Here is a 71,430-nt window from a genome sequence, read left to right as displayed (position 1 = left end):
AGACATCACTCCGCTGACATCTAGCCTGGTGTTTGTGTGTGTGTTCAGGGGCTTTTGCTCTGATGCCTTTGTTGGTTTTAAGAGTCAGCCTTGTGCGTGCGTGAACGTTTGGATGCCCTGCCGGCGCCGGAAGAGATGATGCAGCAGAAGGTGGGGAGGTGAGAACCACCTGATCTACTTTTGAAACATACAAATACAACAGTTGCAACATATGTTTGAAGGCAGTTGAAACACTTGAAACATGCTTCTAAAACACTTCAAAAAAGCACATGAAAATACTTGAAAACCATTGCAACATCAAAATAAAATACATGCAACCTATGTATGAAACATATGCAACATCCAGATAAAACACACTTGCAACATGCGTCCAGAAAACACAGATGAAACATACCTCTGAAATATCTAAAACACTCGAAACATACGCTTGCAACATGCCTCTGAAACATATACAACATGTGCAACATACGCTGTTAATTAAGCTACTGTAAAATGTGAGTCCAATGCTGTTAATGATTTATAGTTCATTTCTCTGTTTCCAGTTGGAGACTATACATTTTATCATAGTAGCATGTTATTATCGAGTCTCTGTTTGATTTTGGATGGATATTTGTTTGTGTTGATGACTTACTACAGTGTGCAAGTGAGCAGTGACGATAGTATGGCGGGTAAAGTGAACCAGCTGTGTGCGTACCACAAATCAAAAGTGTGCGTTTTTTTTTTTTTTTTTTTTTGCTGTTAGTGGATGTTGGGTTTGAGGAAACCCGTTATGGGTGTTGACAGATTTCTCGAAGTTTTATCTGTCAGTTTTTTTGTGTGTGTGAGCTGTCATCTGTTGATTGGACCAAAATCTGACAGATTTTGACAACAAAAAACTGTCACCAGATTGCTAGATAGTCCCATAAAGTAAACATTAATCAATAAAGTAGGGAATTATTTACCAAAATCAAATATATATATATATAAAGACAGGCTGAGTAGGCATGACGAATGATGTATCATCAAGCTGACGCTGAGGCTTCGGCGGCGAGGGCCGTGGCTCCGGCCTTGAGCTTCTTGGCGATGCCGGCAAAGTAGGTGACCTGGTGTCTGGCTATGGCGAGCTCTGCCTCGGAGGGCGTCTTGCTGCCATCGGCGCCGGCGAAGGTGCCCGCGCCGTAGGGGCTGCCACCCCTGACCTCGTCGACGCCGAACATGCCGGCGCCGAAGGTGTAACCCAGAGGAACGAAGAGCATGCCGTGGTGCGTGAGCTGCGTGACGGCGGTGAGCGCGGTGGTCTCCTGCCCGCCGCCCTGCGTGCCCGTGGAGAGGAACACGCCGGCCGGCTTCCCCGCCAGAGCCTGGCCCTGCCACAGTCCGCCCGTGGCGTCCAGGAACGCCTTCATCTGCGCCGCCATCATACCGAACCGTGTCGGGAAGCCCAGCAGCACGCCGTCGGCGTCCGTGAGGTCGCGTGGTCCTCGCGCGCCGGTGCTGCGCCCATCTTCCCTAGCACCTCCTCTGGCAGCGTCTCCGCCACGCGCCACACCGTGGCCTCCACGCCGGTGACGGCGTCCGCGCCCTTCTTGATCTCCTCCGCCAGCGTCGCCACGTGGCCCCACGTCGAGTAGTACCTGGTGGTGGTCATGCATAGCATAGGCATAGGGTTCAAGAATGAAGCATATACTGAATTCAAATTGTACATGGAGGAGATGAAATGGAAGAAGTGCTCGATCATATCATATCGGAGGAATATAGGATTTCGAATTGCTGGTTGCTTACACGATGTAGATCTTGGTGGCCATTGCTTTGCTTTGCTTCACTTGTGATGTTTTGTGTTGAACTCAAAGGAACTGTGTGTCTTGCTCACCTGCTCTGCTTTGCTTGTTTGTGCTCTGCTCTCATGTGGTGATGGTTATATTAATAAAGGACGGCAGGAAGTGTCTTGCTCTCATGCGGGCCTGTTCGACTGGTATTAAAATCGATTGGTATTAAAACCGACTGAAGCTGATTTATTATGAGAGAAAAATGGCCGACAGCAGGACGGCACGAGGGATGGATGGTTTGACTTGAAGGACCACGATGACGATGGTCGATGGCTGACTGCCGTGCCATCTCTGCTCTGAGTTAAGAGTTGTTAACCGTCGGCGGCTTCCATAGTTTGATTTGATTTGCCACATTAGTTTCAACAAAAAAGCTAATAAAGTAATTAAGGCGGCAGACGCTATCATGGCGTCACCCTGACGTCTCCGGGAGTCCGGCTGCCCTCGTTTTAGCCTTTAGCTAAGGGCATCTCCAACGTATATTTACGAGCAATGGCATGTCAACTGGTGCTTTCTTACAGTAAAATAAAAAGAGTTTTCAATGTATAAACAACTTAAAGCACGTACTAAGATGTGACTCACATCAGATAAAATTTTGTTCGTCCTAGACCTTTCTCAACTGTCGCATGGTGTTTTCTCTACTCTGACGTATCTCCTTTTTTTCATTCTTAGCACCGGGTGCTCGGATAGGCAACAGTGCTTGCTGGTTCGTTCTTGCTTGGCACCGGGTCTACAGCGTATCGCACCTGTGTTTCTAGTTTCTTTCTCTTGCTAGCACCTTCTTAGCAAGCATGTTGAAGCTACTCTAAGAGATCTAAGCTACAGATTTATACTACTATAATAATAGAATATATTAAAGTGGTTTAGTTATTATTTTTGCCATAACTTTGATACAAACAATTTGTCTCAGGTCTCTTATATGTCTCCAGCTACACATCTAACAACCTCTAGAACTAGAAATACCCAACTCTAGAAAGGCCTCGTCTGCGGCGCTCCTCCGCCCATGCTCTGCGGCTGAAGCCAGAGCCCTTTATGCAAAGCCATTTTTTTGTAATATTAATATTTATCACACTAAATAGTTATAACATGAAAATATATTTTGTGATGACAGACATTGGTATTTTTTGTATAAATTTGGTTTAACGTGAAATGGTTTAACTTAGAACAAACTCAAAACATCAGTTATTTTGATAACGAGGGAGTATATTACATTTAGTGTCAAATCAACCAACTATATATAAACTGCTACTCTGCACACGTGATCCTAGCCAATTGCACTACTGGAGACGGCCTCTTTGCCGAGGGCAGGCCCTCGGCAAAGGCCCATTAACCCTCGGCAAAGGCTTTGCCGAGGACGGCTCTCGGCAAAGAGCTCTCGGGGAATTTTGAGTCGGCGAAGAGGGTCTTTGCCGAGGGCTGGACCGGCACTCGGCAAAGAAAAGCAGTCGTCACGGCGCCGGCGCCTGGGACGGAGTCTTTGCCGAGGGCCGTCTCCGGGGGCCCTCGGCAAATAATTATTCTTTTTTTTTGAAAAATATTTGCCGAGGGCCTCCAACTATGGCCCTCGGCAAAGAAATGTGCAGAATTTTTTCAAAAAATCTTTGCCGAGGGCAATGGGACGGCCCTCGGCAAAGAATTATTCTTTTTTTTTGAAAAATCTTTGTCGACGGCTTCCACGCAGGCCCTCGGCAAAGAATTTTTTTTAAAAAAAAGTCTTTGCCGAGGGCCTCCAACTATGGCCCTCGGCAAAGAAATATTGCAGAAATTTTATTTTGCCGAGGGCAATGGGACGGCCCTCGGCAAAGGACCCTTCTTTGCCGAGGGCCTTGGTCATTGCCCTCGGCAAAGAGGCAGAAATTTAATTTTTTTTGTTTTTTGTATTCCATCGACACAAGCATTTCATATATATATATATATATATATATATATATATATATATATATATATATATATATATATATATATATATATATATATATCAACCATCACATATATATATCACACAGAACCCATTTTCTCACAATATATCACAACCATAATTGTGAACCACAAATCACAATATATTACAACGACAAGTCACATGTTCATCATCATTCACATGTTTATTACGACAAGTTCATGAAATCCAAGCACAAGTCAGAACCATAAACCACAAATATTACAATAAAGTCCAACCACATCACCTAGCACTAGTCCTCATCAAGGTAGCCTATGAGACGGTGGTGAAGGAAAGGCGGGATCACCCGGTGACGCACTACCAAATTGATTGGAACCCATTGACGGAGACTGCACAAAGGAGCAGAGATTGCATGTGTGAGTAATCTGGAAAAACAGTTTTGGAACTTAGAGATTGCGTCTAGTAATCTAGGAATACAAAAAGATTAGACTTAATTGAAAATTTCGGCAGCACCTCCCCTGCACGGGGGAGGTTTTCAAAACCTGCAAGAAACAACGGCACGAACGCCGACATCCACAATGGCACGAACGCCAACATCCACAACGGCATGAACGCCGACATCCACAACGGCACGAAGGCCGACATACATGCAAAGCACAAGCGAAAAGTGAACTTTCATACTTACAGGAGTAGCTGCAGGAGTAGGAGGTGGAGGAGCTGAAAACTGCATAGGTACACCCGATGCTTGCCCAAGACTTTGCATGATTACCATCATCTCCGCCATCTACTTCTGCGCGGCCTCGAATGCGACCTGCTGGGCCTACAGCTGTGCAGTCAGTTCCGCGTTCTGCTCTTGACTTTGCCTTTTTGTTTCTTGCAGCTCGGCCTGCAATATTTCACTCCAATGTATCAGTAATGCAAATCTAATTTAGGTGTATAAATATCAACGTATGATGAGTAAAACAGGAATTACCTGGAGTGCCTGGACCTGCTGTAGTGCTGGAGAAGGTCGTGAGCGTATGGGCTGGCTGGAGCTCGTGCTCCATGCTCGGATAGCATCGAGGGAGGGAACAATGGTGGAGTCGATGGCGCCATCTGCAATCCACAGCCGCCGTGCTTCTTACCTCCTTCGAGCCTCATGATCATCTCTGCATCAATGGGCTCAGTGCGCACATTGTAATCTTCCCCATAGATCTCCCTTATCGAGGACGTGTACTCTTGGACTTTAGTGTATATGTTCGGGTCGGAGTACACCTGGAGCGGGGCAGCCGGGTCGAAGGAGACAGAGGACGACGCCCTATCCATGTGGGACATAGCCCACGCAGAGAACTCTGAGACCTCTTCGCCTGGGTGCGCAGCCTCCTACGAGAAAGACGGGAAGATGGTGACAAATCAAGCAGAATTGAGCATCAAAATAAATGAAAGAAATCACTTACGTATGCTTGTTTGTATCTGGGGAGGCTGCGGCTGCCTTGATGGTGAGTTGGACCTTGCCTCATCAGACGCTGTTCCCGTAGCCTCTCGTGCATGCCAACAAAGTCCTGTGATAACCACTTGTCCACGATCATGGCCCAGCACTCGGGATACGATCGGCACCACCAAGGAATCACCTACAAGTCATAAGAAGATGAAATTGAACCTACTTACTATCAAAATGAATCATTATGAATGTTATTCGCCTACCTCAAGGTACTGGTCCCGGGTCAGCGTAATCAGTCTTGCTTGAGGCTTGGGGAGGGACTGCTTAAGTACCGACCTGTAGTAGTCTATGTGGGCTTGGACGCGCCCATGGTGGTGCATCTCGGTGACGTACTTCCTACAAGCTGCGGCAGCCGCCCGATCCGCCTGGGCCTCAAGTCCTTCTTCGGCCTTGAAAAATTTCTGCATACAAAACCGATGTATCCATTCATTATTTCAATAAAACATTTAACCAATGAATGAGATGTATTAAGCAATGTTGTGCGAGAGAAACTTACCCAAAACTCCACCAATACCCGCTCCTGCTTGTTGCGGTAAGTGTCATCCGTGACCAGCGCATACCTGTCCTAGTTGGAGGCCGACGTGGATGTCTGTTCGCCATCTTTGTTCAATCACCTGCAATCACAAAGAATGAACAAGACTAATTAGTACATATATTAGAAATAGATTCAAAATATATAAACAAAACACAAATTAAAAAATGTAGTATTACATGTACTAGGAATAATCTTCATCATTGGGATCATAGGTCTCATCATCACTGTCAAAATTGTCCAAATGGGCAACACTATCCGAAGGTTCTATGTTGTCATCGTAGTCATTGCCTAGAAGTAATCGCTCAAGCATTGCTATGTCCTTGGCATTTACCACCACATCTCCATCGACCTCGCCATCAACCATTTCGTTGTCTACTTCCATTTCGATTGCTTCAGGTAAGACTATCTCAAACGTGTCTGGTAGCCCATCTTCTTGATAGAACTGACCATCATATATGTTTGCATTGAAGTTGTAATCATCATCGTTTGGGGCAGGTAGTTTACCGTGTGGAGATACCTGGTGCATAATAGCCCAACCCTTAAGATCCTCTTTGTCTTGGTTGGCGTATCGAGTATAATACACCTGCATGGCCTGTTGAGCCACAATGTAGACATCTTTTCCAGGATAGATGGAATCTTCTCGAATCTCGACTAGCCCAAGATGAGGGGTTCGTCTTGTTGATCGAGGATTAAACCAGTGCCATTTGAACATGATAGGTTTAAGAGGTTTGTCTCCATGAAATGAGAGTTCATAGATTTCCTCAACTCTACCATGATAGTTGAGGCCATCAGTGCCGGGCGTACAAACTCCGCAATTTGTGGTTTTTCGTTTGGGCCGAATCTGCTTGTAACTTGTTGTGTGGAAGTGATATCCGTTCACGTCATAGCCGGTAAATGACTTCACCCTAATGTCACAGCCGTTTGCAACCTGTTTCAACTCATCACTCATGGACGAACCGGTCTGGGCCTACAAGGTGAAGCATGATAGATCGTTATATTAATCAAACGTACGATCACCTAGGACGATCGAACGTACGAGCTAAATTGGACATTACCTTTTGTTTGAACCAAGAAATAAAATCAAGCCTTCCTACTCCCGCACCCTGCGAAACAAGGGTGTCTTGTTCATGCGAGGTAGGATCCCTTGATTGATGCCAGAATTCACGAACAAATTCCCTATCCGAACGAGAATCAATGGGGTTGGATGCAGAATAGTGACGGCGTATTGAAACAAGTTCGTTGAGAACTTACTTGATGAACGGTTGCACCTCGGTAAGGTTATTCAACACATATAGCATGATACTGCGTCACTCTTCATTTCCCAATAGCTTCGGGGTTGATCCACTTGCGCTGCCGAGTTGGCCTTGGAAAAGGCTGAGGGTCGATTCATTTTCGCCAGCATTGTAATGAGGGAGTGGATTATGATTGCTAGGAAGGTTCGGCTTGTAGTATTGCATTGTGAAGTTTGCCACCTCCTCCCAAAGGCATGCCTCTGCAATGGAAGCCTCAATTATGGCTTTATTTGTACATTTTTTACGAAGAGTCTTTAGACATCTCTCGATTGGATAGCACCAACGGGCCTGCATGGACCCTCCCCCCCCCCAAATGTGCCTCAGACGGGAGGTGCACAATCAGATGCTGCATTGGCAAGAAGAAGTCAGGTGGAAAGATCTTCTCCAGCTTACAGAGCAACACAGGTGTCGCTTTTTCCAAGTCCTGAGCGACAGTCTGAGATATCTCCTTGGCACAAAGCTGGCGAAAGAAAAAGCTCAACTCTGCCAGCACTAGCTAAACATGCTCAGGGACATAGCCTCAGACTAGCGCCGGAAGAAGCCGCTCAATCCATATGTGGTAGTCATGACTCTTCATCCCGATGACTCGCAGAGTGCCTAAGTTCACTCCCCTGCTAAGATTCACTGCATATCCATCTGGGAACATTAATGTCTGGATCCATTTTAGTACTTCCCTCCTTTGATCGATTTACAAGATGAAATTGACCTTAGGCCTTTTCCAGTTCTTGTTTCGGCCACTAGGAGGCTGCATCGCTTGATTTGGTCTATCGCACAACGTCGCTAGGTCCACTGTAGCCTTAACGTTGTCCTTAGACTTGTCAGTGTCCATGAGAGTTCCCCAAAGTGCCTCGGCGATATTCTTTTCAGTGTGCATTACATCAATATTATGTGGCAGAAGAAGGTCATCGAAATAGGGGAGCCTCGTCAAGCCGGACTTATGAGTCCACATATGTTCCTCACCATATCCCACAAAACCACCTTCTTCATTGGGCATGAGAGCATCTATTTGAGCATGAACCTCGGCACCAGTCCTCAAGTGCGGTTTAGGGTCTGTCACTTTGACACCTTTCATAAAGCTCATAATGTCTTCTATGAATTCATGGTCTAGAGGGAGGAACTGACGATGCTGGTCGAACGATGAATACTTGCCACCCTTCTTCAACCAAATGAACCTCACAGCTTCCTTGCATATTGGGCATGGGAACTTCCCATGAACACACCAGGCGGCAAATAACCCATACGCCAGGAAGTCATGCAGGGAGTAGTGGTACCAAACGTGCATTTTGAAGCTTGTCTTTGTAGCTCGGTCGTATGTCCATACCCCCTTCTCCCAAGCATGGATCAATTCATCAATCACAGGCTCCATGAACACACCCATATTACTCCTCGGGTGTCCAGGAATTATCAACGACAAGAATACGTTATGCCGTTGAAAGGAGATGCCGGGAGGGAGATTGAGGGGGATAACAAAAATGGGCCAGCATGTGTATGGGGCAGCCATCATTCCATAAGGATTGAACCCATCTGTTGCCAGTGCGACACGTACATTATGGGCCTCAGCTGCTTTGTCACGATGTTTGTCATTGAAGTACGTCCATGCTTCAGCATCAGACGGATGTACCATCTTCCCAGGATTGTACCGTTTGCCATCTTTGTGCCATGTCATCTGTTTCGTGGATTCCTCGATCATGAATAGCCGTTGGATCCTCAACAAGAAAGGAAGGTGCTGTAACACTCTCGCAGGGATCGGAAGCTGCTTTTTCTGACCATCACCAGAGTCTACCTCTAGGTACCTGGAGGATTTACACTTCGGACAGTAATTTGCGTCCTTGTGTTCTTTCCTAAATAGGACGCACCCCTTCGGACAAACATGTATCTTGTCATACGGCATCTTAAGCATACGAAGGAGTTTCTCTGCCTCGTACAAGTTCGTCGGCAAAGTGTGCTTCTCCGGTAGCATGGTGCCAAACACGGCCAACATCTTATCGAAGCCTTCTCGACTCAGGTTTAACTCGGCCTTCAACCCCATTATGCGTCCAACCGCATCTAGCTGAGAAATCATTGTACGCTCGTGAAGGGGTTTATGTGCCAAGTGCAACATTTTGTAGAAGTCCTTTGCGGATTCCTCCATCTCCTCCTTCTCACGTCGTTCAGTGAAGTGAGCTTGGTGGGCGTCATCTAGCATGTCTACTACCCCGGCATCATCATCAAAAGCCTCGAGGCATGCTCTCACCACCTCCGCTCTTATACGATCTGCTTCACCATGGTAGATCCACTGTTGGTAGCCAGGCGTATAACCATTGAACATAAGATGTCTACCCATGGTCTTCTCGTCTACCTTTCTCCTGTTGTCACATTTGCTGCAATGATACCAAACTAGAGAATGTCCTCCTGCTCCTGGGCCAAATGCATGTTTCAAGAAACGATCTGTCCCCTTCACCCATTCATAGTCGTAGTCACTGCCGCTTCTTCGGCCCATGTACATCCACTGACGGTCCTCTATCCTTTAACATTTACATCACAGAGTATTGTGACCATCAATTGCATCTACGCAGTGTTCCTAATGTCTAATAGGTGAGGATAGGTCCTAATCCCACCCGCGGATGCGTAGATGAGGTCAGTTTCCAAGCTCCGCTCCTCTCCAAGATAGAATTTTGGCAGCACCTCTCCACTGTTCTCCCGATACACGTCCTGCCAGGGAGAGTGTGTATCCGGTGAACAACAAGGAAGAGCTGCCGAAACTCGGTCTCGGACCGGAGCAGACCATGGAAACTAACCCATCCACGCATCCGTGGGCTGTCCAAAAAATGTGGATAATCCGAAACAGATACGGTCGTAGGTATGCAAAGATCCGCATACCTACAACCGTATCTCTTTCGGACGGGAGACGCCTAACTGGGTTACGCGATCTAAGACAATGATACGGGAGGAGGGCTTATTTATACCTAGGGTGGCGGTGGAGTCAGGCTAGCGGGGCAGTGGCGAGTCAGGGCAGTGACGAGGCAATGCTGTGCAGGCAGACCCGCAACGCCGACGAAGAGGATTGGGGTCGTCGAGTCCCCTCTGACGTGCTCTTCTCTGCAAAAGAAGAAACACAATACTATAAGTTGAAAATTTCGGCAGAACCTCCCCTGTACGGGGAGGTTTCCAAAACCTGCAAGAAAAAACCGGCATGATGGCCGACAACCACATATCAAGGGAACAAATACGGCACGATGGCCGATAGCCAGATATATATTAATCCACCACCAACACACCACCACCTCCACCACCACGACCACACCACCACCACCACAACCACCACACTACCACCACCACCACGACCACGACCACACCACCACCACCACAACCTCCACCACCACCACCACCACCACCACGACCACACCACGATATCCACCACAACGACCATGACCACACCACCACATCCACCACAATGACCACACCACCACATCCACCACAACGACCACACCACCACCACCTCAACGAACACACTACCCTCCTTCTCCACCTCCACCTCCACCTCCACCTCCACCTCCACCATTGCACGCCACCACCACCTCGACCTCCACCTAGACCTCCTCCTTCACCAGCATTGTACACCATGAAGTGAGGGAAGGGCATACCTAGACGTATGAGGCTGTGGACAGGGCGAGGGTCACGGACGGGGTGGCGTCAAGGGGCCGGGGCGAGGCACCTCCTCCTCCTCTCTTCTCGGCCTCCTCTCTTCTCCTGTTCTCCTTCTCCTCTTCCTCCCTTTCTCCCACCTTCTACTCGGAATGGGGGCGGGCACGGTGGATAGCGTGGATGGGGTTGGCGGGTGTCACATGTGGAGATGTCTGGGTTTTAGGCATCCAACGTCACAACTTGCTCGAAACCTTCTCAAATTTTTACCATAGCCTACACATGCGATAACATGACACCTCGATAAGTTTCATGATTTTCGAACTTTGTATGGATTTTATATAATTTAAAAACACTTTTCTGACAAGTTCCTCGTCATGTTACGTGAAGAAGATGCCCGAAATTTGATGTGAGTTCATGGATAGGGACTCAACATACACCAAATACCATGAATAACATTTTCCGAATCACTAAATTGCATTATTCCATCCACCTGTAGTTCAAATTTGAAATATTCGAAAAAATCAACGAAAAGAAATAAATTAGGGAAATATATCAAAAAAGTCAAATTTGGCCCAAATTTTAAAATTGAGATTTAAATAATGTATTATAGCACCACAAAAAAAGTGGGTTCAAAAAACCAAAAAAAACTCTTTGCCGAGGGTCTAGCCTGGCCCTCGGCAAAGGGGGTCTTTGCCGAGGGCCTAGTCAATGGCCCTCGGCAAAGAATATTTAAAAATAATAATAAAAAATCTTTGCCGAGGGCCCTGGATCTGGGCCCTCGGCAAAGGACCCAACCCTAAATCGGCCAGCGGCCCAAATTTCCCGCCCACGGACAAAAAAAAGCTTTGCCGAGGGCCTAGCCTGGCCCTCGGCAAAGGGGGTCTTTTCCGAGGGCCTGGCCAATGGCCCTCGGCAAAGAATATTTAAAAAAAAATAAAAAATCTTTGCCGAGTGCCTGACGGCGGACACTCGACAAAGACTGACGCTAGTGGCCGCCGTGACCCATCCGGCCATATTTGCCTAGGGCCAATTTGCCGAGGGCTAGGCCCTCGGCAAAGATTTATTTTGCCAAGGGCCGTTTGTTTGCTGAGGGCCTAGCTTTGCCGAGAGCTTCTGGGGCTAGCACTCGACAAAGACCTCCTTTGCCGAGTGCTCGAGATCTAGCCCTCGGCAAACCCAGAAGCCCTCGGCAAAGAGGACGTCTCCAGTAGTGTTGGGACGGTAGCCACAACGACATCTAACTGTAGCTTGTCCATACCCCACAGTTGAATTATATATACTCACTTGGGTAGTAAATTTATATTGCTATATATAGGTTCAAGCCTCTGTGAATGAAACCATCACAGACTGACTTATCACCATCGCATCTATCACCGCCGGTATCATGGTTCGTAATATGAATTGTTGATGATGAGAGTATCACCGTCGGTTCATAAGAACATCCGGGTCGATAACTACCACCGCCGCTTCATCTTACCAACCGACGGTGATAGTCCATCATCACAGCCGGTTTGCACCACTAGCCGGCGGTGATGATGTGCTCCTCATCACCGTCGCCTCGCCAATGAACCAGTGGTGAAGACATTTTTACCGCCAGCTCGTTGTATGATACGGCGGTGATAACCATGCTGTAGTATAAATAAACTCATAACTTTTTCAAATAAAGTCAGATGAAAACAAACTTTATATCAAAGTTGTAGATCTCAACGCACTCGACAACTATGTAGTTGATCACTTTTTCATTTGAGACCATTTACGGTCCCAGAATTCTATTTGAAGCGCTCAAATCTTAAAATTTATTTTTTTTCGAATTGTACAAACGACCCTAGATGGAAAAATGACCAAAACCAAAGTTGTAGATATCGATGAGATATACAACTTTGTAGTTGACAACTATTTTATTAGAAACCATTTATAGTCTCAAATTTGTATTTGAAGTTTTAAAATTTTAAAAAACCAAAATTTTCAAACAACCTCGGATAGAAAATCGACCAAAACCAAAGTTGTAGATCTCGATGAGAACAACAACTTTGTAGTTGATGAGTTTTTGATTTGAAATCATTTGAGGTCCCAAAAGTTTGGCTAAAGTTTTGCTGTTTTGAAATTCAAATTTGTCAAATGACCTCAGATGACAAAACAATCAAAATCAAAGTTGTAGATCTCGATTAGAACAACAAATTTGTAGTTTATGACTTTTTTCATCTGAAGTCGTTTAGGGTCCAAAATATTCATTTTAAATTATGAAAAGTGAATACTGATATGCTATATAGACATATGGCTTAGGGATGGAGTGGTTAGAGGAGCTAAGAAGAAAGGTCTTAGGTTCGAATCCTAGCACCACCGCGTACCTGAAAAATAGCATGGAGCTGGCCTAGGATTGAAATAAATTTATTTGCTATTTTTTGGCCTATTTTTGAAATTTTTGAAAATTCAAATCACCAGGCGGCTGGTAATACGAACCGACTGTGATAAGCTAGTATCACCGTCGGTTACAAACTGCCTGTGATGAGATGTCATCACCAACGACAGCTTACTGCCGGGACCAAAAAGCGTTTGTGATGGGCTTCACGAACCGCTTGTGATAGGTCCGAATATAGTAGTGTATGTACATATTTTAACTATTTCTCTTTGCATTTAAAATGGAACCTTGAAATGGGTTTAAGTTCAATTTCATATGAACCTTATATAATGTTTACTTTAACTTGAGAGCCAAATATCAATTTGTTGCATATCACCGTTTTTACTCACTAATGTTGTATTTCTAGTGTTGTGGACAAATTAGGGACTACATGTAGCCTTGGTTTTAAACGCTTATATAGTGCAAGAGGTATATTGTACTTTTGCTTATACTACTATGAACCTGTGTTCCTGCACGAGCTAGAATCTTAAAAATTATAAGGATTAGAATGTCGTGTTTAGTACAATAATACTTGAAAGCCCTAGTTTAGTTTTGTATAATTGATGAAACTTAGGACTAAACTTTGATCTAAGTGTGTGAGTTAGATAAGGTAGTCCAATCCAAGTGATGGAGCAAGTGATACTTCTTAACAACTATTGGAGGAATTCCACAAGTGCACAGAACTATCGCGTAGCACTTCGCTCGGTGAGTACCGAGTATCGAATTTATATTTTTCCCACAGGAAGGCGGAAGGCTAGAATTTATATTTAGATTAGGATTGCTAAGGAAAAGCCTAAGTGTATCCTAGGTAGATGAACGATAGTGGAAGTTGAATGTGAACTACCTAAGCTAAACTACTAAACAAGCTACACTAGAGATAGCTAGGTGGGAGAGCAAGCGATTTATCTTTCAAGTTACTAAGGGTTAACTAATGACTAGGAGAAATGCACTAGTACTTCGGGGCACAGTCCGCCTACCAACTAGGAGAGTTAAATAGACAAGGTCTGTCACAAGCCCTATGATTTAATAACTAGACCTATCGTGGTGGAATACAGAGAATGGACAAGGCCGACACCACTTGTCACCTACCACAATCTATCCGGAGGCCTAGCCGTATCCACAGGTAATCTATAGCCTAAGTGTCATGCTTAATCAATAAACTTGCTACTTTGATCCGAGCTCCGATGAAATGAGATCAAAGCACTCTAACCAGATGGTGAAACCAATACTAACGAATAGCTACTAATTATAAGATAACCTATGCTACTAATGCCAAACAATAAGCACCTAAGCTCACTAATGATGAACAAGTACTTAAGTAAAGCAAAGCAATAATACTAAAATAAAGTACTAGAATAAAATAATGAATAAAGTAAATACTGAATGAAAGAATTACAAAAGAGCTATACTAGACCTAGAAGACTCTTGTGGCCAACGAGAGAAGCTCTGCTCTTGCTCTACTCCACTACTAGACTATTACTCTATAGCTAATGCTAAGCTAGAAAGCTAAGAGAAGCTTGGAGAGCTTGGAATTGAATGAGGCCTTCTCCACTGAGCTCCACACCCCATATTTATAGTGTAGAGTGAGGGGTACTTCTAGGCAGCAGGGACGTCGGTAGAGCACCTAGGGCGTCGGGCGACGATAGGCCCTAGGATGCACCGCCTTTACATCCTACGATGCTGGTTGGCTCCCAAAGGCCGATTCTTGGACATGACATGTCGAAATTCGAGAGTAGGTCAGTTGGTAAGGCGGTTGGAGGCTCCTAAGTGTATGACAATGGGCCCATGGATCCACCATCATCAAATCTTGGCCATTGATCAAACCGACTTAAAATGGACGCTTGTCATTGCTTCTGGAGGAGCTTCCACGGATTGGTGACAAGGCAGGGCCGCTTGGGGGGGCGGGTGGCGCCCATGTGGGGCCGGGCAATGGTCCCAAGTGGGCCTAAGGCCTCCTGCCACGTTCACTTGTCTCCATGTGTCCATATTTATCACCCTTTTGCTTATTTTTGCTTAAATTTACTGTATACAAATAATTCTACAAGCACAAGTGGAACTAGATGAATTATAAACAAAATTCTCCACATGTGATGATGATTTACCTCACTTTATCATGCTTTTGGGTGAAATGTTGATGGCCAAAACGGGTGCTAGTGACCATCAACAACAGTCATCGGTTGACCGAACGCTAGCGACAGGACGTTGGCCTGCGTCCGATCATGTGAGTCTGGTCAGCTCGCGGCTGACCAATGGCTCCATTTCGTGAGGCCATCTATTTAAAGGGTTTGGTCAGCTTGGGGGCACTCGATCTCTTGGCACTTTGACATACTTGACATCCTTGTGAGTCTAAGCAAACACCTCCCACTCATCTGCATATCATTGATTTATCATCATAGTGAGATTGGGAGTGATTCCAAGTGCATTTGCTTGAGTGATTGCATCTAGTGGCACTTGGAGATCGTTGTGGCTGCGAGTTTCTTGTTACTCTTGGTGGTTGCCGCCACCTAGACGGCTTGGAGAAGCGGAGGAGTATTGGCACGAGTTGGTGATTGTTCGTGGCTATCTCCTGGTGATTGTGAGGGGTCTTGTACCTTCCTCGGCGGAGCGCCGAAAGGTAACTCTAGTAAATTGTTTGTGTCATTGAGTTACCTCACTTGTGGGTAGGTTCTTGCAGTGTCCATATGTTGGACTAGGTTTGTAAAACACCTATTAGCCGCCGAACCACCAAGTGTTGGTCGACACAATGGGGTCTAGCATGCCGGCAAGCACGTGAACCTCGGGAAAAAAATCTTAGTGTCCATTGTGATTAGAATTCTCTCGGTAATTGATTTGGCATTCGTATTGTGATTGGTTCACTCTACATGGCGGTATAACCTTCCTTCTCACTCCCTTGCACTTACTTTGATTAGTTGTGTAGCAAGCTCTTTAGTGTAGTTAGTTTTGAGAGCTTGCTTGCTAGTTTAGTTTCATCTAGTGGAGTTCTTTAGTGTAGCCTTGTTAAAAGCTCTTAGTGAGTAGTGACTTAGCTTTTCTTGTATGCCTAGTGATCATAGCAACTAGAATTATTTGCATAGGTGGCTTGCAACCCTTGTAGAGCTAGAGCAAAATTACATTTCGCCGTTTAGCATACTAACAAATTGCTCGTGTTCTTGTAGAGTTCTTATATAGGCTATTCACTCCTCTCTAGCCATATTAGGACCTTTCAATACTTTATAATAGTTCAAATTAATTATATTTTTTTTCTCTCTCAATTTAATTTCTAACATAAAAATCCCATACACACACCCACACACCCAAACTCAATGTCCAATTGTGATAAACTATCAATTATTTCACTTTTCTACCTATCTATTCCCTCCGTCTCATTGAAAGTGTCGTTTTTTACTTTTAGACTTCTTCTTTGACCATTTGTCTTATTCATATTTTTTGTATAAATATTATTTATTTTGTTATGACTTATTTTACCATTAGAGATACTTTAATAATGATTTATTTATTTTATTATTTGCATAAAAATTGAATAAGATGAACAGTCAAACAAGAAGTCTAAAAGTCAAAAATGACACTTTCATTGGGACGGAGGAAGTATATAACTTTGTATGTCTTCAATATGTACTCCCTACATTTCGAATTATAAGACGTTGTGGCTTTTCTAGAGACGTTGCATTTGCTGTGCATATAGATATACACTGTGTCTAGATACATAGTAAAAGTAATGCATCTAGAAAAGTCAAAACGTCTTATAATTTAGGACGGATTAAGTATTTATTACTCCCTCCATCTAGAAAATAATACAATTCTAGCACAATATCAAGTTGAAGTATCTTGAGTGGTGACTAATTATAGATAGCAAAATATCAATACTTATGATATCAAATTAAAAGGATCAAAATGCCTAGAGGCAGGGTCAATAGGAGTTTCATGGACATTAACTAAGTTGATGTGGCATATTTAAATAAAGAAAAAGATGAAAAATTGTTTCATGGGATAAAATGAGTTCATGGGGATGAAACATGTTACACTGTTTTCAAAACCTGAGAGTCTTGGAAACATGTCCATGAAACTCCCACAGATAATGGTCTACTAAACTCGCTTCGACATCTGTGATTAATCTATTATATGTGATGACCGTTTGTTCCCGTGGTCCCATCAAAAACATATATGTGAAATATCCCCGTAAGCATCTAAAGGGGAGTGAATTGATTGTTTAATTAAAATCTTAATTCTAGTAGGGCTCAAATAAAATTAACATAAAAAACTACAATATAGGAGTAGTTATTGGTACGATGTGCGCATAAGATTTTTTTTCCTTTTAGTGGACTAGATAGATATCCATACGTTGCACGAGGGTCATAATTTTGTTGGATTGAATCTCTGTAATCGGACACGGAAGCGTGAGCTCTAAGGATTTTGTATCGGACGCGGACATGTGGATGCGGTCTTCGTATTGAAACCGAGTAGGACATGGACGTGTGTGCTCTGAATGGAGGAGGATTCATATTGGACAGGACGCTTGAGCAGGGATCGAGAATGGGTATCACTGGGTAGACCGTAGGCGATGATATTATAGTCTTTTCACATATACTAGAGAGGAGCACAGTTACATTCAGGCGGGCCCACACCATCCTTTTCTGTGTGGCAGCACATGGGAGCCTATGCGACCTCTCGTTCGAGGTGCATGCACATGACCATAGAGAGAGGACTGGCTCCCTACTGCATCCACGGCTGTCTGGACAAGCTGGCCAGGTCCCTAGCCACACACGCCTAGGGTCGCAGGCCTCCCTGTCGCGCCTGTCCTCTGCTGTCTAGCACCTAGAACTGCTGCTGCTTGCCATCCTGCTCTTTTATCTCTTTGTGTTGTCTGCGCCTTGGCCAAGCTGCCTTGCCGCATGCTCTCTACCGCGTTGCTGCTTTGGCCGACCGGCTTAGCCAGTTGCAGGGCCGACCAGGCACTTGCCTGTTTGTGAGAGGAGCGCGGGTCCATATCTGCATGCGTCATTTGCTGCTTCCATGACGGTTGACGATTGACAGCTGAGTGCTGGCCCAATTTTTTTTGCCACTCCATGACATCGAGCTCCATATGTTTCATGCGTTTTAGATGTATGTTTTCATCTAGATGTTGCACGTGTTTTATCTGGATGTTGCATTAGATATATACACATACGTTGCAAATGTATGTTTCAAATGTTTCATTTGTTCCATACGTATGTTGCAAGTGTTTTATTAGCATGTTGCATACGTTACAATGGTTTTACACGTATGTTGCAAGTGTATGTTTCAGATGTTTCATCTATTTCAAATATATGTTGCAAGTGTTTTATCTGGATATTACATATGCTGTAGTGTCTATACACATATGTTGCTAGAGTATGTTTCAAATGTTTCACCTATTTTAGACGCATGTTGCAACAAGTGCTTCATGTTGCAAGTGTTTTCATTAGCATGCGTAGTATGTTTCATGTGTTTCAGATGTATGTTTCATATGTTTCATCTGAACGTTGCATGTGTTCCATCTGGATATTGCAAAAGTAGATCTGGTCCCACTTGCATGTGCGTCCACGAGCGCGCAGCACAAAAGCTAAACGAGTGGCGCAGCAACATGCGGGGCATGGGCATGGGCATGGGTGGTCTCCACCTACATGCACGAGCACGGGCGTGCAGCACGAAAGCGAAGCAAAGCGCGCAGCCGCAGGCACAGGCGCGTGCGTATGTGCAACACCATGTGGGGACAGGCACACAGTTGCAGCCACATGCGGGACAGGCGAGGCAGGGCGGCAGGTACGTGCAACATGTGATCAGACTTATCAGCATGCGGGGTGGGCGCAATAGGCGAGTCAAGTGCACGTAGACACGTGAGCTCGAAGAACTTTGTATCGGACGCGGACATGTGGATCTGGTCTTCGTATTGGAACCAGGTAGGACAAGGACGTGTGAGCTCTGAGAGGAAGGAGGATTTGTATCAAACATGGTTACATATAAAGGATCGATATTTGGTATCACCAGATAGATGAAGTCTTTTTAGATGTAGAAAGTAAAAATAAAGATATAGACACAGATAACACAAACAGGCTGTTCGTTTGTTGGTTTCAGCCAGGGCTTATCAGTCAGGCAACAGTGTTTTTCTCTCATAGCAAACCAGCACCAGTCGAGCTTATTAGCCCATAAACCAACAAGCGAACAGGCCGAAACTCCCTTCGATTTTTTTGACCTCTGGTCTTTGTTGCCACTTATGACATCATGTTTAGGAGCAAAGCAAGCATGTATGTATGTAGTACTATATTATTCGGGCATTGTTTAGTTGATCCTTCTAAAGTTTAGTCAATATCACATATGTTTGGACACATGTATGGAGTATTAAATATAGGTTAAAAAATAACTAACTGCACAGATTGCGACTTGTTTGCAAGACGAATTTTTAAAGTCTAATTTGTCCATGATTTGACAATATGATGCTACAATAAACATATGTTAATGACGGATTAATTAGGCTTCATAAATTTGTCTTGCGGATTATTGAGGACTTATGTAATTTATTTTATTATTACTGTCCGAACACATTCACGTGGCACCCGATGTGATCCCCTAAGCATTAGCCTCTGGGTTTAAATACCACCTCGGTCGCAAATACAATAAAATAAACATGAATCAATACTAAAGTAGGGAATTATTTATTAAATCAAGACAGGCTGAGTAGGCATGACGAATGACGTATCATCAAGCTGACGCTGAGGCTTCGGCGGCGAGGGCCGTGGCTCCGGCCTTGAGCTTCTTGGCGATGCCGGCAAAGTAGGTGCCCTGGTGTCTGGCTATGGCGAGCTCTGCCTCGGAGGGCGTCCTGCTGCCATCGGCGCCGGCGAAGGTCCCCGCGCCGTAGGGGCTGCCACCCCTGACCTCGTCGACGCCGAACATGCCGGCGCCGAAGGTGTACCCCAAAGGCACGAAGAGCATGCCGTGGTGCGTGAGCTGCGTGACGGCGGTGAGCGCGGTGGTCTCCTGCCCGCCGCCCTGCGTGCCTGTGGAGAGGAACACGCCCGCGGGCTTCCCCGCCAGCGCCTGGCTCTGCCACAGCCCGCCCGTGGCGTCCAGGAAAGCCTTCATCTGCGCCGCCATCATGCCGAACCGCGTCGGAAAGCCCAGCAGCACGCCGTCGGCGTCCGCGAGGTCGCGTGGGGCGAGCACCGGGTGGTCTTGGCGCGCCGGCGCCGCGCCCATCTTCCCTAGCACCTCCTCTGGCAGCGTCTCCGCCACGCGCCACACCGTGGCCTCCACGCCGGTGACGGCGTCCGCGCCCTTCTTGATCTCCTCCGCCAGCGTCGCCACGTGGCCCCACGTCGAGTAGTACCTGGTGGTGGTCATGCATAGGCATAGGGTTCAAGAATGAAGCATATACTGAATTCAAATTGTACACGGAGATGAAATGGAAGAAGTGCCCGATCATATCATATCGAAGGAATATAGGGTTTCGAATTGCAGGTTGCTTACACGATATAGATCTTGGTGGCCATTGCTTCACTTGTGATGTTTTGTGTTGAACTCAGAGGAACTGTGTGTGTGTCTTGCTCACCTGCTCTGCTCTGCTCTCATGTGGTGATGGTTATATTAATAAAGGACGGCCACGCAGGAAGCAGCCGCAGCCGCAGGACGGCACGAGAGATGGATGGTTTGACTTGGACCACGATGACGATGGTCGATGGCTGACTGCCGTGCCATCTCTGCTCTCTGAGTTAAGAGTTGTTAACCGTCGGCGGCTTCCATAGTTTGATTTGATTTGCCACATTATTTTTTCAACAAAAAGCTAATAAAGTAATTAAGGCGGCAGACGCTGTCATGGCGTCACCCTGACGTCTCCGGGAGTCCGGCTGCCCTCGTTTTAGCCTTTAGCTAAGGGCATCTCCAACGTATATTTACGAGCAAGTTGCAAACATATGGCATGTCAACTGGTGCTTTCTTACATACAGTAAAATAAAAAGAGTTGTCAATGTATAAACAACTTATTAAAGCACGTACTAAGATGTGACTCACATCAGATAAAATTTTGTTCGTCCTAGACCTTTCTCAACTGTCGCATGGTGTTTTCTCAACTCTGACGTATCTCCTTTTTTTCATTCTTAGCACCGGGTGCTCGGATAGGCAACAGGTGCTTGCTGGTTCGTTCTTGCTTGCCACCGGGTCTACAACGTATTTTAGCAAGCATGTTGAAGCTACTCTAAGAGATCTAAGCTACAGATTTATACTACTATCATAATAGAATATATTAAAGTGGTTTAGTTATTATATTTTGGTCATAACTTTGATACAAACAATTTGTCTCAGGCCTCTTATATGTCTCCAGCTACACATCTAACAACCTCTAGAACTAGAAATACCCAACTCTAGTAAGGCCTCGTCTGCGGAGCTCCTCCGCCCATGCTCTGCGGCTGAAGCCAGAGCCCTTTATGCAAAGCCATTTTTTTTAATATTAATATTTATCACACTAAATAGTTATAACGAAAATATATTTTGTGATGATAGACATTGGTTTTTTTTTATATAAATTTGGTTTAACGTGAAATGGTTTAACTTAGAACAAACTCAAAACATCAGTTATTTTGATAATGAGGGAGTAGATTACATTTAGTGTCAAATCAACCAACTATATATAAACTGCTACTCTACACACGTGATCCTAGCCGATTGGGACGGTAGCCACATCGACATCTAACTGTAGCTTGTCCATACCCCACAGTTGATTTATATATACTCACTTGAGTAATAAATTTAGGTTGAAGCCTCTGTGAATGAAACCATCACAGACTGACCTATCACCAACGCATCTATCACCGGCGGTATCATTAAAAACGATAATAGCTATCACCAATGGTTCGTAATATGAATTGTTGGTGATGAGAGTATCACCTTCGGTTCGTAAGAACGTCCGGGTCGATAACTACCACCGCCGCTTCATCTTACCAACCGACGGTGATAGTCTATCATCACAGCCGGTTTGCACCACCAGCCGACGGTGATGATGTGCTCCTCGTCACCGTCGCCTCGCCAATGAACCAGCAGTGAACACATTTTTACTGCCAGCTCGTTGTATGATACGGCGGTGATAACCATGTTGTAGTATAAATAAACTTATAACTTTTTCAAATAAAGTCAGATGAAAACAAACTTTATATCAAAGTTGTAGATCTCAACGCACTCGACAACTATGTAGTTGATGGCTTTTTCATTTGAGACCATTTACGGTCCCAGAATTCTGTTTGAAGAGCTCAAATTTTGAAATTCATTTTTTTCGAATTGTACAAACGACCCTAGATTGAAAAACGACCAAAACCAAAGTTGTAGATATCGATGAGATATACAACTTTGTAGTTGACAACTATTTTATTAGAAATCATTTATAGTCTCAAATTTGTATCTGAAGTTTTAAAATTTTAAAAAACTATTTTTTTCAAACAACATCGGATAGAAAATCGACCAAAACCAAAGTTGTAGATCTCGATGAGAACAACAACTTTGTAGTTGATGAATTTTTCATTTGAAATCATTTGAGGTCCCAAAAGTTTGGCTAAAGTTTTGCTGTTTTGAAATTCAAATTTATCAAATGACCTCGGATGGCAAAACAATCAAAATCAAAGTTGTAGATCTCGATTAGAACAACAAATTTGTAGTTTATGACTTTTTCATCTGAAGCCGTTTAGGGTCCTAAATATTCATTTTAAATTCTAAAAAGTGAATATTAGGGGAATAGATATGCTATATAGACACATATGACTTAGGTATGGAGTGGTTAGAGGATAGTGGTTAAAGGAGATAAGGACAAAGGTCTTAGGTTCGAATCCTAGCACCATCGCGTACCTAAAAAATAGCATGGAGCTGGCCTAGGATTGAAATAAAATTTTTTGTTATTTTTAGCCTGTTTTTTAGATTTTTGAAAATTCAAATCACCACGCGGCTGGTAATACGAACCGACTGTGATAAGCTAGTATCACCGTCGGTTGCAAACCATCTGTGATGAGAATATCATCACCAACGACAGCTTACTGCCGGGATCAAAAAGCGTTTGTGATGGGCTTCACGAACCGCTTGTGATAGGTCCAAATATAGTAGTGTATGTACAAATTTTTAACTATTTCTATTTGCATTTAAAATGGAACCTTGAAATGGATTTAAGTTCAATTTCATATGAACCTTATATGATGTTTACTTTAACTTGAGAGCCAAATATCAATTTGTTGTATATCACTGTTTTTACTCACTAATGCTGAATTTCTGGTGCTGTGGACAATTTAGGGACTATATGTAGCCTCGGTTTTAAACGCCTATATAGTGCAAGAGGTATATTGTACTTTTGCTTATACTAGTATGAACCGGTGTTCCTGCACGAGCTAGAATCTTAAAAATTATAAGTATCAGAATGTTGTGTTTAGAACAATAATACTTGAAAGCCCTAGTTTAGTTTTGTATAATTGATAAACTTAGGACTAACCTTTGATCTAAGTGTGCGAGTTAGATAAGGTAGTCCAATCCAAGTGATGGAGCAAGTGATACTTCTTAATAATTATTGGAGGAATTCCGCAAGCGCACAGAAGTATCGCGTAGCACTTCGCTCGGTGAGTACCGAGTGTCGAATTTATATTTTTCCCACTAGAAGGCAGAAGGCTAGAATTTATATTCAGATTAGGATTGCTAAGGAAAAGCCTAAGTGTATCCTAGGTAGATGAACGATAGTGGAAGTTGAATGTGAACTACCTAAGCTAAACTACTAAACAAGCTACACTAGAGATAGCTAGGTGGGAGAGCAAGCGATTTATCTTTCAAGTAACTAAGGGTTAACTAATGACTAGGAGAAATGCACTAGTACTTCGGGACACAGTCCGCCTACCAACTAGGAGAGTTAAATAGACAAGGTCTGTCACAAGCCCTACGATTTAATAACTAGACCTATCGTGGTGGAATACATAGGATGGACAAGGCTAACACCACTTGTCACCTACCACAATCTATCCGGAGGCCTAGCCGTATCCACAGGTAATCTATAGCCTAAGCGTCATGCTTAATTAATAAACTTGCTACTTCGATCCGAGTTCCGATGAAATGAGATCAAAGCACCCTAACGAGACGGTGAAACCAATACTAACGAATAGCTACTAATTATAAGATAACCTATGCTACTAATGCCAAACAATAAGCACCTAAGCTCACTAATGATGAACAAGTACTTAAGTAAAGCAAAGCAACAATACTAAAATAAATATGGTAGGACCGTCTGAAATAACACACCTTCAGAGGTGCTCGTCTACTACCAGACGCTAAGCGCCCTAAAAGCGAGCTACTTCGGGTAGTTCCGTCGAGCACACTCCATGGGAGAACTCGAATAATCCACGTTTTACCTCTAGAATCCAATAATGAGAACGAGTTTACAATACTTAATTCATTTCATACAACCAGAGTTCTTAGAAATATATTATTATAAAACCATAGTTCAGAGTGCGGAATTTGAACAACGGAATAAAATAACATCTAGCGATAGAATACAAGGATCCATCTGTGCCCACCAGAAGAATCCTCCACACAATAGCAAACCTTCAAACTGCACCTACAACAGGGGTAAATAAACCCTAAGTACACAATGTACTCGCAAGACTTACCCGACTAGTGGGAATAATTTCCCGACTCCAAAGGGTATGATAAGCTTTTTGGTTTACTGGGTTGTCTTTTGCGGATAGCAATACTAGTAGTGAATCCTTATGTATGTTTATTACTAGCAGTCAGGATTAGTTCATTATTTAACCATTCTATGTAAGCACATATTCTACTTTCAAGCAAGAGTTGAGCAAACAGATCCATTTCACATCCTTCATCTTCTAGTTCTTACTACGATGCTAGATCGTAGACAAGTCATACCAGATTGCCCGACAATTCACGAATCAATGTGCCCAGCTAGGTACCTTGAAAAAAACACACGCCCCACTTGTACCCTAGGCATAAGCAAGACCAACCCACCACTCTCCTGTCAAGGGGTCTAGGTCCCCATCCAAACTTGGACTCCAAGCCCCCACACCTAAGTCCTGGACTCATTATGGTGCTTAGACCTCCACCATCCCCGCCTCTAATCAGTCAGTCCAGAAAGAGCCAAAACCCACGATAAGAGAGCAATGAGCCTTCCCTGCTCACATAAACAAGTATGTGCTCGGGATAATAAGTCTGTGACTTACCTAAAACCCAATGCAATGAGCCTTAACCGACACAGACAGGGAAAACAGTGTAACCAAGCTATGCCCCGTTGACCGCGGGACACAACCTCTTACATCCACCAATACCCATACCATATCCCTGCCCGATCACCATTTTTCCTTTAACCATTTTATCCTGAGAGTGATAATAATAACCACCTATTGTGAGTAACGACAGGTTACTCACGCTACTGAAAATCCTAAGCATAGCAGCTACTCGACCTAAACTAGTAGGACTCATAGCTAGGTATATCTATGCAGGTGGTTTCCATAAAATGACTATAATGTAAATGCACATCACACACACACACACACACACACACACACACACACACACACACACACACACACACACACACACACACACACACACACACACACATATATATATATATATATATATATATATACTCAGTGCTTATTCAAAATTGAGGTTATGCACCGGGACTTGCCTTGGGCAGGCGGGGTGTCAACAAAGTCAGCCGCTGGTAGCTCCGGGGTTCCCTCCAATATGAGAATCTCCTCCTCGTACTCTTCAATCACTTCCTCATACTCCTATTCGCCCACGGTCACAAACTCTACCAACTCGTTATCTACATGCATGAAATAATGATGCAACACTTAGTAATACAACAACAACAACTCTTAAAATAAGAATACATCTATCAAATTGTTAAGCTAACTCTAATGACTAAGATGCCAAGCTAATCATCATTATCATCAAACTAGTAGGGTTTTGCCTACAAGTGCTACTTAGCAACTAAAATATTTTCCTACTCTTATTAACGATTTCCTATATACTACAACAAGGAGTACTTAGCTACCATATTTCTCAACATATTCCAAGGCTACAAAAATTACAGTGAGTACATAATAATACAACGAACCTACTATAAAAATTTTATGGTCAAAGCTATTACCAATTTGCCACAAAAATTCCCATAAATATAAATCTAAATAATGCAAAGCCTTCCTAAATGAATTAATGAGCCTAACATTCTCATAGATAAATGTAAACTAACTACACCGACTGATAGATCGTATTTTTATGAACCTAACAAATTTTGTTTCACTATTTTTAGACACCTACAAAATTTACTATAATTTTCCAAAGATCAGCATCAAAACTAAATTAGAAAAACATTTGCTAATTTGCTAGAAAAATGAAAACCGATTCTTGCGTGGCCCACACGCACGCGCGCACACACGCGACCCATAGACGCGGCCCATGTGCGCAAACGGCTCGCTACGGGGGAGCCCGCGCGCGCGTCGACCAATCTTGCAAAAATGTCCTCGCGTTCTCCAAGAATACTACTAACACTATGTGCACTATTTCAACAGACTACGACTTTGCAACAAAACCCTCAGGACTTCCTCTTCTTTACATCATCAAGACCCTTGGCCTCCCCCGCGTGCACCGGTGCAGTGGCGATGGCACTGGACGGCCACGTCGACATCTAGGACCTGCGCTGGCTCTAGTAATGGGTTGGCCTCTGTCTACAATCCTAGCGCCTACACTAGCCTAGGTTATAGGAGCGGCGGAGCTCGCGAAAGTGGCGACCATGGCGAGCGGCCGCATATGACAGTGGCGCGACCATATCGGCCACCCTAGACCACCGTGCAGCTACTGGTTAGCATGAGAGCATCACTAGCTTACCCTAGTTGTGGTTGTGGTGATGGTTAGGACAGAGGTGGCCCGAGCGAGGCGGACCGCGTGCGACCGAGCGATGCGGTGGCGCCCCAAGCGTGGCACCTCCACGCCAGCATGTCATCGCAGTGCCTCTGGTGAACCTGGCACGCGCATGGAAACAAGGGGGTCAAGGAAGGCTCAATGGAGCAACTATTTGAATCTCTACCGAAGGAAACTGGTTTACCCCCAGTGAAGTCAGGCACGGCAGCAGAGACGACCGACGGTGAGTAGGACGCCAATTTGGTGGTCGGTAGTGCTTGGTAAGGGTGAAGTGGAGGTGGAGGTGAAGCTCATGAGGTAGGTGGTTAGGCATGGGATGACGTGGTGGGTGACTGCCCTCGTCCACGGCTGACCAGGACTTAATGGCATAACTGAGGGAAAACTCCAAAATTGGAGCTCGGCGTGGCACGAGTTAAGACGGGATGGGGTCGGCTAGAGAGTAGACATGAAGGCGAAGGTGTGGACGAGACGAATTAAATAGAGGTGACCTATCTCTAGCGCACTCGTGGGCGCAAGGCGGTGGAGGCGGCAGAGAGGAAAAGAGAGAGATAACGTGATAGCGAGCTTGGCTCGTCCATGCCTCGGTGGGACGCGAGCGGTGGGACCAGGAGGCCCATGCACCGGTGCTAGCCGATGAGCGTGCGCACCCGACCGGCGTGGCCCACGTGGCCGCAGTGCCATAAATGGCATAGCAACGGCGGCGTGCACGGCCACTTGTGGACAGCCTCCAACTAGGCTAGGGAGGGGCAGCCATGGCAGACGCGATGATAGTGTAGTAGGTGTGTCGCGATGCATGGCGGACTTGGCAGCACGGCGATGGGACAACGGTGGCGCAGAGGCACAGGCGGACGCGACAATAGCATGCTGTGGCGAGGGCGGCAACAACACCGTAGTGAGACGGGGCAGCTGCGCGCCAGGGCAGACGACCACAGTGGCCAGCCGAGCGAGGAACATGCAGGCATGCGCGAGACACACCATCGTGGCGACGTCGGTCACTAACGCTTGGTGACCGTGTCCACAAGGGGGAAACAAACCAAAAACATGCTGTGCACGGATTTTAAAGCTTCAACCGTGACCAAACCATTACTCCTAAACATAAACGGTCTTCACTACACTTAAGATGGTATATGAGGCTACTTAATCAAGATATAACACTACATCGCTCTTTAACCCAATTCCTCAAAATAATTTGCTAAACATACCAATGTTTAACTGTCAACCGACTTGGAAATTTTTCTAAGTTGAGTTGAACTCTATTTCAAATTGCATTTCTAAGCTATTGGAAATATTAGTTAACAAGGTGATTTTTCAACAGCAAGTATTTCATCATCTTCTACAAAATTCACACTCCAAACTTTATTTAAGCGCCATTTATAAGTTCTATAGTAAATTTACTCAATAAAAATTGCTTTACCACCATACTTGATAATTGTACGAATCGTGGAGTAACTTTTTGATTAACATTCTATTGACCCTTCTACGTTACGACACTTCATCTACTCATTTCACCATATGCATTAACACACAAATATGATGCTCATGATATGTTTTAGTAGATGATTTACGGTGTTACACCGAGAGTGTTACAATAAAGTACTAGAATAAAGTATTGAATAAAGTAAATGCTGAATGAAAGAATTACAAAAGAGCTATACCAGACCAAGAAGACTCTTGTGGCCAACGAGAGAAGCTTCGCTCTTGCTCTACTCCACTACTAGACTATTACTTTATAGCTAATGCTAAGCTAGAAAGCTAAGAGAAGCTTGGAGAGCTTGGAATTGAATAGGGCACTTCTCCACCGAGCTCCACACCCCATATTTATAGTGTAGAGTGAGGGGGTACTTGTAGGTAGTAGGGGCATCGGTGGAGCACCTAGGGCATTGGGCGACGGCATGGGGGCACCGATAGGCCCTAGGATGCACTGCCTTTGCATCCTACGATGCTGGTTGGCTCCCAAAGGCGGTTTCTTAGACATGACATGTCGAAATTCGAGCAGTAGGTCGGTTGGTAAGGCGGTTGGAGGCTCCCAAGTGTATGACAATGGGCCCATGGATCCACCATCATCAAATCTTGGCCATTGATCAAACTGACTTAAAATGGACGCTTGTCATTGCTTCTGGAGGAGCTTCCATGGATTGGTGACATGGTAGGGCCACTTGGGGGGCCGGGTGGCGCCCAAGTGAGGTTGGGCAGCGGGCCCAAGTGGGCCCAAGGCCTCCTTGTGGGGGTATGGCCCCCGGTATCCTCAAGACAAGACATGGGCTGCACCATCAGAGGTGGCCCAGCCCATAAGATCAAGGCGTGCATGACGCTGCTCGGCGTGCACCGCAAGCTATTGTATAGTACCAAAAAGGATACTTTACTTGTAACCCTGCCCCTCTAGAGTATATAAGGAGAGGCAGGGGTCCTCTACTCGACATCATGTACTCAATACAATACACCAAAGACATAGGACGTAGGGTATTACGTCGATCAGACGGTCCGAACCTATCTAAATCACTATCTCTGCGCCTTGTGTCACCATCTGGTTCCTGATTACGCGTATCCCCACCGACAAATCTACCATCGTGGGATAGCCCTCGGTGGACTACTGACGATATTCTATCGACAGTTGGTGCGCCAGGTAGGGGTGTGCGCTTGATCCATAGCGAGCCAGATGGATCTCAAATCAACAACGCGTTCTCGTCGTCAATATTGTGGAGATCCATCCTGGTCCACGACGATGATTCATCGCTGCTACACCAGCCCCTACGACAGCAGATCCGATCTCGGAACCGCCTCCGAGGTTGTCTTCACCAACGACTCGCTGCCGATGCTCTCATCAGCCCTCGTCGATGACTCGCCGCCACTGCCCTTGGCGGCCTTCGCTAACAGCCCTCACCGACATCCTTCGCCGACACCCCTCGCCGTTGTCTCGTCGTCATTACTCGGCGGCCCTCATTGACATCCCTCATCACCGTCGAGCTGCAAGCGAGCTGCCCGCGTCGCTGACCAGATAACGCCATACGCCGCTGACCAGACATTCTGTCTAAAGCTAAGTCACGTTTTAATATTCTTCTAAATATTCTTCAATCTCCGTATATCGTCATAAAATTTCTTCGAACTGTTTTCTCCATGTTTGCTCTCCAAACAATTTTTTGAACCCCCAGACAGTCGCGTTGATGCTCGAACGCCTCCAGAGACGGCCCTATCTCCGGCTCCTCCCTACACGTGCTATGGGCTCCGCGCTCTGTGTTATGGGTGGTCGACAGCGGCTCCTTGGTCACGCCTGTTCCTCCTACATGTGCACGGGCTCCGCGCTCGACGTTATGGACTATGGGCTAGCTAAGGCTGGAGACTCAGCTACACACTAACTGTTTGAGCGGTTTATATTAAACATAAATATATTTTCACGCCAACTGATCACCGAACTGCATACGCCGTTTCATCACCATTGCTGATTTTTCTCCGAAGTTTATTTATTTGTGCATCATGTACTACCCGTTCTACATGTTTGTATTGCAGGATCATCGTCTAGGTGATCGGACCACCTGGTGCTCGGACTTCTCCACCGATCAACTGGTCGGACCGCTTGGTCCATGGACTCCGTCGCCGACCAGTTGATCGGACTGTTCACCGATCATTTCTACTCAATGTTCACTTCGTCGCCGACCAGTTGACCAGACTGTTCGCCGCTCGTGCTTCATCACCAGCTATGCCGGTTACTCCTCAGCGCTCAGATTCTTCATGCTCGAGGACTAAGTGGGCACACTTTACCACACGGATGTTGTCAGCTACGTCGGTGCTCGGACCTCACCGCCTACGCCGGGGACTCCTCGGTGCTCGATCATCGCCAATGACGCCGAAGACTCCTCGCTCCTCGGTGCTCGGTCATCGCCATCGACGCCGGGGACTCCTCGATGCTCGATCATCGCCAACGACACTGGAGACTCCTCGCTCCTCGGTGCTCGGTCATTGCCAGCGATGCCGGGGACTCCTCGCTCCTCGGTGCTCGGTCATCGCCGCCTACGCCGGGGACTCCTCGCTCCTCGGCGCTCAGTCATCGCCGCCTATGTCGGGGACTCCTCGCTCCTCGCTCCTCGGCACTCGGTCATCGCCGCCTACGTCGGGGACTCCTCGCTCCTCGCTCCTCGGCGCTCGGTCATCGCCGTCTATGCCGGGACTCCTCGCTCCTCACTCCTCGGTGCTCGGTCATCGCCGCCTATGCCGGGGACTCCTCGGTGCTCAGTCATCGCCAGCGACACCGGGGACTCCTCGCTCCTCGGTGCTCGGTGCTCGGTCATCGCCAGCGACGTCGGGGACTCCTTGCTCCTCGGTGCTCGAACATCACCAGCGACGTCGGAAACTTCTCGCTCCTCGGTGCTCGGACATCGCCAGCGACGTCGGAAACTCCTCGCTCCTCGGTGCTTAGACATCGCCAGCGACGCCGGGGACTCTTCGCTCCTCGATGCTCGGTCATCGCCAGCGACGTCGGGGACTCCTCGCTCCTCGGTGCTCGGACATCACCAGCGACGCCGGGAACTCCTCGCTCCTCGGTGCTCAGACATCGCCAGCGATGCCGGGAACTCCTCGCTCCTCGGTGCTCGGTCATCGCCAGCGACGCCGGGGACTCCTCGGTGCTCGGACATCGCCAGCGACGCCAGGAACTCCTCGCTCCTCGATGATCGGTCATCGCCAGCGACGCCGGGGACTCCTCGCTCCTCGGTGCTCAGACATCGCCAGCGACGCCGGGAACTCCTCGCTCCTCGGTGCTCGGTCATCGCCAGCGACGCCGGGGACTCCTCGCTCCTCGGTGCTCGGACATCGCCAGTGACACCGGCAACTCCTCGCTCCTCGGTGCTCGGTCATCGCCAGCGACGCCGGGGACTCCTCGCTCCTCGGTGCTCGGACATCGCCAGTGACGCCGGGAACTCCTCGCTCCTCGGTGCTCGATCATCGCCAACAACGCCGGGGACTCCTCGCTCCTCAGTGCTCGGACATCGCCAGCGATGCCGGAAACTCCTCGCTCCTCGATGCTCGGTCATCGTCAGCGACGCCGGGGATTCTTCGCTCCTCAGTGCTCGGACATCACCAATGACGCCGGAGACTCCTCGCTCCTCGGTGCTCGGACATCGCCAGCAATGCTGGGGACTCCCTTGCTGCTTAGATCTTGCTACGTCTCGTCAGTGTGCTATCAAGCTGCTCCATGCTGTTCGGATCAGGGTGCTGATCTTGGGCAGCACGTCTAGGGTCTTGATACGCGCATGCCAGCCGATGTCAGCAAGCTTTCAGACTTCTTTGACCCTGCTACAAGATTCATTCTTCATCTTCCAGCAGGCTCGGGGACTAAGTAGGCACACTTCACCTTGCGGTGAATGTGCTTGTTCTCATCTCGAGGCTACGCCGGGGGACTAGCTGCCTGCTCGGCTGGTCTTCTACTTTACGACCCTGGCATCACATGACTGTGTCACCTACTGTCAGGCTCGGGGACTAACTGTGGGGGTATGGCCCCCGGTATCCTTAAGACAAGACATGGGCCACACCATCAGAGGTGGCCCAGCCCACAAGATCAAGGCGTGCACGACGCTGCTCGGTGTACACGACGCTGCTCGGCGTGCACCGCAAGCTATTGTATAGTACCAAATAGAATACTTTACTTATAACTCTGCCCCTCCAGAGTATATAAGGAGAGGCAGGGGTCCTCTACTCGACATCATGTACTCAATACAATACACCAAAGACACATGACGTAGGGTATTACGTCGATCAGATGGCCCGAACCTGTCTAAATCACTGTCTCTGCGCCTTGTGTCACCATCTGGTTCCTGATTACGCGCATCCCCACCGACAAATCTACCATCGCGGGATAGCCCTCGGTGGACTGCCGACGATATTCTGTCGACACTCCTGCCATGTCCACTTGTCTTCATGTGTCCATATTGGTCACCCTTTTGCTTATTTTTTTCTTAAATTTCCTGCATACAAATAATTCTATAAGCACAAGTGGAACTAGGTAAATTATAAACAAAATTCTACACATGTGATGATGATTTACCTCACTTTATCATGCTTTTGGGTGAAATGTTGATGGTCAAAACAGGTGTTAGTGACCGTCAACAGTAGTCATCGGGTGACCGAACGCTGGCCTACGTCCGGTCATGCGAGTCTGGTCAGCTCACGGCTAACCAACGACTCTATTTCATGAGGCCGTCTATTTAAAGGGTTTGGTCGGCTTGGGGCTCACTCTCTTGGAACTTTGACATACTTGACATCCTTGTGAGCCTAAGCAAACACCTCCCACTCATCTGCATATCATTGATTCATCATCATAGTGAGATTGGGAGTGATTCCAAGTGCATTTACTTGAGTGATTACATCTAGTGGCACTTGAGGATCGTTGTGGCTGTGGGTTTCTTGTTACTCTTGGTGGTTGCCGTCACCTAGATGGCTTGGAGTAGCGGAGGAGCATTGGCACAAGTTGGTGATTGTTCGTGGCCATCTCCCGATGATTGTGAGGTGTCTTGTATCTTCATCGGCGGGGCGCCGAAAGGTAACTCTAGTAAATTGCTTGTGTCATTGAGCTACCTCACTTATGGGTAGGTTCTTGCAGTGTCCATATGTTGGACTAGGTTTGTGAAACACCTATTAGCCGTCGATCCACCAAGTGTTGGTCGACACAATGGAGACTAGCATGCCGGCAAGCATGTGAACCTCGGGAGAAAAATCTTGGTGTCCATTGTGATTGGAATTATCTCGGTAACTGATTTGGCATTCATATTGTGATTGATCCATTCCTCTACACAGCAGTATAACCTTTCTTCTCACTCCCTTGCACTTACTTGGATTAGTTTTGTAGCAGGCTCTTTAGTGTAGCTAGTTTAGTTTTACCTAGTGGAGCTCTTTAGTGTAGCCTTGTTAAGAGCTCTTAGTGAGTAGTGACATAGCTTTTGTTGTGTGCCTAGTGATCATAGCAACTAGAATTATTTGCATAGGTGGCTTGAAACTCTTGTAGAGCTAGAGCAAAATTGCATTTCGCCGTTTAGCATACTAACAAATTGCTCTGGTGTTCTTGTAGAGTTTTTATATAGGCTATTCACCCCTCTCTAATCATATTAGTACCTTTCAATACTTTATAATAGTCCAAATTAATTATATTTTTTCTCTCTCTCAATTTAATTTCTAACATAAAAATCCCATACACACCCACGCACCCAAACTCAATGTCCGATTGTGATAAACTATCAATTATTTCACTTTTCTACCTATCTACTCCCTCCGTCCCATTAAAAGTGTCATTTTTTACTTTTAGACTTCTTGTTTGACCGTTAGTCATATTCATATTTTTTGTATAAATATTATTTATTTTGTTATGACTTATTTTACCATTAGAGATACTTTAATAATGATTTATTTATTTTATTATTTGCATAAAAATTTGAATAAGATGAACAGTCAAACAAGAAGTCTAAAAGTAAAAAAACGACACTTTCAATGGGACGGATGAAGTATATAACTTTGTATGTCTTCAATATGTACTCCCTCCATTCCAAATTATAAGACGTTGTGGCTTTTCTAGATACGTTATATTTGCTGTGCACATAGATATACACTATGTCTAGATATATAGTAAAAGTAATGCATCTAGAAAAGTCAAAACGTCTTATAATTTGAAACGGATTAAGTATTTATTACGCCCTCCATCTAGAAAAGAATATAATTCTAGCACAATACCGAGTTAAAGTATCTTGAGTGGTGACTAATTATAGATAACAAAATATCAATACCTATGATATCAAATTAAAAGGATCGAAATGCCTAGAGGCAGGGTCAATAGGAGTTTCTTGGACATTAACTAAGCTGATATGGCGTATTTAAATGAAGAGAAAGATGAAAAAAGGTTTTATGGGATAAAATGAGTTTCATGGGGATCAAACTTGTTACATTGTTTTCAACACCTGAGAGTCTTGAAACATGTCCATAAAACTCCCACACGTAATGGTCTACTAAACTCGCTTCGGCATCTGTGATTAATATATTATATGTGATGACCGTTTGTTCCCGTGGTCCCATCAAAAACATATATGTGAAATATCCCCGTAAGCATCAAAGGGGAGTGAATTGATTGTTTAATTAAAACCTTAATTCTAGTAGGGCTCAAATAAATTTAACATAAAAAACTACAATATAGGAGTAGTTACATAAGATTTTTTTCCTTTTAGTGGACTATATATATATATATATATATATATATATATATATATATATATATATATATATATATATATATATATATATATATATATATATATATCCATGCGTTGCACCAGGGTCATAATTTTGTTGGATTGAATCTCTGTAATTGGACACGGAAGCATGAGCTCAGAGGATTTTGTATCGGACACGGATATGTGGATGCGGTCTTCGTATCAAAACCGAGTAGGACATAAACGTGTGTGCTCTAAATGGAGGAGGATTCATATTGGACACGGACGCTTGAGCAGGGATCGAGAATTGGTATCACTAGGTAGACCGTAGACGATGATATTATAGTCTTTTCACGTATACTAGAGAGGCGCACAGTTACAGTCAGGCGGGTCTACACCGTCCTTTTTCTGTGTGGCAGCCCATGTGATGAGGACATCACTCCTTTGGATGTAACAGCTGATCCTTCAACCGTCATGCAAGGTCCAATGACCCGGGCTCGAATGCGTCAACTAAATTTACAGGTGAGCTCGTTCTTAAGCGATCCTTTTCATACTTTTGAGAATAGACTACTACCTAATGATGTTATCTTGCTTAGGAACATTGGAGAGGGTCAAGAGGGACTAAGAGGACGTGGAGGAGGTGATGATGACCAGCAAGGACGTCCAACACAAGCCGGAGGCCCAGTCCAACACGAATTCGAGTCTGCCTCGGCCTCCAGGACCAGTCTGCCTTAAACTGGTCGCCCAGGACGCATCCGGACTCCGTTTTCGATGATCCACATATGGATGGAAAGCTAATTTGATAAGGAAGCCAATCCAAGTGGTTTCACGTCAAAAGCTGTTCGGAATCAACGGGAATCGTCGAAACAAGTCAGCGTCCAGAATCTGCCAGGGTGCTGCGACACCGTCTTTTGGTCCGTTGGACCGTGTATCGAGTTTGGGCCCATTAGGGGCGCGTCCAGGGGTCTTGCACGACCCTAGAGTCTTCATAAACAGCCGCCGTCCCTCTATTAGGGTTTGGGTTTTGCTTAGATTATTCTGTTAAGAAACAGTTTCGCCGTTCTTCGGTTTGTGAGACCCCAACTCGTGAGATTAATCATACATCTGCAATTTGGTTGCGATCTTTCTTGTTCTTGCTTGTGTTCTTCGTTGCGCAGGCAGGGATTAGCCTTCTTGGCGAGGTCAATCTGGTCCGTGACTCGGTTGATAACCAGAGGAGCTGTGGTGCTAAGATTGCAGGGTTCGATCTTTCGATCTGAAGCCGGATCGGTGTGTCATTCTCCGCCACAACGATAGTTACCATCACCTGACGGAAGATCGGGATCCCCGTCCCCATTAAGTGGTAATCAGAGCTAAGGTATACCGTCAGGTTCACTTGTTATTCCCTAGTTTGAGTGTTTCATATTCGTCCCATAGTCCAGTGCCATACTCGTTTTTCCTATCCTAGAACCTTCCGCGCCATAGCCTTTGCATATTTCAGTTTCAGAGTCCGTCGTGTTGAGTTTGTGTCCTGGTCGAGGTCTTGTTGCTGGTTAGGTCGTGTTAGAGTCCAGTTCGTGTGTTTCCCCCCATCGTTTCCATCAAATCTTGGCTGTTGTGACCAATTTTGCACACATTGTTCCCGTTTTGTCCTCTAATTCGGAGCCAATTCTTAAAACTGGTCTAGTTTTCGCATACGAACTCCGTTTTCGACGTTCCATATATGCAAATCGATCAGAAAAAAATTCGGATCCGTCCATCCCCGCTTTGTCGGGGTTCGGAATTTTTAGATTGGCCAAAAAGTGGTCACAAGATCCTCGTTTCGTGGTCACAAGGTTTTTGTCAATTTTCATCCAATTTTCTAAAAATTCCACAGGCCACGTCTTACACTTGTTTGAGCTCATATTTTCTGTGGTTACTGCTTTTGTGCTCCTAAGTAAAGAAAAAATATCAAAAAAATTAAATAAAAAAGTCAAAATTTCCCAAAAAAACAACGACAGCCCAAAAAATAGAAAAAAAGAGAGGGGCAAAAGAGGAACAATATCTAGAGGAGCACATAGAGAAGCCCAAAGTGAGCTGTGTTTGCGTGTGCTGTCTGGTTCCTTGTTTGTGTTGCTGTTTGCATCCACCATACTTGTTTTTCTCATACCTATCACCTTGCTATCCACCATACTTTTGTCACAACCTAGTACTTGCAACACTTTAGACCAGCAACGAGAACAAGTACTTTGGACTATAATTCAGCATTACTTTCTGTTACTGACTTGTGTGCCAAATATACATATTACTCTTTGTTTGCCTTCCAAGCTCCACAAATTCTTCAGATCAGTACAGACAAAGGGCCTTGCAATCTCGGTACCACAACCTCACAGGTATCACGAACCAGCCGCCGGTTGTACCGCCCACTGCTTGTGTTGGTAAGAACTTGGTAAGAGCTTGGTAAGACGCTTCCACTTGCTGTGAAAAGTGACACCAGTACAACCACGTAGTCATTTGGTAGGGATAACTTTCACCTGTTTGTTCCTGTTTTTGTGTTTTCAATGGCAGGAGGTGAACAGACTGCAGATAACAATCCTAAGGGTTTCAGCGAGTGTGTCAGCCAAGAGCAACTACAAGCTGTTGTAGAGGATGCCCAAAAAAGGATGAATGAGGCCGTCAGGAAGGCCGTCACTGACGCACTCATTGAACTCAACATTGGCAATAGCATGGAGAGATTGGACAAGAGAATTTCCACGCTAACCGACAAGGTTACTGAGTTGGAAACCTTCGTGGCGGGCAACAACGACGTTTCTGGTAGCAACACCGATGGTCAAGACACGGTGCATGATGCCGCTGGAAACATAGGTCGAGCAGCTATCCGACAAGAGAGATTACGACAACGTCTACGCCGCAACACGACAGGTATGGGTGGTGTCCATCACCACCACCGTCAAGGTAATAATCACCGTGTGCCTGATGATCCTTATGCTAAGATTAAGTTCACAATACCATCTTTTTCGGGTCATTATGATGCTGAGGGATATCTTGATTGGGAGATGACGGTAGAACAAAAGTTTAGTGCCCACCTTGTACCTGAGCAGCATAGAGTTAGACAAGCTACTAGTGAGTTTAAGGATTTTGCCATTATTTGGTGGAATGGGCTAGCTGCACAGGATGCTTTACCTGGTACATGGGAAGAACTTAAAGTAGCTATGCGTGATCGTTTTGTTCCTCCTTCTTATCATAGAGACTTGCGTAAGAAATTGATGCGTTTAGAACAAGGAGATAAATCTGTACAGGATTACTATGGTGAGCTCCAAAAGGGATTGATGCGCTGTAGTGTTGTAGAGGGAAACGAAGATGCCATTTGTCGTTTTTATTCTGGTTTGAGGCGTGACATTCAGGACATTGTTGATTATAAAGAATTTAACACTGTCAACCAGTTGTTTCAGTTTGCTATGCTTGCAGAAAAGGAATTGCAGGGGCGTGAACAGCAGGGCAAGAGCAAGGTCAGCACCAGCACATACACGCCACGCTCGGCACCATCTTCGGGGCTGACCAAGCCAACCACTTTTCGGACGCCTCCACTAGCGAGCAAGCGACCAACAGCCTCTGGAGTTTCCGCTATACCTAAGACACCTCCCGCACGGCCTTCAGATTCAGGTAAAAATTCTTTGCAGGTGCCTACCAAGAGTTCCTCATCCGTTGCATCGACGGGACGTACTTCGGGTATTCAGTGCCATCGCTGCCATGGCATTGGCCATGTGCAGAAGGACTGCCCAAGTCAGCGGGCATATATTGCTACAGAAGATGGTTACATCAGCACCTCTGACATTGAGGATGAAGAAGACCAAGATGTAGATGAGGAGGATGGCGAAGTCCTTGGTGATGAGGCCACGGCATCCTATAGGAGCATTATTGTACAGCGGGTACTCAGCTCACAAGTCCAGCAGCCTGAGAAGCTACAACGCCATAACTTGTTCCAGATTTTCTTCGTCATCAGCGACCGACGAGCACGTGTCATTATTGATGGAGGTAGCTGCAACAATTTGGTAAGTTCTGATTTGGTCAAGAAACTTAGCTTGACCACACGCCCACACCCACGTCCATATCATATTCAGTGGCTAAATGATTCTGGTAAAGCAAAGGTAACACAAACTTGCAGAGTTTCATTTTCCATTGGTTCTTATGCTGATTCTGTTGATTGTGATGTGGTACCTATGCAAGCTTGTTCACTTTTATTGGGTCGTCCTTGGGAACATGATAATGATGCTACACACCATGGTAGAAGTAATAAATACACTTTTGTGCATAAAGAAAAGAAAATTACTTTGGTACCTTTGACCCCTGCTCAAATTGTACAAGCTGATAGAGAACACGCTGCTAGTTTGAATGATGTTCAATCTAAAAATCAGCAAGTTGCTAATTCTATTTTCCCACCTAAAAAGGATAAGTCTACATCTATTTCTAAGGCTGAGGGGATTAAATTGAAGGGTGGTGTTATGCTTGCAACAAAATGTGACTTTGCTGAAATTTCTGTTGATGATATTTGCTATGCTTTGGTATGCAAACGAGCTATGTTTTCACTTGATGATATTGTTAGCTCGGTACCTCCTGCTATCACTAACCTTTTGCAGGAGTATGAGGACATTTTCCAGCTGAGATACCCCCGGGGCTGCCACCTATGAGAGGGATAGAGCATCAAATCGATTTGATTCCGGGAGCGACCTTGTCCAACCGAGCTGCATATCGAACCAATCCTGAGGAGACTAAGGAAATTCAGCGGCAAGTCCAAGACCTTTTGGACCGCGGGTATGTACGTGAAAGCCTTAGTCCTTGTGCCGTTCCTGTACTTTTGGTTCCTAAGAAAGATGGAAGTTGGCGTATGTGTGTTGATTGTAGAGCCATCAATAATATTACTATTCGGTATCGTTATCCTATTCCTAGGTTAGACGACATGCTTGATGAGTTGTGTGGTTCTATAATTTTCACTAAGATTGACTTGCGAAGTGGCTACCACTAGATTAGAATGAAACTTGGAGATGAATGGAAAACTGCATTTAAAACCAAATTCGGGTTGTATGAGTGGTTAGTTATGCCTTTTGGTTTGACAAATGCACCTAGCACTTTCATGCGCTTAATGAATGAGGTTTTAAGAGTTTTTATTGGTCATTTTGTGGTAGTTTACTTTGATGATATATTGATTTACAGCAAGTCTTTTGATGAACATATGGATCACTTACGTGCTATTTTTAATGCTTTACGTGATGCACGTTTATTTGGTAACCTTGAGAAGTGCATCTTTTGCACGGATCGAGTTTCTTTTCTTGGCTATGTTGTAACTCCACAGGGAATTGAGGTGGACGAGATGAAAATTGAAGCCATAAAGAGCTGGCCGGTTCCCCAAACCGTCACACAGGTGATGAGTTTTCTTGGTCTTGCAGGATTCTACCGCCGCTTCGTCAAAGATTTCAGCACCATTGCTGCCCCATTGCATGAGTTGACGAAGAAAGGAGTGGTGTTTCATTGGGGAGAGGCACATGAGGAGTCCTTTGACACTTTGAAGGACAAGCTTACACACGCACCATTGCTGCAACTTCCAAATTTTGGTAAGACTTTTGAGCTAGAATGTGATGCTAGTGGACTTGGCATTGGTGGTGTTTTGATGCAAGATGGTAAACCTGTTGCTTACTTTAGTGAAAAATTACATGGTCCTGTTCTTAATTATTCCACGTATGATAAAGAATTATATGCACTTGTCCGTTCTTTAGAGACGTGGCGTCATTATTTGTGGCCTAAAGAATTTGTTATTCATTCTGATCATGAATCGCTTAAGTATCTTCGCTCTCAAAATAATCTGAATCGTAGGCATGCTAAATGGGTTGAATTTATTGAGTCTTTTCCTTACATTATTAAACACAAGAAAGGGAAGGATAATGTGATTGCTGATGCTTTGTCTAGAAGATATACATTGCTGTCTCAACTTGATTGCCGGATTTTTGGTCTTCAATCCATTAAAGAACAATATGCGTTTGATTCTGATTTTAAGGATGTGTTGCTTAATTGTAGAGAGGGACGCACATGGAATAAGTTTATGATCAGCGATGGGTTTTTGTTTAGAGCTAACCGCCTATGCATTCCAGTTGGTTCCGTTCGTCTTTTGTTGTTGCAGGAGGCACATGAAGGCGGATTGATGGGACATTTTGGTACCAAGAAGACGGAGGAGGTGCTGTCCACACACTTCTTTTGGCCTAGGATGAGGCGTGATGTGGAGCGGTACGTGGCTCGGTGTGCCACATGTCAAAAAGCTAAGTCGCGTTTGAACCCACATGGTTTGTATATGCCTCTTCCTGTTCCTTCTACTCCTTGGGCAGATATATCTATGGATTTTGTGTTGGGATTGCCAAAGACTAAGAGGGGGAGGGATAGTATTTTTGTGGTGGTTGATCGTTTTTCTAAGATGGCACATTTTATTCCTTGTCATAAGAGCGACGATGCTGTTCATATTGCTGCCCTTTTCTTTCAAGAAATTGTTCGCTTGCATGGTATGCCTTCTACTATTGTTTTAGATCGTGATGCAAAATTCTTGAGTCATTTTTGGCGCACATTGTGGAATAAATTGGGGACCAAGCTGCTGTTTTCTACAACATGTCATCCCCAAACTGATGGGCAAACTGAGGTTGTGAATCGAACATTGTCCACCATGTTGAGAGCCATTTTGAAGCGTAATTTGAAGATGTGGGAAGAGTGTTCGCCACATGTGGAGTTTGCATATAACAGGGCGGAACATTCCACCACCAAGGTAAGTCCTTTTCAGGTAGTGTATGGTTTTAACCCCCGTGCTCCTATTGATCTTTTGCCTTTACCTACCACTGAGAGAATACATAGTGATGCTAGAGAGCGTGCTGATTTTATTCCTAAGTTGCATGAAACAACTAAAGCAAATATTGAAAGCATGAATGAAAAGTATAGAATTGCTGGTAGTAAAGGTAGAAAAGAGATTAAACTTGAACCGGGTGATTTGGTTTGGTTACATTTAAGAAAAGATAGATTTCCTGAGCTACGTAAGTCTAAATTAATGCCAAGAGCAGCTGGTCCTTATAAGATTCTTGAGAAAATAAATGATAATGCATACAAACTTGAGTTGCCACCCGAGTTCGGGGTTAGTCCCACATTTAACATTGCAGATTTGAAACCTTATTTGGGAGAAGAAGATGAGCTTGAGTCGAGGACGACTCCAATTCAAGAGGGGGAGGATGATGAGGACATCACTCCTTTGGATGTAACAGCTGATCCTTCAACCGTCATGCAAGGTCCAATGACCCGGGCTCGAATGCGTCAACTAAATTTACAGGTGAGCTCGTTCTTAAGCGATCCTTTTCATACTTTTGAGAATAGACTACTACCTAATGATGTTATCTTACTTAGGAACATTGGAGAGGGTCAAGAGGGACTAAGAGGACGTGGAGGAGGTGATGATGACCAGCAAGGACGTCCAACACAAGCCGGAGGCCCAGTCCAACACGAATTCGAGTCTGCCTCGGCCTCCAGGACCAGTCTGCCTTAAACTGGTCGCCCAGGACGCATCCGGACTCCGTTTTCAATGATCCACATATGGATGGAAAGCTAATTTGATAAGGAAGCCAATCCAAGTGGTTTCACGTCAAAAGCTGTTCGGAATCAACGGGAATCGTCGAAACAAGTCAGCGTCCAGAATCTGCCAGGGTGCTGCGACACCGTCTTTTGGTCCGTTGGACCGTGTATCGAGTTTGGGCCCATTAGGGGCGCGTCCAGGGGTCTTGCATGACCCTAGAGTCTTCATAAACAGCCGCCGCCCCTCCATTAGGGTTTGGGTTTTGCTTAGATTATTCTGTTAAGAAACAGTTTCGCCGTTCTTCGGTTTGTGAGACCCCAACTCGTGAGATTAATCATACATCTGCAATTTGGTTGCGATCTTTCTTGTTCTTGCTTGTGTTCTTCGTTGCGCAGGCAGGGATTAGCCTTCTTGGCGAGGTCAATCTGGTCCGTGACTCGGTTGATAACCAGAGGAGCTGTGGTGCTAAGATTGCAGGGTTCGATCTTTCGATCTGAAGCCGGATCGGTGTGTCATTCTCCGCCACAACGATAGTTACCATCACCTGACGGAAGATCGGGATCCCCGTCCCCATTACCATGGGAGCCTATGTGACCTCTGGTTCGAGGTGCATGCGCGTGAACATAGAGAGAGGACCGGCTCCCTGCTGCATCCACGGCTGTCTAGACAAGCTGGCCAGGTCCCTAGCCACACACGCCCAGGGTCGCGGGCCTCCTTGTCACGTCTGTCCTCTGCTGTCTAGCGCCTAGAACTGTTGCTGCTTGCCATCCTGCTCTTTTCTCTCTCTGTGTTGTATGCACCCAGGCCAAGCTGCCATGCCGCACCGCGTTGATGCTTTGGCTGACCGGCTTAGCCAGTTGCAGGGCTGACCAGGGCACTTGCCTATTTGTGAGAAGAGCGCGGGGCCATATTAGCATGCGTCATTTGCTGCTTCCGTGACGGTTGACCATTGATAGTTGAGTGCTGGCCCAATTTTTTTCGCCACTCCATGACATCGAGCTCCATATGTTTCATGCGTTTTAGATGTATGTTTTCATCTAGATATTGCAGTTGTTTTATCTGAATATTGAATATGTTGCACTAGCTATATACACATACGTTGCAAATGTATGTTTCAAATGTTTCATTGTTTCAGACGTATGTTGCAAGTGTTTTATTAGCATATTGCATATGTTGCAGTGGCTTTACACGTATGTTGCAAGTGTATGTTTCAAATGTTTCATCTGTTTCATTACAAGTGTTTTATCTGGATATTAATATGTTGCAGTGGCTATACACATATGTTGCAAGAGTATGTTTCAAATGTTTCACCTATTTTAGACGCATGTTGCAACAAATGCTTCATGTTGCAAGTGTTTTCATTAGCATGCGCAGTATGTTTCATGTGTTTTAGATATATGTTTCATCTGAACGTTGCATGTGTTCCATCTGGATATTGCAAAAGTAGATCTGGTCCCACCTACATGCGTGTCCATGAGCGCGCAGCACAAAAGCGAAGCGAGTGGCGCAGCAACATGCGGGGCACGGGCATGGGTGGTCCCCACTTACATGCATGAGCATGGGCGTGCAGCACAAAAGCGAAGCAAAGCGCGCAGCCGCAGGCACGGGCTTGCGTGCGTACGTGCAACACCATGTGGGGGCAGGCGCACAGTTGCAGCCGCATGCGGGACAGGCGAGGCAGGGCGGCAGATACGTGCAGCATGTGATCAGACTTATCAGCATGCGGGGTGGGCGCAACAGGCGAGGCAAGTGCACGTAGACACATGAGCTCGGAGAACTTTGTATCGGACATGGACACGTGGATCCGGTCTTCGTATTGGAACCGGGTAGGACGAGGACGTGTGAGCTCTGAGAGGAGGATTTGTATCGAACATGGTTACATATGAGCGAGGATCGAGATTTGGTATCACCCGATAGATGAAGTCTTTTTAGATGTAGAAAGTAAAAATAGAGAGATAGACACAGATAACACAAACTCCCTTCGAATTTTTTGACCTCTGGTCTTTGGAGCCACTTATGACATCATGTTTAGGAGCAAAGCAAGCATGTACGTACGTAGTAGTACTGTATTATTCAGTCGCAAATACAATAAAATAAACATGAATCAATACTAAAGTAGGGAATTATTTATTAAATCAAGACAGGCTGAGTAGGCATGACGAATGATGTATCATCAAGCTGACGCTGAGGCTTCGGCGGCGAGGGCCGCGGCTCCGGCCTTGAGCTTCTTGGTGATGCCGGCAAAGTAGGTGCCCTGGTGTCTGGCTATGGCGAGCTCTGGCTCGGAGGGCGTCCTGCTGCCATCGGCGCCGGCGAAGGTGCCCGCGCCGTAGGGGCTGCCACCCCTGACCTCGTCGACGCCGAACATGCCGGCGCCAAAGGTATACCCCAGAGGCACGAAGAGCATGCCGTGGTGCGTGAGCTGCGTGACGGCGGTGAGCGCGGTGGTCTCCTGCCCGCCGCCCTGCGTGCCCGTGGAGAGGAACACGCCGGCCGGCTTCCCCGCCAGCGCCTGGCTCTGCCACAGCCCGCCCGTGGCGTCCAGGAACGCCTTCATCTGCGCCGCCATCATGCCGAACCGCGTCGGAAAGCCCAGGAGCACGCCATCGGCGTCCGCGAGGTCGCGTGGGGCGAGCACCGGGTGGTCCTCGCGGGCCGGCGCCGCGCCCATCTTCCCCAGCACTTCCTCTGGAAGCGTCTCGGACACGCGCCACACCGTGGCCTCCACGCCGGACACCTCGTCCGCGCCCTTCTTGATCTCCTCCGCCAGCGCCGCCACGTGACCCCACGTCGAGTAGTACCTGCAGGTGCATGCATGCATGGGCATAACGTTTTCTAATAAAGCATACTGTGCATGGATGGAGGAGATGGAATGGAAGAAGTGCTCGTTTGTATTATCACATAGGAAATCGATGCGAACTGCTGGGTGCTTACACGATGTAGATCTTGGTGGCCATTGCTTTGCTTCGCTTGTGATGTTTTGCTTTGCACAGGAGCTTCGAGTTGAGCTCAAAGGAACTGTCTTGTCGTGCCACCTGCTCTGCTCTCATGTGATGGTGATTATTTATATTTATAGAGGATTAGAGGAGGGTAGGGCAGGAGGCAGCCGCAGAGACGAAGGAGGCCGGGATGGTTTGACTTGGACCACGATTCTGATGGTCGATGCCTGCCTGCCGTGCCATCTCTGCTCTCTGAGTTTGTCAACCGTCTAGTCGGCGGCTTTGATAGTTCTTCCGTTTGATTTGTCATGCCACGTTAACTCCAACAAAAACGAATAAGGTGCCAGACGCTATCATGGTGTCATCCTGACGTCTTCTTCTTCTTTTCCTTTTCCTTTTTTGTTTTGTTGAGCCTGTGTCATCCTGACGTCTCCGGGAGTCCGGCTGCCTCGTTTCGTACAGTCGCTGTTGGAAGTGGTTCCTCTCACTCAAGTTCAAGGGATTCAGCCTACGATAGGGGCTGTGGGTTCAAATCTCTCTGACTTGAGTTACACACTACTCATCCTATTCACACTGTTTTAGCCTGTAAATAAGTGATCTAAGCTACAGATTACTATAGCTGACTAAATTAAAGTGGTTTAGATATTATATTTAGTCATAATTATTAATAGAAAACAATTTGTCTAAGGCCACCCTGTAAAAGTGTTTGGTGCACCTCCGCTCACTCCGCAGAGCCAGTGGAGAACCCGGTGCGGGGCTGGGGAAGGGGAGGGACAATGCAAGTAAGTCCTAAATCTAGGTAGTTCTCTTAAGACGGAGCTCTGCTAAAAAAATCACTCTAAAATATAGTTACGTCTTAATCATAAAGTCCGCACCTTGTCTCACTCCGATCCAGTTAGCTATTCGTCCCATATATTTTACATGCAATTTAACTCATTGGAACTAATACTAGTGCCAAGCTGCTTTCGGCTCATTGGCTACTGGATTACATTAGTGTCAAATCGACCAACTAACCTGCTACTCTATACACGTGATCGTAGCCGATTGGGACGGTGGCCACAGCGACATCTAACTATAGCTTGTCGTCCTTACCCCACAGTTGAACTATATATCTACTCAGTTCAGTAGCAAATTTTAATTGTTATATATAAGATAAATTATTGTATATAAGTTCAAGCCTTTGTGGATAAAACCAAATATGTACAGATTTTAACTATTTCTCTTTGCAATTGATGAAATAGAACTTTGAAATGGTTTTAAGATCAATTTCATATCAACTTTATATGAAGTTTACTTTGTTGCATATCATTGTTTTTCACTCACTAGTGTTGTTCCCCGGTGTTGTGGACAAAATAGGGACTACATGTAACCTCAGTTCTAAACACCTCTACAGTGCTAGAAGTATACCGCACTTTTGCATACAGTAGTTAATCAACTCGTTCTCTTGCATGAGATAGATTCTTAGGAGATATAAGTATTAGAAAACTTCATGTTTGGTACCTTACAATAATAAAAAAATTCAAAATTAATTACGCTTCCCCTCTTTCTCAATTCATTTTACATAACATAAGACCAATATATATACTATACAATATTTGTGCGGTTGTGACAAATTTATTAATTATCTCATGTTTTTCCATCTATATTCGTAGGTTTTCTCCAACATAGATAGCTTTGTATGTTTTCAGTATGTCTTTATTAAAACCTCAACCAATGCATGGGAAGCGCATGAGAGCTAAAAATTGTTTCTTTTTTTGTGGTCAACCCTTCTCTCTTTATGACAAAAGACAAATTTAATTAGTCTAGGGACATATATAATCAATATCAAAGGTGACTAGGTGAGGTAAAATGGGAAGTATAATCTATTTGTATGGGCCATCCAACCAAAAGAACCTTTGTCTTAAAATGGGCCAGTTTTGTTGACACAGGCAAAAGGGTGAGGCAAAGCTTACCCTATTAATAACACGGTAATGCCTCGAAAAAGTCCAAAAGAAATATGGATGCTTCCAAAATGTAGCCATGTACCATCAATCCATCATGGAAAACTTGGAAGTTTTGAACTAGAACGCACACATGCACGGAGAAAACAAATCTTCATGTTAATAGTGCGGATTGCTAGTGTTTATCTCAAACCAACAACCTCTAATATTTCCGGCTGATTTCCTCTATTTTTTTTGTTTATCCTTTCTTTCTTGCGATAATTCTTTTTGTTTATCCTAAGAAAAAACTGTTACTCGTATTTTGCATGATCGCACATGATTACCATGTATATCCATTTTACCTATATTTTTCATTTTCCATAAGTACAATCGAGTTTGAAATGCGAGACGTGGTTAGCTGAAATGTGCCAAATGTGGATTGATACTCTTGGAAACTACACAACAAGGGCCTATTTAGATGCATAGGACGAATTATTAGCCAACTAACTTTAGCCCAGTGAGTAACAGGTGGATTAATTTGTTAGGTAAACATACAACTAATTGTTAGTTAACTAGCTGTTGAACTCTAGCTAATTTAGGTTAATTTTAAGAGCAGCTAATAACTAGCCATAACGGATCCAAACAGGTCCTATTTACCTAGACAAGGCCGCATTGACTCCAAGAAGGAGACACCGTCCACGTCACCCAAAATATTGTCTACCGTTGGATCTCGGGTTCGATGGACCAGATCTGCTCAATCGTACCCGTGGACCTTCCGGCCAGAACAACCAGCCACGTCACCCAATTTTTTTCTCCTCCGTCAGATCTTCCATCCAACGGCCCAGATCGCTTGGAGCTGATTTCGCCGGGAGCGGCTTCTCGCGCTTCTCCTTGGCTTCTCCCGCTTCTCCTCTGCTTTCCCGCTTCTCTTCTGAATCCATAGAACCAAATATATACCCTAGCTTCCGCTTCCCCATCCAGCTTGTCGCCCCCTCCTCTCTCTCCTCTTCACGCTCTCTCGCTCTCCCCGACTCTCTCCGACGCGGGCGCGGACAGGGCGGCGGCGCGAGCGGGAGGCGTCGACGGCGTCCTCCCACCCCCCTCCTCCTTAGCACTCCCTCGTCTGCCTCTTACCTCCGTTTCTCCCTCCCCTTCCCCTCTCTCTCTCTCTCCCCTTCCCGGTCGACACGGCGGCAGGCGCGAGCGCGGTGGCGGCAGCGGCGCGGCGGCGCCCCCTGTGGGTTCTCGACCGGCGCGGGTGGTGCCCGGTGGCCCCTTCCCTCTCCCTCATCCTCTGCGCGGGCTCCTCAACGCCTCCTCCCGCCGACGAGCATGTGCTTTGCTCCTCCATGAAACCCTACCTATCTACTTCTTCTGATTTGGTTTTCGTTTTTTGTTTCTCGGTGTTGATTTCAGCTTACTTCCTACTCCTCCATAGGGTTCCTCTACGAGCACCAGATTTGTTGCCTTCCTTCGATGCATGCTTGCTGTGTTGTTGCTGTTATTGCGCCATATTTCGCTTCTGCTGTTTCAGGTATCGGCGGTCCTGAGACTTCTGCCTCTTTGTCCCTGCTTGCTCAACATGGAGAGGAGCTCCTGCATAATATTGGTGAGTCACAAAGCAATAATCTAAAGATGCCTACCAGGCGGTTGACTAACAGAATAATGTGATATTTGTGTTCCGACCAATTTTCTTCGGATTAGATTACAGATACTTTCTAATGGCAATGGATATATACTGAAGGGATGTAGAGGATGGATATACACTGAAAGGGTTTACAGATTGTTAAGATAGTTAGTGGAAACTGAGATTGAAATATATGTATGAGGGATAGATAATTGATGATATTGTTATAGCCTGAATAAATTCCAGATTCTAACATGTACACTTTTCCGTTCTTCTTTGGTGATAACAAGTGCCTTTAATAGCAGGATAACTATGGGAGTCCTCTGGCTGATATATTGCCCTATTATCATGTATATGGTTCTAATTGTACATTTGATGTTTGACTCATTGCCTGCATACCGATGATAGATCCCAGGTTTTTACATGTGCATGTTTCCACTTTTTATTAGTTGGCATTCCTTTATTATAGTGACATTAATCTCACATCCTTTATTTTAAATTTTTGTTTTGCTATAGTAATCGACATCGACATCAAAACATGTATGCTTTGCTGCAGCTTGATTCCAGATATAGTCACTGATGGCCATAGTGTTAAAGGGTGTCCCAGGTATTTTGTTTCCCCCCTTTTTTGGCATTGCCCCTTGACTGATCTTCATCTATGGTTTCTATAGTAATCGACATCAAAACATGTATGCTTTTCTGCAGCTTGATACCGAAGGGAGCACGTCATGTTCCCAATGAAAAATAGAATTCAGAAGATTCGCAATTCAGACTAGAAGCGTACAAGGTACGAGCGATTTTCTTTACCTCCTATACATACAACTGAGCACTGATGTGTTGGTCTATCCTCTATGTTGCTCCAGTGCTATGTATGAAAGCTATCGTCTCCTAAATGTCTAACCAAATCTATCGAGTCTATTTTTTTGTACCAATTAAACTATTAAGGATCCATTTGTAGTGCCTAAAAGGTTACACATTTTGGTCATTTGGATCCTGACAAATTCTAGATGGCCTAAAAGGTTATCTTGGTAATTTCAATTCCTCTGCAAACTTTTTTTTTTTTGGAAAACCTCATTTGCTTGACATTTCCGCAGATCAATTTAGAGTAACCAGCTTTTTCAATCAGATCGGCTTTCACATTAAAGTACATGTGCTTTAAAGAAACCATTTTATTTGTTGCTTAATTATTTTGCTGGTTTAGGCTTATGCTTTCTTCACTAAATCTACGCCTATGACATTAACATGCCTTTTCCACCATAGACTTCAAAGTATCCACTGCAAATTCTCCTTTGGATATGAAGGGGTCAGCTATGGCAAAAGGTTGCTGCTTATGACTATTTTCATGTTGTTACTTGAGGCTAAAATATTTTTTTATCATGTGCATTGAGGCTGTGATATTTATAAATAAGGGTATCTTACACGTTAACTAGACAGAGATGCAATGCAAGCTCATTTTGGTTATAAACTGATGGATCATGGATGCTGTGATATTCCTGCTTCCAAACATGAACAACTCCTCATTAGTATGAGATCGATGGAAGGTCTTTGTTTTCGGATCATAATAGCAAAATGCTCATATCTTACCTATTTTCATATAGGTCTGGAGGCGTTGCCCCTGGACTGCGGTGAGGCTTCTTGCTATGTGCCTCAAACTTTTTGAAAGCTGGAAGCCCCACTGTCTAATCAAATCCATTTAAACTATTTTTTCATATCAATTAAACTATTAAGATCCATTTATAGGGCCTACAAGGTTACACATTTTTGGTCAGTTGGAACCTGATGATTTTTGTTTCCTCCCTGTGTTTACATGGTTTCGTGCTGACGATAAGTTTATTACCACATTTACTTTTCTTACTTACTGTGTGACATGTACCATTTTCTTGATTTGCTGATGTCATGTGCTATTGTGCTAATACTTTGCAGAGGGGATCAGAGGTCGACGAGGTTAGATTGGATACACGACGCTGTCCTAAGAATCAGTTCTACAGCAATGACAATGCTGCCGGGCCTCCAGCCCTACCTCCTGGGGCGCCCTCGATGCACGCAATGCATATGTCCTCGCTGTCTGCCTGCAGGTACTTGAAAAAGCTACTCCAATACTCTTGCTGCTGTCTACAACATGCCTTCCATTGGTGTAATCACAGTGCTCAGATTTCTCAATGTTCAATTGAAAACTATATACTTGTCGTATTTTATCCTTATCCCTCGACCTGTACTATTGTGCAATTGGTTTGGAATGGTCTTTATTGCTCGCCAACCCGTACATATAGTATCTCTGGATTATTCTCATGTGCTTAGAGGCCTCATCCTTCAAAATTGTGCTGATTGCAGCTCTCCGAAGATACATGACTTACCTTGCGCTTCCTTTGTTATCTCGTCCTGCTAAAGGTATGACTTCTCTCTGCAGATTATTTTTGGTTGACCTCTTTTGTCTTCAAGGTGTTCCAGCTGCTGAACCAGTACACTGCTAGGTAATACAAGCAGAGCTACTTCGGCTATCTGCCTATGGGCCTTTGCCTGCACTATGCCCAAATAGTGCTTGTTCTAGATACCGATAATGTATAGGTCCATCGTCTCTATCTAAATCTAAAATCTTGTCAGTCAATGATGTAAAGCAACTTTGGGGGAATATCCCATGTATTTATTACTACCTTTGGTTATCTTGTCTCTAATAAGCCTATTATCGGTTGTTTCAGATGGAGTACAAAAATATGCTAAATAGGAAATGATTCGGCTTTTGATTGGCTGCAGTTGCTAATCATTTTCCCATCCCTAGATGAAACATGTTTTTTTCCTGGTTTATGTTCTCTGTTACTAATCATTAACCGACTGATACGGCGCGCAAGGGCGCGCCCCTTCCACTAGTATCCAACCAAAATGAAACTCATACACGCTTCTTCGTAGTTTGGTGTGCTAATAAATGTACTAAAACTTATCAAAAAATAATAAATTAATGTACTAAAAACATATCATGGTAGTGGAGAAGCGGGACCAACAGTGGTATATATGGGTTAAAGAATTTATGCATGTGTGGCATAGATGCAGATGAGCCCTGGACAGGACAATACCTCATCGCTGCCGTTGATGCGGCCTGGCTGGTCCTTTTCAGCGCTGCAATCTATGGTCCCGCTCCATATTTTTGGCCATCACAATTTCATCTCGCATGCGATGAGCAGCTGCTGTACGCGGGCTCATGTGTACCACACGTGTATATTTTTTTTCGTTAGTAAAAAGAAAAAGACAACCCACGGATGGATCTTTAGAAATTGGACTAAATTGCATATATGGACATGGACGGCCCATATTCTTAGCTAAGGCCTCGTTTAGTTACGCACGTAGGGTGTTATATCGGGTGTCGTATAAGGTGTTGGATACTAATAAAAAAAATAAATTACAGAATTAGTAAGTAAATCTGAGACGAATTTATTAAGTCGAATTAATTTGTTATTAACAAATATGTTACTGCAGCACTTTATTGTGATGTAATAAATAGTGTGTAAACTTTTGGAAACTAAACAATACCTAAATGAATAAACAAATCCAGGATTTACCTGCGAATCAACAACAAAAAGAAAGAAAGCAAGAAAAGGCGCACCAGGCTCTTCTTCCATCCTCCGTCGCTCGCGTCCCCGCCCCACGTTCGTCTTCCTCTCCCTCACTGCCGCCGCCGCCCGCCACCACCCCCCCCCCCCCCCCCCCCCCCCCCCCCCCCAATCGCGCCACCCCGATCCATCTCGTGACCCCCCCGTCCACGGACGGAGCCGTCGTTCCCGTGCCTCTTGTCTGGAGATCCATCCAACCGGACTTGGATTGCTTTCGAATCTCCTGGTAAGATTCCCTCCCCCCTCCCCTCGCTAACCTAGATTATTACTCTAATGGTCATGGACGCCATGGATGTCGGGTGCTTGCTTCCTTCCCTTCCGTTCTACTACTCTCTTTCCTTCTCGCCCTCAGGTATTCAATCGAAGCGAAACCACCACATCTTTCTTCCCAGCCGAATCCATGCATCGACTCGGATCTCCTTTCTTACTACGCGCTGCTGTTGATATTCATCCGCGAGACGTAGATTTCATTGCCTTATTTTATATAATAGCTGTCGAATTTCGATCCCGCGATCTGCAAACGGCATCCTTCCATTCCATTGAGCTCTCCCCTGCTCCTGACGACAGGAAGGAATCATGTGCGATTGACGCAGTAATTGCGCTGTCCTTGTCCCAGTACAATGCGCGGCCCACCTCTTGCGTCTTTCCCTTGCGCTGTCGCCGACGCCGGCCCCCCGCTGATGCGTTTGGCTCCCCGCACAGGGGAGCAGCCAAAAGTGCAGACTCGCGTCACGGGCGGGGAGCAGCCAAAAGTGCAGACTCGCGTCACGGGGGGAGAAAAGGAGAGCTCTCCTTGTACAGTGCGTGTGTGCTGCTCATGCTCTGGTGGAGCCGAGCCTCCGCCTGTGCTGGACCTACCTCTCGGTTGCAAACAATGATTACCATCCCCTAGTACTACTGCACACACCTTTTCGGTTGCAAAGCAAACTGTGATGGTTGATGGGGGTTCCTTTTTCTAATCCTGGGATCTTGCCATCTAAAAGCAACACCCTTCCATCTGAAACAATTCTAGATGGCGTGAGCATAATATGCATACCGTTGCCCTCCTCAGTGCGATGTCTGCGCTGAGGAACAATATGCCATCCTAAATGACGGTTGGAATTGGATAGGTTCATAGTTACTGAATTGCCTCAGCCGTATGCTCCGATCCTAAATTTTGCATCAAGTGATTATTCAGTCTTTTTTGCTATCTCTTCTCTTTTTTTTGCATTAAACTGAATAGTTTCACATGTACTTTGTTTCAGTTGGATGCCAATTGATCCATGTGTATTGGAATCAGTAGCGAATGCTTGCTGCTAGTACTAGCTGAATTTATTCGTACCTCACTGGCTGCACCGCTCCCAATGTAGCACAAAATAATCTGCGCATGTTTGCACTGTAATAATGATTTGCAGGGTACAACTTAGCTTCATGAAAAATTGTATAATGTGCCAATCTTAATTTTTCTTTTTGGACTCAAGTCCTCAACCACAAATTTCATATCTACTTTGTGTATCAATCTTTTTCTTCTTTCAAGTAATGCTTGCTCCCTCATGTATGTCTTTTTTCCCCTTTTTGCAGGATTTCCCACCACACACATGCATCCTTTTGGATTTGTCTAGTTCCTAAACCCTTCTTTCAGACTGGCAGGTATCAAGAGGTCATACACATCTCGCACCTCTAAGTGGGTGTGGGCCAGCAACAATTCTGCAACCACCCTATCCTTGCCTTTGGGAGTAAGCCCGACTTACATCTGGAGGCTGCGCCGAGCCTTGGAAGGCCTTTTTGTTGATTACGGCTAATTCCCAACAGCAGCTGAGATGTAACAAGTTTGCTCAGTTCAGTTCTCTAGAAAAAGTTCCTGTGCTTCAGCAATGTGATTGGTTTCATAGGGTTTTTGGTGTGTTGGTGATCAAAGCAATCTGGTTTAAGCTTACGCAGTTGACATCAGAGCTTATTTCTTATGGTTAGGTTCTTTTGCTTTTCATCCTCTACTGCACAGCACAGATCCAAGGTACAGACAAGTACCTCTTGTATTTTTACTGCCTCCTGTTGCATTCCCATGAAGAAGAAACTAGTTTAGATCCTACTTACTACTCAAATTTCTAGGAGGGGTTTTCCCCAGCAGATGAAACCATGCGTGCAGCGTCAAAGGATTCTCAGTTGGAGACCATGATTGCCTCAGCTAGTCCAAACCAGATGGCAGATGAAAATAACCCTTCAGCTGTCAGCGGGCATTGTGGCACTAGCCCATCATCTCATCTAGAATGCTGCAGATCAGAAGACTTGAATAGATACGTATGCTCTGATGAGGGAAAGGAGGTTGGGCACCTAAAGAAGAGCCAATCTCTTGGAAACATGCTTCAAAAGGATCATGATCATAATTCTAGCGAAGGCTCTGAGTTTGATGCTACAAACCATGAACATAAATGCGACCCCTCTAGTTTCAAGAGAGGTGAAGTTGTTGGAGAATCTACTAAGGCATGCAGCCCGAAAAATGAGGACGATTTTGATGCCTCATCTGACCTAATCAGCCATGACTTTTGTGAACCTTTGGGTGATCACACTGTTGATTCCGATAGCCATCATCGCATGTCTTATTCCCAGAGCAAATTCCCAAGATCGCAATCTGCAATATTTCAGAATGATTCCACCAGTGATCCAGAAGGTTCTGTCGATTCTGAGATACTAGGGTCTCGTTGCAGATCTGTTGATGGTTTATGTTCACTGATTGATGAGAAGTTTGACTACCTGAGCGGTGGTGAATTGCATTGCAGTAAATCGAATTTGGATGTTTATTGTGCACCTTCTTCTCCAAATGTGTACCGGGCATCAAACATTGACGACCGTGGTTCAGTAGGTTGCTCTGATGCTGCTGTAGAGGGTCAACGGTCCACTGGAAGCACAGAAGAAAATTTTGTCAGGGATGGGATCCTAGTAGGTCATGAATACTGGGATGGCAAATACATTTGTGGTGATCACTCACTGGATCCAGTTGCCCCTTTCTGTGCAGATCCAGGGGATGTTTATCACCATTCTGGGAATGACGGTGACCTCAGTGAAGCTACAGATCAAGAGAGAGAGAAGCTGTGGAACAGAGATAGCACACTCCACCAGTCCCTTGTAGTTGAAGTGCCTGAGTCGGTGAACATTTCTGATACAAATGACATTAGTGGGGAACCTGAACACAGTAAAACTGATATTGATGAGGACCCAAGTGAACTTACTCCAAGAACCTACAATATTAAAAGAATCGAGGATTGGATCAACCAAATTGATATCAATGATATCGCTTTGGATGAACAAGGAGAAAGTTCAAATTCTGCTTTGGCCAAATCTAGTGAGCCAATGGCTGGTGTTCCTGCTGTGCGGCCTGATGCTAAAAGCCCGCTTGGCATGGAGATAGCTTACACTTATATTTCAAAGTTAACTCCTGCTTCATCATCGGCACAGTTGGCAAACCTTGGTTTGGTTGCGATTCCAAGACTGAGCGCATTCTCAGGTTTGCGTGTATTGAACTTATCAGGGAACTCAATTGGTAGGCCCTTTTTCTTTATTATTATTTTTATAAGTTCAGCATTAAGTTATTAGCGGCATGCTGTATGCTGTTTTCCTATCCTTGTTTTCTTTTGCATCTGTACTGCTCATCTGTTTCAAGAAGATTACATCGCATTTCTAATGTTTGGGTCTTTCTGTGCAGTGCGAGTAACCGTAGGAGCTCTTCCAAAAGGCCTTCACATGTTAAGCCTGTCGAAGAATAACATATCAACAATCGAAGGCCTCAGAGAATTGACACGATTGCGCTTGTTGGATATCAGCTATAATAGGATATCTAGAATTGGTCATGGTACGTGTTTTAGCATCTTATAGTTTGCTCCTTACTTTATTTATTGTGTTACTTTATTTATGTGCTTCTCCCTGGTTGTAGTCACTTGATAGAATCTTATGTCGCTGATACCCCCTTTCCCCCATTTTCATCTTCTGACTTGGCGAGTTGTTATTCTTTAGATTCTTAACTATCTTGAGGGGTTTGAGAAACCATTCATGGATGTTTCCTGAAACTGAATTATATATGATTATTCAACTGAAAAGATTTCTTTGCTTGCATTGACTTTGTTTTGGATTATTTGTTAGGACTGGCCTCCTGTTCCTCATTGAAGGAGTTATATCTGGCTGGTAACAAGATCAGTGAGGTAGATGGTCTTCACCGGCTGTTGAAACTTAAGGTTCTGGACTTGCGCCACAACAAGATTTCTACATCAAAGGGCCTTGGGCAGCTAGCTGCGAATTACAACTCTCTAGAAGCGATTAACCTTGACGGCAACCCTGCACAGAAGAATGTAGGTGATGAGCACCTGAAGAAGTACCTTCTTGGTCTCCTGCCAAACCTAGTTGTGTACAACAAGCAGCCTATTAGGGCGACTGGTTCAAAAGATGTCTCAGACCGCCATACACGCAAGATGTCTTCTTCGCACCGTTCCGACCGTGGTGGTAGATCGGACCGCAAATCTTCCAGGTTGGTGGGTGCCTCATCTTCTCACAAGCCACAGAGCTCGCGGCATGCACGCTCTGGATATGCCTCAAGCTCAGTGCTGAAGTACACAAGAGCCCGCAACACGCCCTCGACTTTGCTGGGGTCAAGGCCCGGTGAACATGTGAGTGCCATAGATCTGGCGAAGCAAACTCCGACAGAGGGAAAGAGACACAGTAAGATAAGTCAAGCACGACCATCATATACCATGCCAATGTTGTGAAATAAGCGAGGCACCAGTTTTGCTGATCGATTTTTTCTCACGTGAATAAAGCTCGAAACAATAAGCAGAACTGTGTTTGCATATCAGCACATATTTTTCTAATATTCTTGAGTGGTATTGATGACAATTGGGAATTGTATGATTTTTCCCCTTACGAATAAAGCTTGAATGAAACAATAAGATTAGCATTTTTTAATACGTCTTCTGTAAGTCTGTAATATTGGTTGGTGATAAATTTTGTGAGCACTATTTGAATTTTGTGAGTTGTTCTGAGTGTATGGTACAACTACCAGTACCCTTGGGATGGACAATTGGTGGCACACTTCTGTTGATTATGTATGGCTAATTGGTAGTACATGATGATGGCAAATAATCTGTTTGGTTCCATCTGGAATGTGTTTACCTACTGTGGCTGCTGTTAGTATTGTACTGCGGCGGTGATGAAGGAAATGATTGGTTCAAATTGTAGTTCATCCATCCTGTATGTTTATACTCTAATAGCAACAAGCTGATTGAGGTGAGATAATTCACAGTGGTACGGTACATGTTTTTTTCAAGAATTAATGGGCGTAACAAACATTACACAAACAAATAGTACTAGGAGAGTATGGAGCTACTACTTGATGGAGAATTAACTCAAGACTTAATGGGCGTAACAAACATTACACAAACAAATACTAGCTAGTACTAGGAGAGTATGGAGCTACTACTTGATGGAGAATTAACTGAAGACTTAATGGGCGTAACAAACATTACACATGTACAATCGATCGATCAATCCGGACATTTCATCAGTTCTGACGATAAATAGAATAGATGATGATCAGGCGTTCAGGCGTCGGCCCCCTTGGTGTCGCGGCCGTTTTTGGCCATCTGCAGGTGGTTGCCGCCGACGTGCACGTCCTCGTCGGCGATGAACTTTTTCCAGAACCAGTGTGACTTCCAGACGAGCACCATCTCCTCGATGGGCACGTTCTTGGTCTCCGGTAGGAAGAGTGCGATGAAGACGGTCATGATGACGACCCAGCCGGCGAAGAAGTAGAAGAGCCCGAACTTGAAGTGGCAGAGCATGGTGAGGAACGCCTGCGCGATGCAGAAGGTGAAGAACATGTTGACGGACACGTTGATGCTCTGCCCCGCCGGCCGGATCTCCAGCGGGAAGATCTCCGACGGCACCAGCCACCCGAGCGGCCCCCACGACCAGGCGAACCCGGCCACGTAGGCGCAGATGAACACCACCACCACCGCCGCGTAACCCCTGGCGATGTCGCCCGTGCCGCTGGTCCCGAACTTGGCGGCGATGAGCGTGCCCACCACGAGCTGGCACACGATCATCTGCGCGCCGCCCTGGAGGAACAGCTTCCGCCGCCCCACGCGGTCGACGGTGACGATGGACACCACGGTGGCGAAGACGTTGACGAGCCCCGTGATGACGGAGGACATGAGGGAGGCGTCTTTCTTGAACCCCAGCGTCTCGAACAGCACCGGCGCGTAGAACATGATGACGTTGATCCCCGTCAGCTGCTGGAAGAAGGGGATCATGACGGCCATGGTAAGCTGCGCGCGGTACCGGCGCTTGACGATGTTCCGCCACGGGTGCTGCACCTGCCGGGCCTCCTCGCTCGCCGCCACCAGGTCCGCGTACTCCTCGCCGATGTCCTCCGTGCCGCGGATGTGCCGGAGCATGCGCCGCGCCTCCTCCGGGTGGCCCCGCTCCAGGAGGGAGTTGGGGGTGTCGGGCAGGAAGAGGGAGCCCAGTGTGATGATGGCCGCCGGCACCGCCGCCAGCGCCAGGCTCACGCGCCACCCGTACCCGGCCTTGATCTTGTTGGTGCCGTAGTTGATCAGCTCCGCCGCCAGGATGCCGATCGTGATCATCAGCTGGAACCCGATGTTGAGCATGCCACGGAGACGCGCCGGCGCCATCTCCGACAGGTACACCGGCACAGACTGCATACATGAATGCATGCGTACGTTAGAAATCAATTTTCATTCATTCATTGTTGCTAGTACTTGCCATATTGATCATTAGCATGCAGTTTATTTGTGCTGTAGATTACTCCCGGTCCTAGTAGTAACCAAATTGATGCGATTGCGAATTGCGATCATTCAAGAACACAAGTTAGGCATTGCGTTGAAGTTTAGTAACTATCCTGCATGCATATTGCATATGCCGACATGTTGGACAGGCAAGCAAGAAGTCAAACATGTGACGTCACTATTTGATTCATTGACCATGACCTGAACTCGCATGTTTTAATAAGCTACTAATATATATACGATTTTGCAGAAACGTTGCTTCTGTAGATCCAGTCGTATTATTATTTTGTCAGCTAATAATAATTATTAAACGTGTATACTTTTGGACTACTTTTGTCAGCTAATAGTAATTTTGTTACTAATGATTTTACTATTATTATGTAACTCAATAGTCTACTAACAATAATGGTTGTCTGCCCATCCCTGTCCACGTTTCTAGATGCAATAATATCTATCTTTTCTGTATACCTATAGTACATATGTGCATGCACTGAAAATGACATTGTTGTAAGTTTGCAACGCAATAGTCCAAGTCAAGTCTTTGAAGGAATCAGGATAATAATGAAAGCAATGCCTGCCTGTGTGGAATAAGAATTCCTTGCTGCAACTTGTGTCCATATTACTGCTAATCGATGATCACTTTAACAAACTTTGATTAGCTTGACTAGATAGCTAGACACCGAAATTCCCAGTAATAATGGTAAATAGTGGTGCTATGATAGGGAGACAGCAGATAGGATAATCTCCCACAAGCAGGACAGTTTAGTCCACGAAAAAATTGCGTGGTTGGAATTTGAAGCTGGGAATCCCAGGTCCAAATTGTTCAAGAATCAGGATATTTTTTCACAGCATCTTTGCATTGCTTGCGTGGACAGTGGCCGGATTCACAATATATCACAGTGCTGTCTGATGTTTTTTTTTTGAAAAAAGCAAAAGGGCATGGACTGTGCGATTCAGTTATTGAGAAGAAATGATCAGCAAGCTAATAAGGGCAGTCCCAATGGTGCATTGATGATGGTTTCTATCCTCATTAAATGACTTGCCACGTAGGCAAAACGCTGACATGGAAACGTAATTAATGAAGAAAGAGAGCAAAAATCATAGAAATGGTTTCTTCATGAAGAAATCAGGTCTACTCTTGACCCAATGCACCAAGAAACCATAAAATCGCCATTGGGGAGAAACCACCAGTTTCTAGGGAGCTCGTGTCATACTCCTATTGGAGGAAGAAGATATAGTTGGGAGAGAGAAAAAGAAAATAATTATTACTCATAGAAACCATGGGTTGGAAAGCAGTACTTTTTTGGTGCGGTATCTTATGTTATAGAAACTACTAGTTTCTTTTATTGGAACTGCCCTAAGGTAAATTGAAGGTACCCACCAGTAGGTGGTTGCAAATTGAAATACGCAGTACGTAGTAGTCGACTAGTGGTAGGTGGATGTGTGTGTGTGTGTGTGTTTAATAATTATCTGTTGTTATCCGTCTCCAGGGCTCATTAACTAGTCTGGTCTGATCTTATCTCGTAATCCATAGTGTCACATGAATTGCGTTTGAATGATCTTTGGAAGGAAAAAGAAGTTTGCTTTTGAATGAAATTTAAGTGTTGCACGTGAACCTTGGCGATGTCGACCGACCTTACATACGTACTGTTACAGCTAGCTAGCTAGCCAGCTAACGACCACGGAGTACACACACACACACACACACACACACACACACACATATACAGTTAATGGATACAATTATATACTAGTCTATATAGAGTATATTGTATATGCAATTAAACAGCTCGCGTCGTTGCCGCCAATGACATGCATGAACATAATAATGTCGTCGAAAATACAATTAACACTTAGCTAGCTAGCTCGCGGCTCTGGTAACAGGGCAACACTTTTTTTTAAAGATGAAGAAGCAAAAATGCAAATTATACATTAAACCAGATGAGATGCTAGCAAGCTGCTCTCTGGTATATATGCTTGAGAGATACTCCTATAAGAAACAAAATTGTTGGCAACAGGTAGCTAGCTAGCGTAGTAAAGGGGTCAAGATCAGCAACTAGCTAGCTGACAGCGAGGCCGAGGAGGAGGACAATGAACAAGCAAAGGCAGCAAGAGCCAAGAAACCGGCGGCAAGCTAGCATAGTGATGATGTGAACATGCATCTAGCAGCTAGGTGGCAGATAAACATACAGAAGAGTCAACTTCCATGCTATACAAGGGAACATCTTCCAATTGGCTCACTCTCTCTCCTCTCTCCTCTCTCTCTCTCTCTCTCTCTCTCAAGAAAAAAAAAGAAAGAGAAGAGAAGAGAAGAGAAAAGTAAACATCTTTGAATTGTGTTGGTACCTAGCTTGGACTTTGGGAAGCATGCATGCATATACTTCCAGCGGGGTATCAGGACAATGGAGATACTTTTTATATATATGAGCCGTGATTGTTGCAAGTCAATAAACTAGCCTACCAGCTTGGACTTTGCACATGCACGCTCTGTGTATGTATAGAAGTTGTTAATATATGCATGTTTGCGAAAAAACAAGTTGCTAATATATATGATTATCTATTGAACTACTAGTACTGCTAGTATATTATACACGTATATGTATGTATGTGTATAGTTTCCATTGGTTAACTGGCACCTAATGAAGAGAATCTCATGTCGATCATCTTTTCTTTTCAAAACTCAAGCAACCGTTGGACAGCTATATATGTCCCTATCATGTACGTAAGATCATTGACGGAATCGCTACGGCCTCGCTCTTAGCTGTCACTATTGCTAGTCACGACGACACGGTAGAATTCACGAATAGATTATATATATATATATATATATATATATATATATATATATATATATATATATATATCTTAATAAATATATATACTTTGTCTCATTAGATTAGGTATATATAGTTATTTTTGTTACCTGCCGTGCAAAAAAACAAGCAGCAGGACAGAGTAGCCGCATCTCGATCGTCTCTACCGAGAGGAGGCGTCTCGGTAATTAGTAATCATCTCGAAAAAAGATAGGTACATATGCAGGCATCCAATATTACCGTATAATACTATGTACTTTCTCCGTCCAGAAAAGAATGTAATTATGGGATCCGTGCCGATCAAAGTAGCTTAAGTTTATCCAAGTTTATAGCAAATGGTTTTAATATTTATGTCTCTAAATAAATTTATTATGAAAATATATTCTATAACTAATCTAATGATACTAATTTTGTATCAGGAATGTTAATATCTTTTTATATAATTTTGATTAAAGTTGTGATTGACTTCTGGGAACCTAGAATTGCATTCTTCTGTGGACGAAGAGAGCATTATTACTATGTAAAATATACTGTACGTTCTCCTTTATATTAAAAGTAGTAGTATATAGAATGCAATCGTTATGTATGTACACTAGCAGTAGTAGTACGTCGACGGTAGTAGTAGTCCCGTACCTGATTGGCGAATCCGACGCCGATGCCGAGGAGGATGCGACCGATGATGAGCATGGCGACGTTCTGGGCGGCGCCGTTGAGCGCGGCGCCGACGAGGAAGGTGAGCCCCCCGACGAGCATGGACCACTTGCGGCCGAGTACGCGGGTGACGGTGGCGGCGAAGATGGAGGCGACTAGCGCGGCGAGGTAGAGGGAGGAGGTGAAGGTCTGCAGCAGCTGGTTGTCGTACTTGCAGTACTGGTTGGTCTTGGCCTCCTGCTTCTTCCGGAACACCTCCGGGAAGAACTTCTTCAGGAACGGGTCCATGGCGGTCACGCCGCCTGCACGCAAAGTACGGCACGAGCATCGATGTCATCGATCGATCTTAGTAGAGAGAGTACACAGACAGACACCAGCAGGTTTTGCACCGGCCGGCCGGCCGGAGAAATTAATTAAAGAAGAAGAAGCAAAAAATGTAAACGTAGGCCGACGACTGACCTGAGATACCGATGTCATATCCGAAGATGAGACCGCCGGTGGCGGCGACGATGCAGGTGAGCAGGACGAAGAGGGTGAGCTTGCCGGGGTAATCCTTGCCCCCGCCCGTGTTCACGATGGCACCGCCGGCCATCGTGTCCTCTTCCTCTAGCTAGACGGCCGCCGGAGAGGCAGCTGGCTGAGAAAACAAGGAGGAGGGAGGGAGAGACTATGTATTAGCTGGAGCTGAGGGAGGGAGAGACTATGTATCAGGTGGAGGAGGGGCTGAGGACTGAGGGTGCTCAAGGAGACGGAGGGCTGTGCTCCTTATATAGGCACGGGAGCATGGACATGTATTATGTAAAGGGTATATACATATCTATGGACACAACACAATAGAAGATACATATATGGTATGATTGACGGCATGTAGTTGCATGATGCTTGTGTGTGTGTACATGGTTTAGTGGTCCATCACTGGTTGCAGCTAGCACGCAGTCTCCGATCGAAATGGATGCATGGTTAGCAAGTCAACGCTAGCTTATCTTGGGATGCATACACACACATGTGATACTACGGTGATTGCATATATTGAAGATAAGATACATGGATGCATGGTCAGAGCAATTAAGCAACAAGTTTTTAAGGCCCAGTTGGAGTAACCGTTACGGATGGAGAGACCTAACTGTATGTACGTGCATATATATGCTGCTGAGTTGGAGAAATTATCTAATCCGTTGTTTCAGTTCCCATATCTATCATCGTCAGATTATGAGGTGATGATGCATGCATGAGATAGCTAGGGTTGACTTGCTGCTGCCCTGCTGGCCTTCCGCCCGTTGCGTTTGCATTTGCTTAATAATATCTCAAGATATATATCTATCGACTTCTCTGATTGGTTAGTTGGATGATTAATAATTAAGAGTAATGAACAACAATATATATACACCCACATAACATGGATATATAATGCAAGCTAAGGGGTCAATCCGAGATCCCCTCTCCTCCTATCAAACGGTATAATAATGCGTTCTAGTGTTGTCTGCATTGTCGCATTAGTTAACCTTTTTGTTCTTCCTTTCTCTTGTCTGTTTTAGCACTTTACATAGCTTTCAAGGATGTCCACTTCTATTTATTTCTGATTTTATTTGTTACAAAATCCGTTTTTTTCAAACTTCAACTATTATGGTAGCACGATTTTAAAAACTGAAGGTTGAAAATTTAATTTTCATGATAGCTAGGGGTTGAAATCTAGATGTCACATTAGTAGAATTGTGTTACACTAGCAAACATGCCCGTGCGTTGCAATAGGGTTCAATACGTAGTGAGTTGTAGCACGAGTCATGAGTTCGAGTCAAAAATTAAATTAAATTAGTGGTAAAAATCTTTGTTTCTTAAGAAGTCAAAGATTAAAATGGCTTTAATCTCTTATTTATTATTTGTTTTTACTCTTATTATATTTATTAGAACACGAAAAAACCAGGTGAAGAAAACAATGAAAATAAAATCAGAAAAGTCAAGCTAGTGTCAAAAACATCCATGAGAAAAAAAAATCTAAGCATACTCGAAGCCAAGTAGAAAACAGTCATGACAAAAATTGAAATATACTCTAAAAATAGCCATAGAAAAAAAATCAGAACATATTCGGAGCCAAGTGAAAAGCGTCCAAATGAACGTAAAGCAACACATACTCGAAGCAAGTTAAAATGGACAAGCTAGAAAAAAGAACAGAAAAGAAACGAAACAAAGAAATTCTACCATTCTTTCTTGTTTATTAAATTTCTATTCTTATATTTTTGTATTTAGATTACGATTTCTATTCCAGTTACTCGGAGTTGGAGAGATCTAATTGAATTAAGATTCCTAGTTGTCCATATTATTATATTATATTTTTTCTATTTAGATTAAGATTCCTATTCACCCGAAATAGGAGAGATCTAATTGGATTAGAATTCCTAGTTATATAAAGAGAATGGCTACATGTGGGTTTCCACATTCACAAAGTTAGTTAAGGGATGGCTGAACCAAAAAAATAAGTGGAGATAAATTTTGCCTCTTTATTATTATGTATAAATTACATCTGGAAAAAAATCTAAATAATATATTTTGCTTTAAAGTCCATTTAGATTTTACTTTTGACAATTACACTGGTAGAGAACAGACTTTTAGTTTTTGGCTTTAGTCCCAGCCGAAATTTGGCCCGAGAGTAATAAGAGATTTAGTCCCGGTTGGAACCACTAACCGGGACTAGAATCCCCTATCCAGTGGATAGTGCAGGAGGCTTTTGCAGCAGGGACCTTTAGTCCCGGTCTATGGTACAAACCGGGACTAAAGGTCGCCTTTCAATCCCGGTTGGAACCACCAACCAGGACCAAAGGTCCCGCTGCCCTTTTATTCCGGGCTTTGGCTCCAACCAGGAATAGAGGTTGATCCTTTAGTCATAATAGGCTCTACCAACCGGGACTTAAGGTCCCACCTATATATACCCCGCTTCCAGTGTCCCCCAAGCCCGAGACACAGGAATCGTCTTTGGTATTTGCTTGTGCGCGTGTGTTCATCCATGTTTTTGTTTGGGGGAGCAAGTTCTTGCTCTCGGCCGTCGGTTTCATCTTCAATCTTCTAAAGGTTAGCAACTTCATCGTTTAATCTTTTATTGCTAAAAATATAGATCATTTCATGGTTTAGTAATAAGCATAGAAATATGTGGTTTTTTAGATTAGGAATAATAATGGTGGATTTTATTTTTATTTATACATCATTTCTACGTAACCTTAAACATTTATAGTTTTCTAGATCTTTGTTAGCAACATTATTTCTTGATAAGAATTTCTCTAATATATATTGTTGCATGGTATATTTATATGGGGGTTCTATATTTATTGTGATGTTTTTTTTCAGTTTTTTAGTTACGATGAATGGTGGCGGACTTCCCTAGCCACAGGAACCAGGTTTCCACTCTGGCGATCTTCCATTCGCGCCATCGCCAGATAGGGCCGTTCCGCGTCATCCAGACCCATCAATAGTATGGAATATTTTAAGTTTTGCGTGCTAATATAATTTTTGCATATATACATTCATTCATAACATGATTGTTGCATATGTCACAGACTATAAAACCGGTCAAGTGGCTAGAAGCAACACTATGGCTGCTCGAGGTGTGGGACATCTTCGAGACGACGACAAGTGAGGTCGGGAATGATGAAGGAAGCGAGTTATGGACGTGCAGTCTTGCCTTCGACATCCCCATTAGGTACAATAATGAGGTGCGCCAGGACATCATGCAGACTAGACGATAGTCGCCGACCAAGATAGGCGCCCAGATTGATGTCGTGCTGCTTTCTTTGCAGGCAATTTAGCGAATTGGCTACCGTATGCCTAATTTCTCGTCTTTGAAGATAGAAGCTTTACGTCAGCATAGTCTAGATATGCCGCGAGTAAGCGAGAGGCATGCGACATTCAACTAAATGGATGTGGTACATCGTGTATGATATGAGAGTAACGTTTATTTATTCTTATTATTATATGAGCGCTTTCTGATATTTTTTGTTTGTCCGTTTACAGGTTTTGCTCTATGATTTCACCTATGCTACATGTGGCTTGCAGCCCATTTTCATGCAAGCTATTAAGCGACTGGGGTACGCCTGGGACTTCGTGGAAGCGATGGGCCAGAGGACGATAGCTGGCATTCAGTATTACGTGAGATTTAGGCAGAACCAGGCTATCGCTAGTCCCTTAGTAGGCTATATCTATGGGATGCCATGTCCTCGGCGTTGTGAGGCAATAGAGAGTGTTTTAATGCGGGTCCTGTATTACATAGACAATAATCGAGGTTACACAATCCAAGACATATACACTACTAGTAGTGGAGACAGGCTAGGATTGCAGCCGATTAGGATCCATGTGTTAGTTAGGTTTATTCATACTGTTGTGTTTAATTAGATTTATTTGAACAGTTATGTTTAATTTGGTTTATTTGTATGAATATTTTAATTATGTTTGTATACAAGTTAATTATGTTCATTAGGTTTATTTGTATGGATATTATAATTATGTTTGTATGAATTGAAATTTAACTCGTGTAGGATTGAAATGCATATGCAAATAAAAAAAATCAAAGAAATAAAACACAAGGCATTATGGAGGAATAATAAACAGAAACAAAAAAGCCCTTTTAGTCCTAGTTTGTGTTACAAACAGGGACTAAAAGTCCCCCGCCTACCACCACTGCTTCCACCTACCACGCTGCTTGATCACCACTCATCCCACACCTACCACCCCGCTGCTCACGCTTATAAAACTAGCCACCGGGCGCCATTCATCTCCCAGGACGACATGAATGTAGTTTTCTGTTGCGCCCAATTCCATCCCAATTCAGCCATTGTTGTTCGCCTAATTTCCTATCCACATATATGGTCACTCAGTGGGAGAAAGCCCTCCACATACCAATTTTATTACGCGTAGTCAGCAATGATGCACACAAGAGGTACTAGAAGAATGTTTTTGAAGATGGAGCAACGTCGAAGCCTAGAGAAGCTGGGTGTGATGCCCGTGCAATGTAATTGGTGCATGGGCTGTCTGCTACATTGATGGATCCATCATATGCGGTGTGCTCTGGACTGTCTATGGATTGTCTATCCATGCAACGCATGAATGGGCTGTTCGCAGGTTGATGGATCCATCCAAGGCATGAATGTACTGTCTTCCGAGAGGCATGGGTTCATCGAAGCTCACGCAACCGCCCTCTTCGTCTCCAAATAGGCGTAGTTCGTCATCCACCTCTGGCATCCTCTCACTAATTTGACCCTACTTTGGTGCTAGAAGAATGTTTTTGAGGTGGTTATTTTATAATGTGTTGGTACAAGAGAAAGGTCTTTGTTATCGTATATGTAATTTTATTGTTAGGTCATTGTTATCGTATATGTACCATAAATATTTACTCTAAGGTTCTCTAAGATCTTTATTATTGTTTTCGATGTCGCATGCGTCTCATAAACGACTTTGAATGGAGAAATGTCCAAAATAAAAGTTGTAGATCTCAAAAAGTTAAACAACTTTGTAGTTGACAACTTTTTCATTTGAAGTCATCTTGTCAAGAAAAACTATGTTTGAATTTCTCAAATTTGAAATTTAAATTTTTAAAATGACCTCAAATGGAAAAACAACCAATACGAAAGTTGTAGATCTCGAAAAGTTATGCAATTTTGTAGTTGACAACTTTTTCATTTGGAATCATCTAGTATTTTAAAATTCTATTTGAAATTAATTTTTTTAAAAATTTGATTTCTCTTTTTAATCTCTGGCTAAAACTTGTAAGGCTAAAACTTGTAACTACTCTTTCGCCGTGATACTAACTTCAAATTTGATTTTTTTTCCTAAAATTTTCTAAATTCATGCTCTATCAATTTATTGTGTTCTTGCGGCTTTCATTTTGGTCATCTTTTCATGTCAATTTGTTTTATCAATTCAAAATTTGATTCCAAAAAAATAACAACTTCAAACAACATTTGAAAGAAGTAAATGAATTCAGCTACGAAATTTATAAACATAAAAGTTGTAGAACTGATCAAGATCTACAACTTTTATTTTGGTTATTTCTTCGTCCGACAAAGTGGTAGTGCACATTGTTCATAAATTTACATCTCTCTACACTATCACTTTGTCAGATGAAGAAATGACCAAAATAAAAGTTGTAGATCTGGAAAAGTTACACAACTTTGTAGTTGACAACTTTTTGATTTGAAATTATTTTGTCAAGGAAAATTATGTTTGAATTTCTAAAATTTAAAATTTGAATTTCTAAAATGTCCTAAAATGGAGAAATGACCAAAATAAAAGTTGTAGATCTCGAAAAGTTATGCAACTTTGTAGTTGACAACTTTTTCATTTGGAATCATCTTGTCAAGGAAAACTATGTTTGAATTTTTTAGATTTGAAATTTGAATTTTTAAAATATAATTATAATTTATAGCATATGTTATTAAACATTTAAAGCATGAAACAAAAGCATTATAAATTGTATATGAAAGCAATTTTGTATTGCAATTTTTTGAGCTATATTTTTTTACTACGCAATTTCTAATTTTGAGCCTATTTATGTTAAAGGAAATGTTAAAAACTGTTGCATGGGCGGAAAATAAAATTGTCAGGTAGGCAGCAGTTTCGGCGCACGCCAAAATTTGGCTTTAGTCTCAGGTTGGGCCACCAACCTATATTGAAATACCTCTAGTCCCGAGTGGAGGCCCAACCCGAGACTAAAGGTAATCAACCGGAAGTAGAGGCCTTTTAGTCCCGGTTGGTAGCCCAACCCAGAACTAAAAGGTCCAACACTATATACTCGTCGCTTCTCTCCTCTTCCTCCTTTCAATCATCGCCACTAGACAAATCTTACGCGCGTTCGGACCACGCTGCTCGCCCTCGTCCTTGGCTCCAGCTCGTGCGGCCTCGCCCCCTTCCTCGTCTCGATCCCGCTGGCCTCGCCCTCGTCCTCTCTACCCAGCGCGCGCGGCGGCGCCCTCGTCCTCGTCTTCGGCGGCCGGCCTTGCCCTCGTCCTCGCCTCTAGCGCGAGCGGCCTCGCCCCCTCCCTCGTCTCGATCCCGCAGTCCTCGCCCTCGTCCTCTCTCCCCGGCGCGTGTGGTGGCGCCCTCGTCCTCGTCTCCAGCGGCCGGCCTCGTCCTCGTCCTCGGCTCCAACGCGCGTGGCCTCGGCCTCGCCTTCATCTCACTTCGTCCGACCTCGTCCTCGTCCTCTCTCCCCAGCATGTGTGGCGGCGCCCTCGTCCTCGTCTCCGGCGCCAGCCAACCTTGCCCTCATCCTCGGCCCTGGCGGGGCACTCATCCTCATCTTCGATGGCCGGCCTCAACCTCGTCCTCGACTCCAGCGCGTGCAGCCTCGCTCTCGCCCTCATCTCGTCTCTGGCGGCGGCCAACCTCGCCCTCGTCCTCGGCTTTGGTGGCCGTCCTCGCCCTCGTCCTTGGCTCCAGCGCTTGTGGCCTCGTCCTCGCCCCCGTCTTGCTCCAACTGGTCTCGTCCTCGTCTCCACCAGCGCCTCTGGCCTTGACATCGTCTCCACCGGCGCCTTCGTCTCTAGCCTTGACCCTCGATCGTCTCTGGCCTCGCCCTCGCTTGCTGCTACCATCAGGTTCGCCTCGCCTCATCCCTTCCTGTGCTGTGTGAAACCGAGCACAACCCTAACTTAAGCTAATTTGCTTGGCTAGCTATTTGTATTCGATCTAATTTTAACTTGTAATTGTTTTAGTGATATCTATCTATCTATCTATCTATCTATCTATCTCTCTATATATATATAATTATATGATCAAATTTTGATATAGGGTTTACATGTAAATTTTCATATATACACTTTAGTGATATGCATTTTGATATATGAAAAATATTGACTTTAGTGATTTATATGAATTTTGATATTATGTATATATATATATATATATATATATATATATATATATATATATATATATATATATGAATATATGAATTTTGGTGTATGAATTGACTCAAGTGATATGAATTTTTATATATTAATTTTAATGAGAAGAGATGGCTGGACGTCTCCCTAAATCAATTGTCCCGAGTTGGGGCTATTGTATTACCTGGGGATTCGAACCAAGGTTGCCAGCTGTACCGTTCAATCATCCTGGCATAGTAAGCAATGATATATGTTTTAATAAATTAATATATTTTAAATACGCTTATACACAATATAATTTTCTGATATGTATATATATGTGTTTCTTAAATATACCGTAGGTAATTGACCCAATCATTTGGCTTGAAGAGACACTCTCGAATTTCGGCGTTGAGGGAGTGGATGTTGAATGCTTTGAGGTAGATAATGGTCGATTGATGCAATGTCGAGTTGGTTTTTCCATTGCCGCTAGGAGGGGTACAGGTGTTGTATAAATCTCAGAGGTGAGAAGAAACGCACCTGATAAAAAAATTGCAACTAAATATGCTATCATTGCATGTTTGAATA

The 71,430-nt window shown here is 44.6% G+C and overlaps 4 protein-coding genes, 2 long non-coding RNA genes and 1 pseudogene across 7 annotated transcripts in view; 3 read left to right on the top strand and 4 right to left on the bottom strand.

Moving 5' to 3' along the window:
* The window catches only part of LOC136541344 (uncharacterized), a 3,261-nt gene extending 2,482 nt beyond the window's left edge, over nt 1–779 (top strand). For both annotated transcript variants that reach the window (XR_010780337.1, XR_010780336.1), the window contains one exon: nt 1–779. This exon is cut by the window's left edge. This is a non-coding gene — a long non-coding RNA (uncharacterized lncRNA).
* A 115-nt stretch (nt 780–894) lies between these two features.
* On the bottom strand, nt 895–1,895 carry LOC136541343 (NAD(P)H dehydrogenase (quinone) FQR1-like; annotated as a pseudogene).
* Nucleotides 1,896–19,547: 17,652 nt separating this feature from the next.
* LOC136544929 (NAD(P)H dehydrogenase (quinone) FQR1-like) lies at nt 19,548–20,593 on the bottom strand. Its single transcript, XM_066536987.1, has 2 exons — nt 20,511–20,593; nt 19,548–20,370 (listed from the first exon to the last, which is right to left on the bottom strand). The coding sequence occupies exons 1-2, from the start codon at nt 20,531–20,533 to the stop codon at nt 19,743–19,745; spliced, it is 651 nt and encodes a 216-aa protein (XP_066393084.1). The 5' UTR covers nt 20,534–20,593; the 3' UTR covers nt 19,548–19,742.
* Nucleotides 20,594–44,592: 23,999 nt separating this feature from the next.
* On the bottom strand, nt 44,593–45,779 carry LOC136544927 (quinone-oxidoreductase QR2-like). Its single transcript, XM_066536986.1, has 2 exons — nt 45,609–45,779; nt 44,593–45,475 (listed from the first exon to the last, which is right to left on the bottom strand). Exons 1-2 carry the CDS (start codon nt 45,722–45,724, stop codon nt 44,848–44,850), a joined length of 744 nt encoding a protein of 247 aa, XP_066393083.1. The 5' UTR covers nt 45,725–45,779; the 3' UTR covers nt 44,593–44,847.
* Nucleotides 45,780–48,809: 3,030 nt separating this feature from the next.
* On the top strand, nt 48,810–51,166 carry LOC136544926 (uncharacterized). The gene is made up of 4 exons (XR_010780874.1): nt 48,810–49,141; nt 49,676–49,766; nt 49,865–49,946; nt 51,083–51,166. It is a non-coding gene; the product is annotated as an uncharacterized lncRNA (long non-coding RNA).
* Nucleotides 51,167–52,842: 1,676 nt separating this feature from the next.
* Nucleotides 52,843–57,757, top strand: LOC136541340 (uncharacterized). The gene is made up of 5 exons (XM_066533175.1): nt 52,843–52,987; nt 54,322–54,754; nt 54,850–56,278; nt 56,441–56,587; nt 56,875–57,757. The coding sequence occupies exons 2-5, from the start codon at nt 54,704–54,706 to the stop codon at nt 57,492–57,494; spliced, it is 2,247 nt and encodes a 748-aa protein (XP_066389272.1). The 5' UTR covers nt 52,843–52,987; nt 54,322–54,703; the 3' UTR covers nt 57,495–57,757.
* A 273-nt stretch (nt 57,758–58,030) lies between these two features.
* On the bottom strand, nt 58,031–63,748 carry LOC136541341 (sugar transport protein MST3-like). Its single transcript, XM_066533176.1, has 3 exons — nt 63,458–63,748; nt 62,981–63,300; nt 58,031–59,444 (listed from the first exon to the last, which is right to left on the bottom strand). Exons 1-3 carry the CDS (start codon nt 63,588–63,590, stop codon nt 58,326–58,328), a joined length of 1,572 nt encoding a protein of 523 aa, XP_066389273.1. The 5' UTR covers nt 63,591–63,748; the 3' UTR covers nt 58,031–58,325.
* Nucleotides 63,749–71,430: the final 7,682 nt, after the last annotated feature.

This window comes from Miscanthus floridulus, chromosome 3 (assembly GCF_019320115.1).
Source record: "Miscanthus floridulus cultivar M001 chromosome 3, ASM1932011v1, whole genome shotgun sequence".
NCBI classification, from domain to species: domain Eukaryota; kingdom Viridiplantae; phylum Streptophyta; class Magnoliopsida; order Poales; family Poaceae; genus Miscanthus; species Miscanthus floridulus.
Note: the sequence above shows the minus strand (reverse complement) of the source record. Positions and strands in the feature narration are given on the sequence as shown.

What these genes read in the sequence shown, in the direction of transcription:
- LOC136541340 (XM_066533175.1), top strand. Translation starts at nt 54,704, where the DNA reads ATGGTTAGGTTCTTTTGCTTTTCATCCTCTACTGCACAGCACAGATCC. An exon ending in CTTATCAGGGAACTCAATTG is followed by an intron (nt 56,279 to 56,440) that starts GTAGGCCCTTTT and finishes CTTTCTGTGCAG; the next exon opens with TGCGAGTAACCGTAGGAGCT. An exon ending in GATATCTAGAATTGGTCATG is followed by an intron (nt 56,588 to 56,874) that starts GTACGTGTTTTA and finishes ATTATTTGTTAG; the next exon opens with GACTGGCCTCCTGTTCCTCA.
- LOC136544929 (XM_066536987.1), bottom strand. Translation starts at nt 20,533, where the DNA reads ATGGCCACCAAGATCTATATCGT. An exon ending in GCCACCAAGATCTATATCGT is followed by an intron (nt 20,371 to 20,510) that starts GTAAGCAACCTG and finishes GACCACCACCAG; the next exon opens with GTACTACTCGACGTGGGGCC.
- LOC136544927 (XM_066536986.1), bottom strand. Translation starts at nt 45,724, where the DNA reads ATGAGAGCAGAGCAGGTGGCACGACAAGACAGTTCCTTTGAGCTCAAC. An exon ending in GCCACCAAGATCTACATCGT is followed by an intron (nt 45,476 to 45,608) that starts GTAAGCACCCAG and finishes ATGCACCTGCAG; the next exon opens with GTACTACTCGACGTGGGGTC.
- LOC136541341 (XM_066533176.1), bottom strand. Translation starts at nt 63,590, where the DNA reads ATGGCCGGCGGTGCCATCGTGAACACGGGCGGGGGCAAGGATTACCCC. An exon ending in ATATGACATCGGTATCTCAG is followed by an intron (nt 63,301 to 63,457) that starts GTCAGTCGTCGG and finishes CTTTGCGTGCAG; the next exon opens with GCGGCGTGACCGCCATGGAC. An exon ending in GCGTCGGATTCGCCAATCAG is followed by an intron (nt 59,445 to 62,980) that starts GTACGGGACTAC and finishes TCATGTATGCAG; the next exon opens with TCTGTGCCGGTGTACCTGTC.